The 72,089-nt window shown below is 34.1% G+C and overlaps 3 protein-coding genes and 1 pseudogene across 8 annotated transcripts; 3 read left to right on the top strand and 1 right to left on the bottom strand.

Annotated features, from left to right (window-relative positions):
* The first annotated feature begins 491 nt into the window (after nucleotides 1-491).
* Nucleotides 492-2,948, top strand: LOC108336853 (uncharacterized). The gene has a single exon (XM_017573300.2). The coding sequence runs from the start codon at nucleotides 492-494 to the stop codon at nucleotides 2,946-2,948; it is 2,457 nt and encodes an 818-aa protein (XP_017428789.2).
* A 29,062-nt stretch (nucleotides 2,949-32,010) lies between these two features.
* LOC108336852 (rust resistance kinase Lr10-like) lies at nucleotides 32,011-33,167 on the top strand (annotated as a pseudogene).
* Nucleotides 33,168-43,290: 10,123 nt separating this feature from the next.
* Nucleotides 43,291-50,434, bottom strand: LOC108336465 (rust resistance kinase Lr10). 5 transcript variants are annotated; one of them, XM_052879795.1, is made up of 4 exons: nucleotides 50,030-50,170; nucleotides 47,872-48,030; nucleotides 44,802-45,573; nucleotides 43,291-44,670 (listed from the first exon to the last, which is right to left on the bottom strand). In XM_052879795.1, the coding sequence occupies exons 3-4, from the start codon at nucleotides 45,469-45,471 to the stop codon at nucleotides 43,538-43,540; spliced, it is 1,803 nt and encodes a 600-aa protein (XP_052735755.1). In that variant the 5' UTR covers nucleotides 45,472-45,573; nucleotides 47,872-48,030; nucleotides 50,030-50,170; the 3' UTR covers nucleotides 43,291-43,537. The 5 variants fall into 5 exon arrangements, 4 of the variants coding, with proteins under 4 accessions (XP_052735755.1, XP_052735757.1, XP_052735756.1 ...); XM_052879797.1 differs by having other exon boundaries at nucleotides 47,901-48,030; XM_052879796.1 differs by having other exon boundaries at nucleotides 47,872-48,027; nucleotides 50,030-50,168.
* Nucleotides 50,017-69,796, top strand: LOC108336466 (rust resistance kinase Lr10). Of its 2 annotated transcripts, XM_017572932.2 has the most exons (5): nucleotides 50,532-50,661; nucleotides 50,733-50,833; nucleotides 52,392-52,424; nucleotides 68,332-68,355; nucleotides 68,465-69,796. In XM_017572932.2, exons 1-5 carry the CDS (start codon nucleotides 50,627-50,629, stop codon nucleotides 69,664-69,666), a joined length of 1,395 nt encoding a protein of 464 aa, XP_017428421.1. In that variant the 5' UTR covers nucleotides 50,532-50,626; the 3' UTR covers nucleotides 69,667-69,796. The 2 variants fall into 2 exon arrangements, with proteins under 2 accessions (XP_017428420.2, XP_017428421.1); XM_017572931.2 differs by having other exon boundaries at nucleotides 50,017-50,833; nucleotides 68,465-69,782.
* Nucleotides 69,797-72,089: the final 2,293 nt, after the last annotated feature.

The following is a 72,089-nucleotide window of genomic DNA, read 5'->3' as shown; positions in this document are numbered from 1 at the left end:
AGCTACGGGTAGGTTGGAAAGTCTGGAGGCGAGGTTGAGAGCTGTTGAGGGAGTTGAGAGCTACGGGTTTGGAAATGCAGCCAGATTAAGTTTGGTTCCGGGCTTGAAAATCCCGCCTAAGTTCAAGGCGCCGGAGTTTGAAAAATATAAGGGTAACACTTGCCCTAAAAGCCATGTGACCATGTACTGCAGAAAGATGGCTGCGTATGCTCATGATGAGGAGCTACTCATCCATGTTTTCCAGGAAAGTTTGGCCGGGGTGGCATTGAACTGGTACACCCACCTAGAGCCATCCCGAATTCGTTGTTGGGCGGATCTAGCTGACGCCTTCGTGAAACAATATGTATACAATACTCATGCTACTCCGGACCGTCTGCAGCTGCAGCATATGACAAAAAAAGACAATGAAACTTTCAAAGAGTACGCCGTTGTTTGATAAGGAGATGTTGTCCATGTTCGTAAACACACTCCAGCCGCCATTTTATGAGCATATGGTTGGGAATGTATCTGTCAATTTTGCTGACACCATCATCATTGGTGAGAGGATAGAAATTGGATTGAAAAACGGGAAGATAGCATATGACCCACCTGCAGCTACAAACTACAAAAAGCCCAGCTTCAATCAGGGGAAGAAAAAAGAGGGGGAGGTACATGCTGCGTCGTTAATGCCTGTGTGGAGAGGACGAGCTCCCGATCCTAATTATCGACCATACTTAAACCCACCTCCTTATGCTGATAACTTCACGTTTGCTCACCAAGTTAGGCTTCAACAACAACAAGCGTATTATCCACCGCAGCGTATCCCAACCGAAGCTTTAAGATCGGCTGCAAACATGGGCCCAAATCTGAATGTGGGTCACAACAACAACCCAAGGGGAAATCAATTTGTTAGGTTCACTCCAATCGCTATGACCTACACTGAATTGTTACCTAACCTAGTCAAAAAGGGTCTAGTCGCCATTTGCCCGATGAAGGCTGTACAGCCGCCGTACCCTAGGGGTTATGACGTAAATGCCAGGTGTAGTTATCATGCAGGAGGCATTGGCCACTCGACCGAAGGATGTTTCGCTCTCAAATACAAAGTTCAGGCTCTGATAGATTCGGGTTGGTTAAAGTTTCAAGAGGACCAGCCCAACGTCGATACTAATCCATTGTCCGGGCACGGGAGTTCCTCGACGAACACCATCGAGGTTGGTAACCATGATCTGATAAGAGATGTGGGTGAAATCCGAAGTTCTAGGAGGTTTATCTTTGAAGCTTTGTTGAAGAAGGGCCTAGTGAAGGGCGATTATGATCTGGGTATAGCGTGCACACTCCATCCGGAGGCCGGGCACTCTATTGAGGAATGTATGGAATTCGAGATTTTTCTACAAGACTTACTTGATACAAATCTGATGCAAGTGTGCCGCAAGGTCAGAGAGGAAGAAGTATTTGCGCAAATTGGTGGAGAATCTGATGTGACTCTACCCGAACCTTTGGTGATCCATTTTACTAGGACCACACCTGTACTGGTAACTGAAGGAAATCCATCTGTTGTCATCCTAGTGCCAACTCTTTTCCCTTATAAGAACGAGAAAGTTATCCCATGGAGATATGGGGCAACTGCATTAGATGAGGGAGAATATGCGAATCCGACTGTGGAAAACATATCAGGCATTGGTGGAATGACCAGAAGTGGTCGAATATTTACATCACCAGAATTGGCGAGAGAAAGAACCAATGATAGGGAAGCAACAATGGCTGCAAAAGCAAAGGAGTTCTTGAGGGGGAAGAACGTGGAGGCCGAGGAGACCCCCGACAAAGAGGAGAAGAGGGAAATATCTGAAGAAGAAGTTGGTGAATTCCTAAAGTTCATACAACAGAGTGAGTACAAAGTGGTGGAACAGTTGAACCGCATGCCTACCCGGATCTCCTTGCTAGAATTACTCATGCACTCTGCTTCCCACCGAAAGTTGTTGATGAAGATACTCAGTGAGGCTCATGTGGAGCAAGGTATTTCTCTGAACAAGTTCGAGGGCATTGTTGGCAACATCGTTGCTAATAATTACCTCACCTTCATTGATGAAGAGATACCTGTTGAGGGGAGAGGTCATAACAAAGCTCTTCATGTCTTTGTGAAATGCCTGGATCATGTGATAGCACGTGTCTTAGTGGATAATGGATCCTCCCTAAACTTCATGCCAAAAGCAACCTTCGAGAAGCTACCCAGTGACGGAATGCATATGAAGCCAAGTTCTATGATTGTGAGAGCCTTTGATGGTAGTAAGAGGGAAGTGACGGGAGAGGTAGAACTACTAGTCCAAGTCGGTCCGTGTGTCTTTCAAGTGACATTCCAAGTCATGGACAACCTCCCGGCCTATAGTTGTCTGTTGGGTCGCCCATGGATCCATTCTGCAGGGGTTGTGCCTTCTACACTACATCAAAAGTTGAAGTATGTTATGGGAGACAAGCTGGTGATAGTGGCAGGAGAGGAGGATTTCTTGGTGAGCGGACCATCATCCTCCCGTTATATTGAAGCAGCCGAGGAAGCTCTCGAGACAGCTTTCCAATCTCTGGAGATCGTGGGAAACACCTATGTTGAGCCATTCGCGGTCAACCCGCATCTGTCGCGTGCTTCTATCATGATGGCCAAAGTCATGCTAAAAGAAGGTTATATGCATGGGAAAGGTTTGGGTAAGTGTGGACAAGGGCGAGCATTCCCTCTGGAGGTCGTCGAGAACAAGAATAGGTATGGCCTGGGATACAAGCCCACCAAGGAGGATAGGAGAAGACTGATAAAAGAAAGAAGAGAACGCAGTCTGGCTCGGGTGGAAAGACGGGAGCCCAAAGTGGGAAGAATTCATATCTGTGACCTCAAGGAGAGCTTTCGCAGCGCTGGTTGGGTTAACGCTGGCCACATAGCAGCTGTGGGAGATGAAGATGGATCAGAAGGCTCCAATTTCGTGTAGGCCTGCTCCCCAGATGCACAACTCGACAACTAAAAGATGCTGGATTTGCCCGTGATGCTTAATTTGAATGAGATGTAATAACTTTGATTAATCCTATAGCTTTACCCGGGGCTTTAGGATTCATGACTTACGGGTTACGCCTTTAGTTTGACAAATTTTTTGTCCATGAATTGTCAATCGTTGTCTGTCACAATCGTTTGGGGGAGCCCGAATCGACAGACCAATTTCAAGACAAACATCTGCACCTGTTGGGTCATGATTGTCACCAAGGCTTCCGCCTCCACCCACTTGGTAAAATAGTGGATGACGATGAGGAGGAACTTCTTTTGGGCCCGTCCGGGTGGGAAAGGGCCGACGATGTCCTTTCCCCACTAGCAAACAGCCAAGGAGAGACCATGCTATGCAATACGGCTTGAGGGGCCGGCGTATACATCATTGGCGTGGGCTTGTCAGGCTGGGCACTTTTGCATGATTTGTTTAACATCTTCTTCCATGGTAGGCAAGTAATAGCGTGCCTTGATAGCCCTAGCTTTCAGAGTCTGTCGTATAGTATGAAAGTCGCAGACTCCGTTGTGTAGCTCATCCAACATGTATTGTGCCTCGCGCTTCGAAAGGCATTGGAGGAGAGGGGTGGAGAATCCCCTTCTGTAGAGATCCCCGCTTATGATGACGTACTGAGCGATCTTTCACGCGTCTGCTGGGTGGATTAATTGTTCGGCGTCCTGGTGTTTCATAAGTCGTACGATCTCCTGTTTCCAATTATTGTCGTCTATGATGGGTGCTGCTAGGTATTCTACCGAAGGCCCCATCAAAACCCGTCGGATGACAGTGGTGAGTTTTCCCTTCTCCTTGCCACTGGAAAGTTAAGAAAGCATGTCCACTCGGGAATTGTCTTCGCGAGGGATGTTCTTGATTTCAATCTTTTCAAAGTCTTTCGTTAGGGCGGAGGCTTTGTGGAAATATCCCAGGAGTTGGTCGTCCTTGATCTAGAAGTCAGTATTCATCTGTCCCACCACCAACTGTGAATCCGTTCGACATGTCACCCATCATACGCCCATGTCCTTTGCAAGTTCCAATCCTGCCACTAGTGCTTCGTACTTCGCCTGATTGTTCGAGATTTTGAATTTCAACACGAGGGATGGCTCCAAGAAGAATTCGTTGGGTCCTTCTAGTACAACCCCGATACCGCCACCCGCTTGACCAGACGCCCATCCACGAACAAGTTCCACTCAAAATTGGGAGTGGTTTGGGGTAATTCCACTTCGAAGTCTGCCAAGTGTTGTCCTTTGACAAATCCTCTTGGGTTGTAACGTAGGCCGAATTCTGACAGCTTCACCGCCCAACCGTCCATCGGACCGACAAAACCAGGCTTTCTTAAAATTTTCGAAACGGGATGGTCCATTTAGAACTCTATTTGGTGGCTTTAAAAGTTGGGTCGCGTTGAGTAGTGTCTGCGCGACCTTTTCTACCTGTTGGTAGTGGGTTTCAGCGTCCTGGAGAAACCGACTTATGAAATAGACAAGCCTCGGCTTAAACTTTTCTTGCATCAACACGACGCTGATGGCCTTATCCGACAAGACTGAGGAGAAGGTCAAGACTGAGGAGAAGGTCAAGACTGTCTTCACCTCTTCAAAGGCCATCTTGCAATTCACTTCCCATTTTTCCACTGACCCCTTCTTCATCTTTTTCAGTACCGGTCGTAAGCACTCTGCCAGCTTGGGGATAAATCAGAAGAAGATTGTCAATCTACCAACCAGCCTTTTGACCTCCTTCAAGGTCGTTGGCCTCTTCAATTCTAGGATGGCTGCACACTTGTCTGGGTTAGCTTCTATTCCTCGGGTTGTCAACATGAACTCTAAGAACTTCCCGGCCCCCACCAGAAAGGTGCATTTAGCCGGATTCAACCTCATTCCATACTGCTTGAAGATTTCCTCCACTGGTTTCTTCTTGATAGTCTCAGCGGGGATGGTTTTTGTCCCAGTCTCTCTTACCTTGGTCTTGGTCGGCGGCCAAGAGTCGTCAGGCGTCGTGTTTTTCTTCATCCTTTCCTCCGGGCAGCCTTGCCCTATTCTTCCTTTACCGTCTCGCCTGCTTCTGGTGCTTTTTCCTACGCAACTTTAGCTGTGCACTACGCCATAGTGCTTCCAACTCTACCCCGTGGCGTTGTTCCATCTCCTCCATCTTTTGTTGCAGTATCCTAATCATCTCCGTCGGATCTTTTGAACTCATATTTCTCGTGGTCACCATTAGGTATTGATCAAGTCACTCGGCCACATGGTGGATGTCAAAATGTTTCGGGTATGAGGTCGAGTCACTTCAAACACCTACACAATTTATTCTTAAGTGTTGTTTAATAACTAACTCAAGTCCTCGTCTTCACTCCACCGTCTGGACGGGTACCTACCAAAGGTTCTCCACTGATAAAGTTAATAAATTGATCGTACGGGAGTTCAGTGTAATGGTAATAAATGCACAGTAAATGTGATCATCTACCTCTTACTTTTGACCTATATTTGTAGTTTTTGACATGGGCTTGAGATTACTGAAACCTTAATCTCGGCCCAATCTCAGTCTAATACCTCTAATTACCATTTACCTATATCGCGATAGAAAACCTTTTTATCCACTAAGACCAGACATCTCTACTCTTAGCCGTTCGGTCTTGTGTAGTTGCTTCCTCCCCTAGGAGTGTGCGACTTGTATGGTATGGAGTGTCATGTGTGGTTGTCCGGGCCATACGGTACACTTCCATTTACACTTTTGGCCTTGTGCTTCATAGTATCCACAATCAGGTTTGGGCCATTCCTAAAACAACTTATCCTCATGAAATCGATACCACCATTCAGTGGAAACATCTTTCAACTTCGTGTAGGATATCAATTAGGGGTCATCGACGCCGTTGTTAGATTGTAGTAGAAAAATTCGGCACGATAGTGAATCGCAACGGAAGAAGGAAAAGTTAAATTTGTTGGGATGATATTTTTGAAATCGCAATCGAAAGAAGGGTGTGTTGCCGAGTTTCAAGAGTTGATCAAGAAGGCAATTTTTGGGGTCATATGTTTCAATTATAGTAGATTTTTAGTGAATGTTTCTGACAAACAATTATGTTTTGGTTGAAAGTGTTCGAGGGTCGGTCGTTCTTCCTTGCTCTGCTCTCTTTCGATCGTCCAATCCTCTCCGAGAACACAATCCACTCTGATGGGTTGTTGACCTGCAAAAGACACTCCAATGCTCAATTCAGATATGTTTCATAAAGAGCTATCTATTTTATTAGGATAAATCAAGGTTATTTTACTTGGACATCAATCGTATATTTATAAGGCTTGTAGCAGCCAAGCACATTGATTAACCATTAATGCAAAATATTTTTAGGCAATCAAACCCAATAATCAATTATTAAAACTGTATATTTGTAAAGCGTAAGACAATCTGACCCATTACTACCTGCTAATATACCTTCTAACTAACCATAAATTACCATTAACTCTGATTGGTATATTTCATATAGTACATAAGTCCCCCAAGCCCAAGCAAGCTCTTTATTGAAAGAGGTGTGCAGGGATTATTATGAGTTTAAGAGAGCTCGCTCACCTTGTATTTAGGGAGTCTGTTTTCGATGTGCTTTAAGTCTTCTTTGGAATCATCGAGCGGCATGCTGTAGGAGTTCTCTTTAGAAGCTCCTTATGCTCTTAGTCGAGGTGAATTCATCTATGGAATCACCGAGCAGCATGATGCAGGAGTTTTCTATGGAAGCTTTTTCTGCTCTTGGTTGAGGTGATTCGTTTATGGAATCACCGAGTGGCGCAATGTAGCAGTTCTCTATGAAAGCTCCTTCCGCTCTTGGTTGAGGTGATTCATCTATGGAATCACCGAGTGGCGTGATGCAAGTTTCTCCTTCCGCTCTTGGTCGAGGTGATTCGTCTATGGAATCACCGAGTGACATGATGCAAGAGTTCTCTAAGGAAGCTCCTTCTGCTCTTTGTTGAGGTGATTCGTCTATGGAATCACCAAGCTACACGATGTAGGAGTTTTATATGGAAGCTCATTCCGCTCATGGTTGAGGTGATTCATCTATGGAAGCACCAAGTGGCGTGTTGTGGTTAATCGAGTGATTTGTGCGTAGGGTCCTGTCATCTGCATTGAAGATAAAATAGCAATTTGAATTTGAATGGTCAGAAAAATGTAGCCAATCAAATTAATATAAAAATAGTTTAGGTTATGAAGCCAGATGGCCAGGAAGATGAGACCGTTTGGTCTTCGATTGAACATTTGAAGGCCAAAAATGAGAAATCCGTATTAGGATGTGTCATGGATGAGTTGTAGGTCCTTTACTCCCTTGTGACCTGCAAAATAGATGAGGACATTGACTATAATAATATAAATAGGCACCGCTCGGGATACGCTGAACGAGGGCAGAGGTGCCCAACTGATGCTCGCACGAGAGCCAAGCCATTGAAACCTAACAAGGCTGAACGTAGGTGGTCTAACTGGCCGAGCGGGAAGGGACTGAACCTTCTTGTGCAAGATATTTTGACTCACAAAAATAAGGCAAATGCTTCAATATTTTATAATTTATAATTTATAATGAAAAGCAATTAGAACTTGACAAGGTTGAACGTAGGACTGAACCTTCCTGTGCATGATATTTTTACTCAAAAATATGCGTTAAACAAAATAAAGCAAACACTTCAATATTTTATAATTTATAATTTATAATGAAAAGTTGTTGCAACCGGACAAGGTTGAATGTAGTGGTCAACCTGATCGAGCGGGAAGGGACTAAACCTTCTTGTGCAAGATATTTTTACTCTCAAAAATATGCGTTAAATAAAGCAAACACTTCAATATTTTATAATTTATAATTTATAATAAAAAGTCATTAGAATTTAACAAGGCTGAATGTAGGACTGAACCTTCCTGTGCATCATATTTTTACTCACAAAAATAAGCGTTAAACAAAAATAAGTAAACGTTCAATATTTTATAATTTATAATTTATAATAAAAAGTCATTGGAACTTGACAAGGTTGAACGTAGGTGGTCCAACTGATCTAGCGGGAAAGAACTAAACCTTCTTATGCAAGATATTTTTACTCACAAAAATATGCGTTAAACAAAATATTCAATATTTTATAATTTTCCTTTTTTTGGAGACATTTAATTTTTTTGCCTCGTAAACCTAAAGTTTTCAAAACAAAAGACATATGCCTTTGGAAATTATTATGAAATTTTTTGCTCTTGGATCAAAACCTGGTATCAATCTGAAGTAGCAATGTCGAGACCGAGCACACGTCTGGCCCCTCGTGGCAAAAATGTTTTTTCCTGTAGCAACAGTTTCGGTCGTTGCCACCGAAACTGTTGTCACAGTGCCGGTCATCTCCTTTTTCAAAAAAAAAATAAAAATAAAAATAAAAAAATAAAAAAATAAAAAAATAAAAAAATAAAAATAAAAAAAATTATTAACATCTACTGATGGGTGCTAGGTGATTTAGACATCTGCTGATGGATGTCATTGCTAACATCTACTGATGGATGTTACTGAAAATTTCTTCCCATTTCCTAACTTTTTATTGCACTTGTCTATATTATTTGACTGCTCTGAAATTGTTAATCTGATGATTGTAACACACTGAGGACATTGTGTGATTTAAGTGTGGTCTACTGGGGAGAATTTTTGATTTTTCTGTTAGTTTCTGTTAGTATGTATTTTGTGTGTTAAATTTTGTGTTTTTGAGTGTTAAATTTTTTCTGTTTTAAGTTATTTTTATCGAGTTTTGTGTGCAATAAATTTTACATTTTTCTCTTGATTTCTGGATGATCTAAGTTGTAGATTTTTCCTTCACTTATTTAATACTTATAGATTGTAATCCTTGTTTTTCTCTGCTTGGAAAGATGATTATGCGTTTGAGAGGTTGATTTGATTGTGACGAATACCCTGTGTGAGATTTGAGCCACTTAATTTTCTTTCTTGTGTGATATGTATCTTGAATGCTTGCACATATGCCTTGGCTTGATTCTTTTAGATATACTTGATTGATATGCATGTTCAGACGTGATAAAGGCATTTTTGTTCTTGAACCTCTTTAGCCAAATAAGCCTACCTGGTTATTATCCTTTGCTAACCCCTTTGAGCCTATAATGTATCCATTTCTTTGTTTTGAAGCTCATACTATAGTCCTAAGTGAAAAACCATGACTATCTAAACCTTAGGAAATTTTGGAGCTTTAGAAATGTTTTGGGAACAAGTGTGGTCTTCCTGGGGATTCTAGTGAATTGGCAAGTTGGTTCTTCTTCGTGTTTCATTTTTGTAAATATATTGTGTATTTTGTCTCTTACAATTGAACGCAAAAAAAAAAAAAAAAACTGAAAAAATGATTGAAAAATAATTTTGTGAATAACGAAGTCAATAAGAGGATTGAATTAGAGGTTTGGGTGTTATTTCACTGTGTTTACACTTGTTCCCCATTGCTCCTCTATTTCTTCAGGGTTGTAGCTACTTTCCCATATTTTATCTTCCTCTGTCCTTGGCCCCATTACAACCCATAAAAGACCTTTTGATCTGAACATGCGTATGATTTAAGTGTTGATATTAGAAACTTGCCAAGTCTACTTGTGTTTGTTTTCTTGAGTACATTGAGTTGAAATTATTTACCCTAGACACTTGAGAGAAACACTATAGTGCATCTGTGAGATTTTGTTATTTTTAAATCACCTCTTGAACTGATTAATTATTTTGCTATGTTTTGAATTGCTTGGATGATTTCTGTAAGTATGTGCTCAATTTGATTTGTGTTGGATAATTTCTATTTCTTTTCCCTGTCCAGAATTCTTGAAAATTATGTAAATTCTTTGTTTTCTTGTGAGTCTTTATTTTCTGTATGTTGCGTTTGTGTCACTCCTTCGAGGTTCTTTGAACCATTCCCTGATTTGCGTCTTAATTTTGCCTAGGAGTACAAAAGACTAAGTGTGGTCTATTTTGATGAATCATTATTTTCTTCACTTCACTTAGTTTATTGTACTAGAATTAACCGGGGAATTGTGTTTAAATGTTCGATATTATTCCGTTTTCGTTAATTGTGCGTAATTTGATCAGAAATTCTTATTTTAATTAATTTGAATTATCTGAGCTTATTATTTTCATTATTAATTAAAGGAAAATTGTTGGATAATATTTTAGAACATTTGGAGTGCATGAGAAAAGTTATGTTACTTTCATTTTGTAATTTGAGTATTTGGAGATGTCTTTTTCTTTGATAAATAAAAGAGCACATTGGCCATGGGAGACACACAACAGGTCTCAGGAAATTTACGGTCACGAAATTTATGGAAGCACATATTTTATATTTTGAAAGAAAAAAAAAAGAAGGAAGTGATGCATTGCTTGAATGGCCACACGTGAAACGGAGTATAGCATTATGGGTTACATCTTTGGCAACACCTTCACGTGAGGAATGACATAGCATAAGACAAAATGAAGAAATCTTTTATTCTATTTGGAAGTGGGAGACAGAAAAAGGGGACCACCACTTAGAAGCTTAACATTTCAGAATCAACAAATTGGAGGGACCCTTAATTAATTTGATTGAAGAAAATCTCTAAAGAAGCAGCTCACGGTCCAGCCTCAATGTGTGCAGCAGATGCAGCTACCATCACGCCCAACTAGGAGAAGAAGAGCTCACGGGAAAACCTCCACCTTGGTCCACTAGGGGTGCATACATCCAGCTTGATTGAAGACACTTGGTCCAGCAAGCATGGTGATTCATGGGAGTTGATCTAGAGGCATGGCACTTCACTGTAGCCGCACCAGTCATGTCCAGCAGCTTGGAAGCATGGAGGCTACGGCTGATTGGAGAAGAAGAGCATCCAGCTTGGAACAACCACCGAGAGCTGGGAAGTGTGGAAGCTGCCAACGAGAATCATCTTATCCCAGTAGCCATCTTCAACACGGTCCAGCAGTGGTGATTACACACTGCCAGCAGTACAACATCTTGAAGCCACTACCGAATGAAAGGAAGTGTCACGGCTGCACCATAGAAGAAGTCCAGCCACACATCTAGGAGCATTAAGGAAGCACTGCACCATCCAGCATTTCAAACGGTACGACAGTTTAGTAGCAGAGAAGAAAAGAGCTGGTGGTGTCACGGAAAACACAAGTAGTGGTGGAGTTCTTTCATGTGCTGTGAGGAACTAGGCTGGACGAAGAAGCCAGAGGAGCACGCTGCCATGGCTGCTTAGAAGAGTGAAGAGAGAAGAGTTGGCTTCACAAGGAAAATGGGCAGCAGCAATAAGCACCATGAGATTGATGAAGAAGCTCTTGTTGTAGCATTGCAACCAGCCACACGCACATCTTGGAGTGTCCAGGGGAAGCTCACGGTCAGTAGCAAGAAGAGGTGGGGATCACGGCCAAAATTGCTGAATTGAAAAAGGATGATTCAGCTGATTGAAATGGAAAAGGAGGGGACCACATTGAATCAAAAGAAGGTCACGGTTTTACATTTGTTCACGGGCTGCCAATCCAAATTGTTGAATTGAAGGAGGATGTTGAGAGTGTTGACACTATAAAATGCAAGCAGAAGCAGAGAATGAGGAGGGATTTTTGAGCGGAGATTTTAGCATTAGTTTTTAGGTGTAGTGTAAGAAACTCATGGTCTGGGAGGAGGCTTCTGCCTCTTCCTTTTCTTTTCCAGTAGCAAGCTCTTTCATTTCCATTTCAAACAAATGCAATGTAATTTTATTTCTGAATGCAGGAGTGTGTTACATTATACTGTTTAATTTATTTTCAGTTTTTACGTGTAGTATTCAAGAACTTTATTTTTAATGTTAAAGCTTTTTGATGAATTTCATTTTCAGTGCTTTTAATTTTACCGTTTCTGCATATTTACTGTTCCGTTTTTACCATTTGGTTTTACAATCTTTAAAATTTATTTCAAACGTTTTTAAATTCGGTTTTATTTAATTTCCAGTCCATTTTAATTTTACCGCAACCAAAAATCACAAAAACACCCCCCCCCCCACTTCGTGTTAAAATCTGAGACTGAACCCAAAAATTGGTCCTTGAGAGATGACCTAGGAATCACTTCCTAGTAATATACTGCATTAATTTCGTGTATCAAATTTGTATGACCGCGACAGTCGTATCAAATTTTGGCGCCGTTGCCGGGGACCAATGACGGTTTGGTTTTAGATTTTTGTTGTGTAAATTTTTGTTTTGTTAATATGTATGTTTTGTGTGTTTTGTGTTTTGTATTTTTGTAGGCGACAACGACACCTTCAGCAAATTTTGGCGGCGTTGTCACTTTAGTCCAGGTTCTTGTTTTAGATTTTTACTGTTTTTGTTTTATTACGTGGTTGTAATATATGTTTTGTCTTTTATATTTTTATTGTGTTGTGTTTTGTATTATGTCTATTAATTAAAAAAAAATTTAAAAAATAATTATTATGTTCTGTCTTTTGTGTGCGTGTAACATGTATAAATGTGTTGTGATTTATTTCTTTTGTAATTTTTAGTATTTAGTTTTTATTTGTTTTATTTTTATTTTTCAATGTCTACCTATTTTGATTATGTGAATAGTGCTTATTCTGCAAATGTCTCCAATTATGATTTTCCTTCTGCTTGGTACTCTAATTATAATTATGCTGATTTCTATGATGAGAACAATATGTCTCATCCTCAAACTTCTGAGAGCTCCCTTTGGGAGCCGGTTCCACCTACTGAGGATGGTGATCATTTAGTTCTCACCACTGGACTGATAAATTTGCTACCCCATTTTCATGGACTTTCGGATGAATGCCCATATGAACATTTGGATAGGTTTTATCGAATTTGCTCTTCAATGAAACTTCCAAATGTTCCGGATAATCTAGTTTTCTTAAGGGCATTCCCGCACTCATTAGAAGGAGCAGCAAAGGATTGGAAAGACTCTCTTCCTCCAGTGCTCATTACTAGATGGGAAGATCTTGAGGAAAAATTTCTGAGCAAATTTTCCCCTGTGCAAGATGGATACAACAATGGTCCTGGATGGAATGACCCTAACTTGGGATGGTACAATGCTCCACAAGATCATTATCTAGAACCACCATTCCATAGCACTTTTATGCCTCCAATAGTCCAGCAATACGAGACTCAACAGTATGATGCTCCTGCCCAAATAGCTTCTCAGCCTTCAACTTCTGAGCCCACATTGCAGGAGTTATTGGAGCAGATAACCATGCAGAATCTAAAGTTCAAGCAAGAGAGCATGAAGATCCAGCAGGAAACTCAAGCTGCCATGCAGAATCTGAGTGATCAGATCGGGCAGATGGCCACTCTTGCACCTGAGGAGACTGCTGATGAACATTTTGAGGCCCAAGCAAGAATAAGCAGTAATTCTGACCTAGGTAGACCAATTTCATCTTCCACTACTTTTCAAATCTTCAAGGAAGTGGAGGTAAGCATACCTCAGTATGATTATGCTATTCATGATTATGTTGTTAATAATTATGTTGTTGATATGTATGCGGATGACTATATTGTTGCTGAGCATGATTTTAATTTTCCCTCTATGCATAATGAGAACCAATTTTTGCCATCATATCTGAATACTTCTTATCCATGCACTGAACATGAATCTGAATTTGTGGTAGATAATGTTTCTGAAATTAAAATTGATTCATGTTCTGAGGATGTATCTAAGGTTCAGCCTATTACATTGGGATTGGGTGTTATACCCCTACATGAAATTTCTGCAGTGCCAAATTGCACTAACCATGTTGCAGGAGGTACGTATAAACTTGATGAGCAGACACCCACAATTGAAGACAGAGGTGCGAGCACCCAGAACGATTTCAACATCAACAGGCACCTGTTAAATCTAGTCATCAACAATAATTGTTTGGATCCAGTCGTGGAAGACATTTCACTGCTTGATCAAATCTGGAGGATGAAGCAGTTCGTCCTCAACAATTTCATGCTGGATCCTGAAGAGAAGAACATCTCCCTACAAATCCAAAATTGGCAACTGCCACCCTGACCAGGGGAGTTTTCTTTTTCTTTCTTCCCCGTTTTCCTACTTTTATTGCATTTGTCCTTTATCTGTTTAGTGTTTTAATTGATGATCTTATGCTTAGAACACGTTTAGGACATTGTAGTTTAAGTGTGGTCTGGGGGAGATTCTGCATTTTGTTTTCTTTTATGTTTGTTTTTCTTTTTTTTTCTTTATTAGTTTTCGAATTATTATCTTTTTTTAAAAAAAATAAATAAAAAAAAAAAAATTTTGTGATAAAATATTTTGTTTTAAGCGTGCAAAAATCTTTGTTCTGATATGTATATTTCTTTTTTTCTTAGTTTTCGAATTGTTATCCTTAAAAAAAAATCAAAAATTTAAAAGAAAAAAAAAATTGTTTTGCGTAGTCCATGATTTTTTCGGCCCTCTGTTTCTTATTATTTCATACCAATAATTCATTGAAAATTTTCACTTCAGATCTTATTTTTTTTCCTTATTTTCTTCATTGTAAATATATTTTCTTAGTTGTCTCATACAGATTTTTGATTGAAAATTTTTAGACTAAGAAAATATTTCATTCATCAATGCAAAAATTACAGTAATGGAGAAATGGAGATTTAACAGATCTGAAAATAAAATTGCAGTAGATATATATGAAAATAAAGTTGTTCGGGGGTCGATCATTACTGATCGTTAATATTACAGACCATAAAAAAAACATAAAAAAATTAAAAACATAAAAAATTAAGTGTACATATTACAGTCCTTATTCTGGCCACACTCGGCCAACAAAAACATAAAAAAAAATAAATAAATAAACATTAAACTTCAAAAACGAAAGTGGTTACTGGGTGGCGGTCTTAAGGTAAGCTCCGTCGAGGGAGCTCTGGTGCGGAATGCAGGGGGCATAGGTGGCGGGATTTGTCGTTCATCTCTGTCGTCGTCGATGATGATGGGAATGGGGAACAGATCCAGCAGCCTCGGTGCCCTCATAATCACCCAGTCATATTCTTTCAACAAAAAAAAAACTTGTGTTAATAATTGAAGAGGAAAAAAAAATCAATAAAAATAGAGGTATGATCAGAGTTCTTACCATACATATATAGCGGCAACATTGAAAAGATAATGCCAGTGGGGTCTATCTCTGCTTGCCAGCGCCTGACCCGATTGCCATGGTTGTTGAACCAGCAGTGCACGTTGTATTCGCTGGCATCTCCGAAGGTCCTTAGTCGAGACGTGATCTCGACGACTTGCGCTCTGCTTGGATGGGTAACCCCATAATTGTAGATGTTGGTCATCATCTTGACCTGATCATCTGTAGGACGCCACCGCTGACTGGTGTATCTCTTTGATTCCATCTCACTCATCATTCCTCTCGAGGTATTCTAAAACATAAAAAAAAAAATAATAATAAAATAAAAAAAAATGATATATAAAAAGAACAAAAACAACAAAAAGCATAAAAAATTAGATTCTTAGTTTTGTGTTTTCTTTATTTGTTTTTGTTTCCTTTTAGATTTATTTTGTCCTGTCAGTCTTTGATATTTCTGTGTCTGGTCTCATATCTGTTTCACGGTCCTTGCAAAAGGGTCCTAATCGGATCTATGTCCAGTTGTCCTTGTCCATATTGTTCTTGTATATTATGTTTCTGTGTTTATTTAGTTTTAAGTGGGGTACGTGGCGTTGTTCTACCCGATTGTCTCTGCCATACCTTCAAACGAAGGGAGATTAACGTCTGGTTTCCAGCCGATATACCCCTTAAATTTTAAGACAGTTGTGTTTTATGTGTTTAAGTGTTTTAAGTTTCAAAAAATGAAAAAAAATTGAAAAGGGGAAGAAAGAAGCAGGACAGAGAAGAAAAATAAGGAAAGCAGGAAATTGAAAATAATCGGCAGAAGAAAAAAAATGATGAAATGAAAGACTGGAAAGCTGGAAAGATGGAAAAGCAGGAAAAAGAAAGCAGGAAAGGAAAAGAGGCAGAAAGAAAAGAAGAAAGAAATTACATGAAAGAAAGAAGTAAGGAAAGAGGACTTACCTGCAGAAGAAGGGCTTGCAGAGGCTCCTCACCGATCTCAGACTCTTCAGATGGCACGGTGGCAGAGGCTCCGTGCAGACTCCAGACGCTCAGAGGAGAGAGTGGGAGAAAAGAGAGAGAAGAGAGGAGTAGAGAGAGAGCAGGGCAGTCAGAAATGCCGCTCGGACGCCGATAATGGCCTATTTATAGCCAAATGTTTTTTCCTGTAGCAACAGTTTCGGTCGTTGCCACCGAAACTGTTGTCACAGTGCCGGTCATCTCCTTTTTCAAAAAAAAAATAAAAATAAAAATAAAAAAATAAAAAAATAAAAAAATAAAAAAATAAAAATAAAAAAAATTATTAACATCTACTGATGGGTGCTAGGTGATTTAGACATCTGCTGATGGATGTCATTGCTAACATCTACTGATGGATGTTACTGAAAATTTCTTCCCATTTCCTAACTTTTTATTGCACTTGTCTATATTATTTGACTGCTCTGAAATTGTTAATCTGATGATTGTAACACACTGAGGACATTGTGTGATTTAAGTGTGGTCTACTGGGGAGAATTTTTGATTTTTCTGTTAGTTTCTGTTAGTATGTATTTTGTGTGTTAAATTTTGTGTTTTTGAGTGTTAAATTTTTTCTGTTTTAAGTTATTTTTATCGAGTTTTGTGTGCAATAAATTTTACATTTTTCTCTTGATTTCTGGATGATCTAAGTTGTAGATTTTTCCTTCACTTATTTAATACTTATAGATTGTAATCCTTGTTTTTCTCTGCTTGGAAAGATGATTATGCGTTTGAGAGGTTGATTTGATTGTGACGAATACCCTGTGTGAGATTTGAGCCACTTAATTTTCTTTCTTGTGTGATATGTATCTTGAATGCTTGCACATATGCCTTGGCTTGATTCTTTTAGATATACTTGATTGATATGCATGTTCAGACGTGATAAAGGCATTTTTGTTCTTGAACCTCTTTAGCCAAATAAGCCTACCTGGTTATTATCCTTTGCTAACCCCTTTGAGCCTATAATGTATCCATTTCTTTGTTTTGAAGCTCATACTATAGTCCTAAGTGAAAAACCATGACTATCTAAACCTTAGGAAATTTTGGAGCTTTAGAAATGTTTTGGGAACAAGTGTGGTCTTCCTGGGGATTCTAGTGAATTGGCAAGTTGGTTCTTCTTCGTGTTTCATTTTTGTAAATATATTGTGTATTTTGTCTCTTACAATTGAACGCAAAAAAAAAAAAAAAAACTGAAAAAATGATTGAAAAATAATTTTGTGAATAACGAAGTCAATAAGAGGATTGAATTAGAGGTTTGGGTGTTATTTCACTGTGTTTACACTTGTTCCCCATTGCTCCTCTATTTCTTCAGGGTTGTAGCTACTTTCCCATATTTTATCTTCCTCTGTCCTTGGCCCCATTACAACCCATAAAAGACCTTTTGATCTGAACATGCGTATGATTTAAGTGTTGATATTAGAAACTTGCCAAGTCTACTTGTGTTTGTTTTCTTGAGTACATTGAGTTGAAATTATTTACCCTAGACACTTGAGAGAAACACTATAGTGCATCTGTGAGATTTTGTTATTTTTAAATCACCTCTTGAACTGATTAATTATTTTGCTATGTTTTGAATTGCTTGGATGATTTCTGTAAGTATGTGCTCAATTTGATTTGTGTTGGATAATTTCTATTTCTTTTCCCTGTCCAGAATTCTTGAAAATTATGTAAATTCTTTGTTTTCTTGTGAGTCTTTATTTTCTGTATGTTGCGTTTGTGTCACTCCTTCGAGGTTCTTTGAACCATTCCCTGATTTGCGTCTTAATTTTGCCTAGGAGTACAAAAGACTAAGTGTGGTCTATTTTGATGAATCATTATTTTCTTCACTTCACTTAGTTTATTGTACTAGAATTAACCGGGGAATTGTGTTTAAATGTTCGATATTATTCCGTTTTCGTTAATTGTGCGTAATTTGATCAGAAATTCTTATTTTAATTAATTTGAATTATCTGAGCTTATTATTTTCATTATTAATTAAAGGAAAATTGTTGGATAATATTTTAGAACATTTGGAGTGCATGAGAAAAGTTATGTTACTTTCATTTTGTAATTTGAGTATTTGGAGATGTCTTTTTCTTTGATAAATAAAAGAGCACATTGGCCATGGGAGACACACAACAGGTCTCAGGAAATTTACGGTCACGAAATTTATGGAAGCACATATTTTATATTTTGAAAGAAAAAAAAAAGAAGGAAGTGATGCATTGCTTGAATGGCCACACGTGAAACGGAGTATAGCATTATGGGTTACATCTTTGGCAACACCTTCACGTGAGGAATGACATAGCATAAGACAAAATGAAGAAATCTTTTATTCTATTTGGAAGTGGGAGACAGAAAAAGGGGACCACCACTTAGAAGCTTAACATTTCAGAATCAACAAATTGGAGGGACCCTTAATTAATTTGATTGAAGAAAATCTCTAAAGAAGCAGCTCACGGTCCAGCCTCAATGTGTGCAGCAGATGCAGCTACCATCACGCCCAACTAGGAGAAGAAGAGCTCACGGGAAAACCTCCACCTTGGTCCACTAGGGGTGCATACATCCAGCTTGATTGAAGACACTTGGTCCAGCAAGCATGGTGATTCATGGGAGTTGATCTAGAGGCATGGCACTTCACTGTAGCCGCACCAGTCATGTCCAGCAGCTTGGAAGCATGGAGGCTACGGCTGATTGGAGAAGAAGAGCATCCAGCTTGGAACAACCACCGAGAGCTGGGAAGTGTGGAAGCTGCCAACGAGAATCATCTTATCCCAGTAGCCATCTTCAACACGGTCCAGCAGTGGTGATTACACACTGCCAGCAGTACAACATCTTGAAGCCACTACCGAATGAAAGGAAGTGTCACGGCTGCACCATAGAAGAAGTCCAGCCACACATCTAGGAGCATTAAGGAAGCACTGCACCATCCAGCATTTCAAACGGTACGACAGTTTAGTAGCAGAGAAGAAAAGAGCTGGTGGTGTCACGGAAAACACAAGTAGTGGTGGAGTTCTTTCATGTGCTGTGAGGAACTAGGCTGGACGAAGAAGCCAGAGGAGCACGCTGCCATGGCTGCTTAGAAGAGTGAAGAGAGAAGAGTTGGCTTCACAAGGAAAATGGGCAGCAGCAATAAGCACCATGAGATTGATGAAGAAGCTCTTGTTGTAGCATTGCAACCAGCCACACGCACATCTTGGAGTGTCCAGGGGAAGCTCACGGTCAGTAGCAAGAAGAGGTGGGGATCACGGCCAAAATTGCTGAATTGAAAAAGGATGATTCAGCTGATTGAAATGGAAAAGGAGGGGACCACATTGAATCAAAAGAAGGTCACGGTTTTACATTTGTTCACGGGCTGCCAATCCAAATTGTTGAATTGAAGGAGGATGTTGAGAGTGTTGACACTATAAAATGCAAGCAGAAGCAGAGAATGAGGAGGGATTTTTGAGCGGAGATTTTAGCATTAGTTTTTAGGTGTAGTGTAAGAAACTCATGGTCTGGGAGGAGGCTTCTGCCTCTTCCTTTTCTTTTCCAGTAGCAAGCTCTTTCATTTCCATTTCAAACAAATGCAATGTAATTTTATTTCTGAATGCAGGAGTGTGTTACATTATACTGTTTAATTTATTTTCAGTTTTTACGTGTAGTATTCAAGAACTTTATTTTTAATGTTAAAGCTTTTTGATGAATTTCATTTTCAGTGCTTTTAATTTTACCGTTTCTGCATATTTACTGTTCCGTTTTTACCATTTGGTTTTACAATATTTAAAATTTATTTCAAACGTTTTTAAATTCGGTTTTATTTAATTTCCAGTCCATTTTAATTTTACCGCAACCAAAAATCACAAAAACACCTCCCCCACTTCGTGTTAAAATCTGAGACTGAATCCAAAAATTGGTCCTTGAGAGACGACCTAGGAGTCACTTCCTAGTAATATACTGCATTAATTTCGTGTATCAAATTTGTATGACCGCGACAGTCGTATCAACGCCTATCTGCAAATACTGGTGGCGTTCATACACGCCAACTTATCTCCGTGCTCTCATGTTTCTGACCTCACCACTAATAGAGTTGTCCTTCTTTTTTCATCCTCCAGGGCAAGCAGATTAATGTAGGTCAGATTATCGCCCATGAAATCAATGAATGTGCTTAGTCTACCATTTCCAAAGCTCCTCTCGGGCACCCTTCTTTCATTTCCCATCTTTGCGAGCTTGCCGGAGTCAACACTTCTACTCCCCCTTTTGAGAGGCTGCGAAAAACGATTGATCGGTCTTATTACCTGCAATATTGCTTGATTGATGAGGAGGGTCAACCCATTCCTTCCCCCCAGCCTCCTCGGCCCCATAGGCGTCACCTACCAGCCCAGCCTGATCAGCCTGCTCAGCCTGATCAGCCTGGCCCCCATGATCCTTACCAGATGTTTAATATGAAGATGGCCTTGATTGATGCTAAGTTGGAGGCCGTTAACCGGATTGGTCTGGCTCAAGCAGAAATGATGCGGCATGTGTATGCCTCCTCCCACCCAGGCTTTATGACTCTTGAAGATTATGCTGCTAGAGTAGCTTGGCCTAGGGACCAGGCCCACTCGAACGGGGGAGGTGGCACATCTTCCGGAGCATAGGCAATGGAAGAGGAGGAGGACGAGGCTGATGAGGAGGAGGAGGAGGAGGATGAGTCTGATGATGATGGGAGCGGAGATAGTGTCTCTTGAGGCTCAGGGATCGGACACTGTAGATTGTGGAAACTTTTTAAATTTCTGTCATGCTTTAATTTCAGTCTTTAAGTTCTAGTTAGCTTTGTTTTTAATTTTGAACTTGGCTGAATGGATAATCTGATGACAATGTTTTGATATCAAGTATTGCATTTGATTTTGGAAATCTTTTGTGCTTGCTCTTTCTTTGTGATCTTTGAGAGGATAGGATTGAGATGTGAAGTTAGATTGTGGTTGCTCTCGATTAGGTGGAATTTTCCTTGGCTTTTCTTGTGGTCAATATGCATGGCATTGTGTTTGAAAACAAATTTGGAACCCTAAGCAACCTAGTGAGATGTTGTGCCCCAAAATTCTTGTTGAATGATATCACTTTGGAATCACAATTGATTTTGTCTGAGTTTCTCTGTGTGAATCATTTGCTTGCATGTTACATATGATCAAGGTCGTCTTGTTCTCTCATCTTGTCTAAAGTTTTGAACCCAAAAGCTAATGTAACCTTGTGAATCCCATCCTTGAACCTTAAGATCAATGTGAAAAAATTGTGACTCCCTTACCTTGAGTTGAGTTGAGCATTCAATTTTGGTACAGGAAAATGGTTTAAGTTTGGGGTAGTTGAGGTTACAAGAAAAATGACAAGAAGAGTGAAAACAAAAATGAAAAGAAAAAGAAGAAAAAGGAACAAGATCAAGAAAAAGAATCAATAGATGACAAAGTAGAAAAAGAATTGAGAATTAGTTGTAATTGTTTGAAGTATAGGAGAGGATTATGTTATCTTGTGTTGATTTGAATGCTCTCTTAACTAAAGCTGCTTTGTATCTAGAAAAACCAAAACTCTTTCTTAGCCCAGCCAAAATACAAGCCTTGAAAGTCCTTGTGATGCAAACGTGCAGGTGAATGTATTCATTGTAGTAGAAATGAAAGGCAAAGTTGAATTGTGTGACATTGTGATGATTTAGTGAGAAACAAGCATCCTTATACACCTTTGAGAGTGAGAGAAACAGTTTCTTTGGTGAGGAAAGGTTCCATGTAAGTGAGGAGAACACTTTTGCCATGTTTATTGATCCCTCATAGAACCTAGCATGTGTCTTGTTATTCTTGCTCTATGAGCACCATGATTGAAGCTTTTTATGTCAAAAATTCATTTTCTCAAAAATCAATCTTACCATGATGACCAAGCATGATTGAATTCTACTCTTCTTGAGTGTTGAATCATTGGAATTGAATTGTCTGTTCGAGCCATGTCACTCTTTTTGCTTGAGGACAAGCAAAGTTTCAATCCCTTTCTTCTTCCTCGCGAGTTTCGTGAAGTCGTGGCATCATCTCCATTCCACCTGCATCAGGAAACAGGAACCGTGGATGAACCAATTCAAAAGCAAGTTGCGGCTCCATCAGAGAGCAATCTGCTCTCGAGTTCTTGCCCACGACGGCACGGGAGAAGCAACAAGGTGTTTTCCAATTCGTAGACGCAGGAGCGGGGGAAGCGGCGCAACCTACTTCGCAACGCAGTGCAGAGCAATTTCCCCCCAATTTGAAACCCTAATTTTGGGTGGGAAAGGGGCTGCCACGTGGCAAGCTCTCATTGGCCACGCCCTCTCAGGTCAAAACTGGTCAACAGATTTGAATCTGGTCAAGGTTGGTCAAACAGGGGTTCAGTTGCAATTTTGGGAAATTCAGTTGGGGCTAAAGTACATATAGAAGAAATTTCAGTGCATTTGTGTAATTTTGGAAAGTCAGAAAAGCTAAAAGATAAAATTCAGTTGTTGAATTAATTTAATTTGGGAATATCAACAGAAAATATCTTCCAAATAATGTTATAATTATCTAAATCTTTTAGTTATTTGGAAGATGTAAGATAAAAGATTTTGTCAACTGAATATTTAGAGTCCAAGCCCAATCAAGCCCTATATAAAGAGACCCAGGGAAGGTAGAAAAGGGGACTTCACTTCATTCATTCTCTCATACTCCTCTCACTTTTCTTTCATCTTGTATTCAACTCCATTGATCGAGAGCTAACCATCTAGGACTATTCTGTTGTAATTCCATGATGAATTCTAAGGTTACGTTAAGTTAATGCAATTGTTTATTTTGATTATTGATTTAAGTTGTTCTCTCTCTATGTCTTTCATCTCTCTATCTTGTTAAAAGTAAATATTTTTGCATCATAATGTGTTTGAATCTACATGCATATTGATTCTATGAGTTCTAGGGTTTCTCGGTTTAATTGAGAATCTACTTTGATTTAATTTAGGAACTTTCATATGATTAAATGGTTTTTACTATCAATTAAGAATGTACTTTGATTGGTAGTAATAATTTCAACTATAATCAATTGAGAATTTACTTTGATTGATTAACTTTTAACTTGGTTAGGAGATTTAAGAATAGACATGATTAAACACAATAGAATTTGATTGAGAATGTACTTTGGTTGAATTTATTGTGAATAATCTAGAAAGGTTTTGCATTTGATTGAGAATTTACTTTGGTTAAATGCATGATCGTCCTCAAATTAATTAAGAATGTACTTTAATTAATTTGATACTTAAACAATAATCAATTGAACAATTATCCGTGAATAACCGATGATGAATCTATCTTGGAAAAGCAATGGAATTAGCCTATTTAATCATAACTGTTTTTAAGTTTCTTATTTGTTCTTTAAACATTCTCCAAAAATTACTTTTATTCTTATTGCATTGCATTCATAAGATTGAAATATTGAAAGGCAATTCCGTATTTATTGGGAGACGACTCAAGGTTACCTTAACCCTATCTACTTTCTTTAATACTACTTGGCAATACTAAAGTTGCCTTGAAAAGTAGTATTAATTTGATAGTCTCAACGACAGCTTATCAGGGGCTGAGCCCCATTGATGAGTCAATATTTTCTTGATTTCACTTAACTTATTGTGCTAGATTTAATCAGGGAATTGCGCTTGAATGATCAGTATTTTCCCATTTTTCCTAATTGTGCTTAATTTGATCATAAATTCGTATTTTAATTAATTTGAATTATCTGAGCTAATTATTTGTATTATTAATTGCAGAGAAAATTTTGAAAATAATATTTGGGACATTTTGAGGTCAAAATAAATGCCACATCAAATATACTTTAAACTAAGTAAAGAGGAGGTGGAGATTAAATTATACACGGACTAGGCATTTGGCTTTTGGTCCAGCAGCTTGGATTTGAGCAGGAGATTAGAGAGAAAGGGAGTCAGCACGTTGGGCTTCATTTTCCAGCAAAGCACATGGCCCAAGGCGAAACTGAAGTGGAGTCCAGCAGAGCGTCCAACACGTGGTAGCAGTTGGTCCAAAGAAGTGGAGGTGCACGCAGAAGCACAAGTCCAGCAGCCTCCACGTCCCACATTTGTCTAGCATCCAGGAAGAGATTTGGACATTGGAGGCAAAAGCGGAGAAGCACGCACACATTGCGGTGCATTCAGCAGCTTGGAGAGATTCGGCCCACTTGGAAGCACAACACGGCAGCACTTCACACGCACATAGCCTCCACGGTCCAGCAAAGAGAAATGGTGTGACGGGTTGCAAGTCTAGGATTGTCCAGGTGGCTTGGAAAGAAAGAGAGCATGCGGTGGCCCATGAGAACGTTCCAGCCAAGGCATGGGTGCACACGGAAAAGTCCAGCTTGCTGGAGAGAGGCATTGATGATGGTGACTCATTTCTTCAGTCCAGCAAGGCTTGGGAGCAGCTCGGTTTTGGCCAGGAAAAAATGCTGCAACACGTGGAGTTGGAAAATGCAGCAACACGGCCCATGAGCAAAACAACAGCACGTCCAGAAGGGTTTTTATTCCAGCAGCCTTGTCTTTGGGAGTAGCTCTCGGCCTGGAGAGGGAGCAGCAGCGAGGTGCTTCATTTTGGATGTTTTTCTTTTAGCATTTTGGAAGAAGAGGCCACGTACACGGACAGAGAGAATGGAAGGTTATGGCTGATGATACGTTGGTGGAGGAAGCGGGATTGATTTTGCTGAAACGGTGCACTCAAGCGTCCAGGATTTTTGGAAGCACGGCTGGAAAGAAAAATCACACGGTGATGAATTGTTTTTGAATCTTTGCTTTCACTTTGAAGAAAGGGGAGTTGGCACATTAGGAGGGAGTAGCCCCCGAAAGGGTTTTCTTTTATTGTATTGATGTTTGGATGAGAATGAATTTTATATTCCAAGGGTTTTTGCACCAAACTAGGCATATTTGCCTATAATATTACCAAAATGGGCAAATTCAACCAAATTTACGAAAATGGGGAAGTCGTGGGGGGCCCAAACGACTTCAAATGAAGAAGTCGTGCCCCTCATGCACGACTTCACACTGTTCATAGCAACAGTGTTGAAGTCGTGCACCCCAAAAACGACTTCAAGACTTTGTAATCAATTACAATGTAATGGTAATCGATTACAGAGTGTTGAAATCATGACCACCCTGCACAACTTCAAATTTGTATGCCACCAAAAGCACTGGTAATCGATTACAAAACATGTGTAATCGATTACCAGGTTGTTTTGGTGCAAGGCAGAAGAGGACGCTCGTCCAGGCAGAAGAGCACGCTCGTCCAGCCAGGCAGAGAGAACGCTCGTCCAGAAAGCTAAGAGGACGTTCGTCCATCTAGCTAAGAGGACGCTCGTCGAGATGCGCTCAGTGGACGCTCGGCAGGAGAAGTGGACGCTCGTCCATTTTCAGTGAACGCTCGTCCACATACAGGACCCAGAAGTCGTTTTTGGGGTGCACGACTTCAACACTGTTGCTATGAACAGTGTGAAGTCGTGCAGGGGGGCACGACTTCTTCATTTGAAGTCGTTTGGACCCCCCACGACTTCATTTTTAGTCAATTTTTTCCTACTTTGGTAATAAATACCACATTTTTGCCTACTTTGGTAACAAAGCCCAATTGTTGAAATACCAAAAGCATTGAATTGAATGTGCCACCGGTTGAAGTTGTTTGCTATGAATCATCATTCACGTTTTTTTATGTTCATCATTAAGTTTCATGTGTCCTTTTTCTTATACTTTTCACGTGATGAGGTGTCTTGAGAGAAGACATACTTAGCACTTCATTTATTAGGCATTTTATTTATTAGCTTTAGGATGCATTGTATTTTATTTTCTTTCCTTGAGAAATGCACACATGGTGATTGAAGCCTTTAAAAGAGGCGTTAATTCATTTTTGCTTTTAGTGAAAAAAAATGTTTATTCATTACTTGGGAGGTGTTGTTACAGTTTTTTTTTTTTATGAGAGTTCTACAAGCTTACTTCTTGCATTTTAATTTGTCATGTTGAGCATTTAATTTTACTTCCAAGCTGCATTGTGCATTTAATGTTTTAATTTACGTATTGCATTTGAATAGCACACCACGTGTTTCTTTATTATCTATTGCATTGTTCTGTTTAATGTTTAATGTTTTAATTTACTTCAATCCTTTCAATTATTTTTGGTTGTCTTTAATTTTCAGTTTTTTTGTTAGTTCATTTCAAATCAAAAAAATACTTTCAAACCCCACCACTGTGTGTTTGACCTAAGTCTCGAACTACATTTGGTCCTTGAGAGACGAACTAGGAGTCACTTCCTAGCACTATACTGCATTCTTTAATGCACATCAAATCTGATGGGCCGCGACAGCCCGCATGACCCATTTTGTGCGCAAACCTCGTGCCTGGGCGCCTTAGACAGGGGTCGGGCGTCATTCTTCACGCAGCTCCGACGCAACTCTCACGCTTGGTTTATAGTTGGTTTAAAAATAATGAAGAATTCTTCTTCTAATTTTAAAAATAATAAAGAACTTTCATTCTAATCTTAAAAATAACTTAGAATTTTCCTTGTAATTTTAAAAATAATGAAAAAGAATTCTTATAATTTTAACAATAATGAAGAAATTATTTTTCTAATTTTAAAAATAATAAATAATTTTCTTTCTAATTTTAAAAATAATGAAGGATTATCCTTCTAATTTCAAAAATAATGAAGAATTTTAATTCTAATTTTAAAAATATGAAGAATTATCCTTCTAATTTTAGAAATAAAATAAAAAAATTAATTTTGAAAATTATGAAAGGAATTTCATCTAATTTTAAAATAATTAAGATATTTCCTTGAAAAATTTAAAATTAGGAGTGAATTAAATAAAATTAATAAAATTTGTCATAAAGTTGAAAAAAATAATGAAAATTAGACATGTGGAAAATTTTTTAAATTAAGAAAAATCTAAAACTTTAATAAAAACTTAAGAAAGAAATAAAAGTAAAAGAAAAAAATTTAAAGAAACTACAAACTGAGACAACACTCATCAGTTAATGATTTAAACGATGTTATGAAAAAATAATCAAATTGAATATAAATTATGAAAACTAAGACCATATTAAATACTAAAAAAATATGTCTCATATTAAATAAAATTGACGAAAATGATAACTAAAAGTATTTAAGCCTTAGGTAAAGTAGGGTTTTGATTTCTAACAATTCCAATAAAAGTATACTATTAATTATAAGGCTTAATTACCTACTTAGTCCCCATGTTAGGAGGTAATTTTCTGTTTAGTACCCAGTTTTAAAAATGTAGACATTTGGTACCTATGTTTTGAAATTTGTATCAATTCAATCCTATCCAGTTAACGGCGTTATAATTGATGCGAGAAATTAAGGACGTTAATGATAGCCTGGGTGGAATAGCTATCAAATGTTTGAATGCATCTTCTTTAACGTCCTTAATTTCTCGCATCAATTATAACGTCGTTAACTGGATAGGATTGAATTGATACAAATTTCAAAACATAGGTACCAAATGCCTACATTTTTAAAACCGGGTACTAAACAGAAAATTACCTCCTAACATGACATGATAAAATAAATATGTAGGAACTTAAAATAAATAAATAAATGTATATATATATATATATATAATTAATGCATTTATAATCTTTTTAGATTAAGTCCGTATTTTCAAGAAACTTAAATATTATATGTTTAAAAGATGTAGAAAATGTAAAGATATATAGACATACATATATAAATCTATTTTTATCATAATACACTGTAGTGTCACTGCTTATTATATGATGTTCTTCTCAGGTATAACATACAGTGATCGTGGATGGATATCATAATATTATAAATTCAAAGGATAAATTGCTAAAAATTTAGTAATACTATCTAAAAAATATCATCATCAATTCAAAATTAATATATATATATATATATATATATATATATATATATATATAAAGTAAACAAAATATTTATCATACAACATGACTCTATGGACTCAAAGAAAACATAAAAATATGACTTTATTTATAGAATATCAATGTATTAAACAAGCTTATAAAATCTACACATGTAATATGTTACTCCCACTTGTTAAAGAACTATAGCTATAGATTAAATTTTATATCAGGACCAATATCCATTCTGAGTATGATCTAGGTAAATTTCCCAAAGTTCAATCCTTTTATATTGAAGCTCTAAATTGTAGGATTCTCTTTCCACTCTCACCAATTAAATATCTTTCTCTACGTAAGTTTGATATTAGAAAAGTTAGGATAGTCTCTATACGAAATCTCTCTTAATACAACACCTAACATCAACTCAACTCAGTATTTCTCCCAAAACAATTCAAAATATGACCCCTTCCAAAGCAATTCAAAATATGATATTTTTCTCAAACTTTCATCTAGTTTGTTGGAAGTCCCACATCGACTAGAGATAAGATCAAATGATAATATATAAGTGAGGTGCAAATCTCACCTTACAAGCCGGTTTTGTGGGGTTGAGTTAGGCTTAAAACCCACTACTAACATGGCATCAGAGCCATGATTAGAGCCTATCCTAGCGAGTTCTAAGTGGGCATTCTATTCTTCTATTATATTAGAAAGTGAGTTTATGCCTAACTCATCCCCACAAAACCGGCTTGTAAGGTGAGGTTTGCACCTCACTTATATATTATCATTTGGCCTTATCTCTAGTCGATGTGGGACTTCCAACACACCCCCTTCACGCCGAGGTATAGACATCTCGTGCGTGATAGTAGAAATTGGGTGGTCCGATAGCGGCCCGATTGCGGGTGGAAGAGAAATGCCCAAGAAACATGAAATATCGCTAGGATAGGCTCTAATCATGGCTCTGATACCATGTTACTAGTGGGTTTTAAGCCTAACTCAACCCCACAAAACCGGCTTGTAAGGTGAGATTTGCACCTCACTTATATATTATCATTTGGCCTTATCTCTAGTCGATGTGGGACTTCCAACACACCCCCTTCACGCCGAGGTATAGACATCTCGTGCGTGATAGTAGAAATTGGGTGGTCCGATAGCGGCCCGATTGCGGGTGGAAAAGAAGAATAGAATGCCCACTTAAAACTCGCTAGGATAGGCTCTGACCTGGCTCTGATACCATATTAGAAAGTGAGTTTATGCCTAACTCATCCCCACAAAACCGGCTTGTAAGGTGAGATTTGCACCTCACTTATATATTATCATTTGGCCTTATCTATAGTCGATGTGGGACTTCCAACACACCCCCTTCACGCCGAGGTATAGACATTTCCCAATTTCTACTATCACACACGAGATGTCTATACCTCGGCGTGAAGGGGGTGTGTTGGAAGTCCCACATCGACTAGAGATAAGGCCAAATTATAATATATAAGTGAGGTGCAAACCTCACCTTACAAGCCGGTTTTGTGGGGATGAGTTAGGCATAAACTCACTTTCTAATATGGTATCAGAGCCATGGTTAGAGCCTATCCTAGCGAGTTCTAAGTGGGCATTCTATTCTTCTCTTCCACCCGCAATCGGGCCGCTATCGGACCACCCAATTTCTACTATCACGCACGAGATGTCTATACCTCGGCGTGAAGGGGGTGTGTTGGAAGTCCCACATCGACTAGAGATAAGACCAAATGATAATATATAAGTGAGGTGCAAACCTCACCCTACAAGCCGGTTTTGTGGGGTTGAGTTAGGCTTAAAACCCACTACTAACATGGTATCAGAGCCATGATTAGAGCCTATCCTAGCGAGTTCTAAGTGGGCATTCTATTCTTCTATTCCACCCGCAATCGGGCCGCTATCGGACCACCCAATTTCTACTATCACGCACGAGATGTCTATACCTCGGCGTGAAGGGGGTGTGTTGGAAGTCCCCCATCGACTAGAGATAAGGCTAAATTATAATATATAAGTGAGGTGCAAACCTCACCTTACAAGCCGGTTTTGTGGGGATGAGTTAGGCATAAACTCACTTTCTAATATGGCATCAGAGCCATGGTTAGAGCCTATCCTAGCGAGTTCTAAGTGGGCATTCTATTCTTCTCTTCCACCCGCAATCGGGCCGCTATCGGACCACCCAATTTCTACTATCACACACGAGATGTCTATACCTCAGCGTGAAGGGGGTGTGTTGGAAGTCCCACATCGACTAGAGATAAGGCCAAATGATAATATATAAGTGAGGTGCAAACCTCACCTTACAAGTCGGTTTTTTGGGGATGAGTTAGGCATAAACTCACTTTCTAATATAGTTAGACCCTACATTTTCCCAACAAAAATATAATAGATAGCTCTATGAACTCAAGTTCCAATCTAGAGCACAAAGTTTACGCCTGGCCATTGACGTTTAGCTTGTGTCATTCGTCCAAAATCTTTAGAGCTCATTAAGATTTTGTTCACTTGAATGGATTTGGGGGAGAGTGATTGAATGAATTTGAGAGGATTTGAAAGTAAATTTTTTGTTATTTATTTGAGTCGATTTTGGAGGTAAGTGAGAGTGGATTTGGAAGTAAAGCTTGTGAGAATTAGTGTAGAATTTGATTGATGTGACAAACTAAAAAAATTTACTTCCAAATCCACTCTCACTTACCTCCAAAATTGACTCAAATAAACAACAACAAAAATTTACCTTCAAATTCTTTCAAATCCATTCAATCACTCTCTCCCCAATCCAATTCAAGTGAACAAGGGCTAAAAGTTTATTTTCAAATGGCACCCAACAACACTTAGTACGTGGTTAGTGGTCAAAAATATCTAGAGCACTAAAAGTAGTTCTCCTTTGGCACCCAACGATTTTACCGTCTTGTCCAACACCATTACAGGATTTCAAAATCTGATATATGTATTACATTGGTCCATTAGGTCTATAAAAGTTGTTTAATTTTTTTTAGTGAAATAAGTCTAAATTAGTTAAAGAAAATATACTCACATGGTGTTAATTGATCAACTTAATACATCCATACCCACTTGAGAATTTTACCCATTTTCATTTCTATCTCAATCACTCAAGTATAAAATTAATATAAAATCAACAAATCATACTCAATGAAATAAACAAGGAAAAAAAACACAAAATTAAATCAAACCAACCCTCTTACTAATCCATATAATTCATCGGATAACAATGCAACTTTATAATTGAAAATCAAACATACTCAATTGAAGCAAAAACATCATAACCAATTTACTCCACATTAGAGTTCAATATCACAACCCTTTAGCACACTTTTCTCATCATCGTCTTCGTTGGGTAGTAATTATATATATCTTTGCTATCTTTTTCTATCTTGAAATGTTTTTTTCTAAAGCTAAAACTCCATAACTTTATAGAGTGAGTTATTCCAACATACAAAGGTATAATACAAAATAACAACTCAAAATAAGGTAAATTAAGCTCAAATGATGACTTCTCTCTATTATCTCTATTAAGATTAATGATTAAAATCATACAAAAACTAGAGGAAGATAATGTTATATAGTAAATTTAAACTTCCTCTGTTTAAAAATCCAACTGATCCAAAATTATCTCAATGTAGTACGATCAAAATCTAAAATAGATGTGAAATAGAAGATAATTTGAAAGAAATAAGGGGGAGAAATGATTCGCGGAGAAAGGGGAACAAAAATTTGGAAAAACTGATAGAAAGCTTTAATTATTTTTTCTTCTTTTATCATTATCTTGTTCTTATATTATATTATTATTTTCTCACGTTACAAGATCTCAAAGTATAATTTTCTTGTCTTAATATCATGCATATTTATTGTCTTATTTAAGCAATCTTTTGTTTTTGTAGGTTTTTCTAAAAGCATCTTAACAGATAGGTTATCTATTTCTCCTTTTATTAAATTATATAATATATCAATTTCTTTCTTGCAAGAACCAAATTATTTATTAAATTTATTCATTCATTTTATTTTCACGTACTTTAAATTTTGACGAAACTTAACTTGACAGGATTATTCAATAGAATAACAAATTTCAAACGATCAATGATCTCGAATGATGCGGGAGAATTCATAGGTCAAAATATTCTACCAATATTAATTGCAACTAGATATTTGTTTGGACTCTCACTTTTTCTAGTGATATTCATCTATAAATGGCGACGAAGACATTTTTCGTGTATGAAAACATTGAAAACTTTTTGTTAGACAATAATATGAATCCCATTAGATATGAGTATAGAGAAGTCAAGAAAATGACTAAATGTTTCAAAGTGAAATTAGGAGAAGGAGGTTTTGGTTCTGTTTACAAAGGAAAGCTTCAAAGTGGGTTAGATGTAGCAGTAAAGATGTTGAGCAAATCCAAAGACAATGGGCAAGACTTTGTTAATGAAGTAGCTATCATTGGAAGAATACATCATGTAAATGTAGTAGGTCTTATTGGATATTATGTTGAAGGAAAAAAGCGTGGTCTAATTTATGAATACATGGCTAATGGGTCATTGGATAAATTTATTTTCTCTAAAGAAGGAAGTGTTCCTTTGACTTATGAGAAGATATATGAAATATCTCTTGGAATTTCTCATGGGATAGCATATCTACATCGAGGTTGTGATGTGCAGATTTTACATTTTGATATCAAACCTCATAATATTCTTTTAGATCATAGTTTTACTCCAAAGATTTCAGATTTTGGACTTGCAAAGTTGTATCATACAAAAGATGGATCTATAATTTTGACTGCAATAAGAGGAACACTGGTTACATGGCTCCAGAATTATTCTACAAAAATGTAGGTGGAGTTTCACATAAAGCAGATGTCTATGCTTTTGATGGAAATGGCAAGTAAGAGGAAAAATTCAGATCCTCGTGCAAAACATTCAAGTCAAAATTATTTTTCCTTTTGGGTCCATGATCAATTTAAAGAAGAGAAAGATATTGACATGGAAGATGCTTCAGAAATGGATAAAATTCTCATAAGAAAAATGTTCATAGTTGCACTTTGGTGTATACAATTCAAACCATGTGATCGTCCAACAATAAGCAAGGTTATAGAGATGCTTGAAGGAAAAGTTGAAAGTCTTGAAATTCCTCCAAAACCTTCCTTTTATCCTCATGAAATGTTAGAACATGATGGTACAGTTAACTCGGACGAAATATCATGGAGGGATTCAACTAGTTATAATGTGAATGTTGACAAAATCACGCCTAATCACTCATATTTAGAACAACTCATTTGTTAGGAGTTAATTATTATTATAAACAAAGTTGTAATTTAAAATTGAGGCTCATAGACTATGTATTGCCCATTTAAATCATGCTCACGCACTTTTATGACTTCTTAATGGTCACGCACTTTTATGACTTCTTAATGGTGTTAATGTGCTCTTTTATATTTTCAATTTAAATTTATAATCTTGTCTCTAAAATTAAATTTAATCTTTAAAGATTTTTTAAAGGATTTAAAAGGATCATTTTCTAGATAATCAATTTTTGTTGATAATTTAAATATATTAGTTATTAAAAATTATTACAAAATAATTCGCTTTTTGTTTAAACATGTCACTACAAAAATATGCAATTTTAGAAGGGGTTTTTTTTAACATTACCAGGGGTTACAGGAACCATTGGAAAAACCAGCGTCACAAAGGTAACAGAGGTTTTTTTCCAATTTCCAGGGGTTTTGGGAACCGCCGGAACTAACCGGGGTTCGGCAAAACCGCCCCTACTAACAGCGGTTTATTAGAAACCGCCGGCACTCACTAGATTCTACAAACTGTACCTTTTTCAGGAGTTTTTTGAGAACCGCCGGAACTAACCGGGGTTATAGAACCGCCGGAAGCAGCTGAGTTTGAAACTTTCCAGGGGTTTATTAAAAACCGCCAGAAATGCATGCAGATTTTTTTTTTTTTGGAATTGGAGAATTTCATAATTCTGATGCAGCAAAGACCTATCTAACAGTGTCAATAAAATGATATTAGAAATCTACAATAAAATCAAGTACCTCTCAATAATACTAATGATATTAGAACATTATTTGTTTCCTTATATTTACCTAAATAAAATCCATTTATTTACTTCTATATTGCAGCTGTGTAAATAACAATTACTAGGAAAGGATTTTCATGCTGTAATTACAATATTTAATCCCCATAAATCAAGGGATTTGACTATGCATTGATCATTACAACTTAACATTGAGAGTCAACATCTCAAGAATTTCAGAATCAATTACATTAAAATAAACTATTATTATGGAGCCAACTAACAAGGCTAATGTCACCTCCTCCCAAAGCAAAATGCAAAGAAAGATAATGCATTTTCAGAAAACCATACAAAACATGAACGAGAAGTTCAAAAAAAATATCCAGGGCAAGTAAGAAGCAATATTTACAAGAATTTTAATAACAAGTAGCAAATACTGATGAAAAGAAAACTTGGTAACATAGCAGACATCAGAGCAACCATGAACAGTTATTTTCAAGGCATTGGGAGCAGAGAAAGTCTGGCCTAATTCTGGAATAAGGACCAAAATTCAACACTGAACAGGCACATAATATGTAATATGGTCGAGGGTGGACAAAGATGTTCAATACTAAAAATTAAATACACAGAGTTCTAAGGTTCTCCTTTTTCATTACATCCATCATTTGGCACACTTCCTTGATCAGATACCTACAATATAACATAATAGTTAGTCGATTATATATTTAAAAAAAAGATCATACAAATAAATTTAGCAATTATTACCGATGATGGTTGAAATGTAGCAAGCTGTGAAGGCAATTGACCTGGATAATTTTGCAACAATAATGATATCACTGCCTTCATTTCATTGACTTGTGTTGTCAATGAAGATACCTTTAAAAGATGAAATTATTTAAAAATTAAGAAAAATGATATCTAAGAAGTTGATCATAAAAAGAATAAACCAAGTAATTGATAAAATATTCATTAACCTGAGTTTGTAATTCAACATTAGAAACAGAAGTTGAAGATGATCCACCATGAGAACGAGCATGGACTCCAAAGACTTTAGATGGGCAAGGACCCAAACCTAAACCGCGAACGCGTCCACAATGCTCTTTGATTCCTAAAGCACGAGCCAATGAATCTGAACTAGATATTTCTTTTGATTGAGTCGATGATATTGTAGATTCATATGCTTCAATTTTTTCCTACATACAACATTTAATAAAATAGTGAAATCATCTAAATCGGATAAAACAATTCATCCAATTTCATTATCAGTAGATATACAATTATCAATGCACAAACAATTTGATTCTAGTCCAAACAGAAACAACACCAGATTAAAGAGTTGCGATTCTAATTTTTAGAACCAGATTTCAAAGGGCTATTTTTACTACACTATCAGAAGACTTTTACTTCAGTTTTATTTGGTTCAAGTATATATTTTTACTCCAAACATCAACATATGCAGCAACCCTTTGAAGTTTGACTATCATGGTCATGAACATGACCAATCTTAGCTACATTTTTTGCTACTGTTGTCATAATACTTTCTATTTTCATGAGTAGATTTTGTAGAAGGGTCAATCCTAGAAACTTATGTACGATGCTAATCCTTGAAAGTTATCTACAATAGGGAAGAATATATACTCTAACATGGTACCGTTATAGTTGCTAACACCAGCTCATGAGCCTAATGCAGGTTTCACAATATTCTTGGAATCAACATATTAAGTAGCAGGTTGTTAAGTAAGCAGTAGCTCTTTTGGCTCTTTTATCTTGAAGACTCACCATCATTGATTGACAGACATGTGCAAGACAGAGCCAAAAACAAACAACAAACATTGCAATATGAAAAAACAATCACAATTTAATCAGAACAATATAACTTTAATCATGTTATATTTCATATACAACTTTACAAACTCACACACTCCTTTTACAAGTAAATCCATTAGAATATAGTATATTCTCAAATCAAATTATCTGCAGAAAATATACATACATACATATTTGCTGCACTAAATTGTTATACATTTGTAACAAGAATAAAAGTTACTCCAATTTATCTTGCCTCATCACTAACTAAAGCTCCATTGGTCTTCTTATGGGTAGCTATCCAGACTTGTCCTCTGCTAACTTTGTGCCCACACTCTCTTTCCTATGAAAATGGACGAATGCAGAGTAAGTATGTCATAAATATAATGAGAAATAGAAAGATGAAGAACAATAACACTTCACTATTTCTTCCCTCTTTGTTGCAATGCTTTTCGACCCCCTTGTGTGAGCAAGAGTTTGCTTTGTCCTATTATGCTTATTTTTTTGGGCAATCTCCTAACATTGTCATATAAAAAGTTATTAAATTTTAACAGAAATTTAAGAAAAAGAAATTTAGGTTTTACCTTTGTTCTTTCCTCAAGACGGTAGTCAACAAAAGAAGCCCAATGATCTTTATCTATTCCTTCTGGAGCCATGGCAATCAATTCATCTCTAGTACGTGTGCCATCATCTCTTTGTTGCCACAATTCTTATCGAGAATCTCTCCATTTATGATTAAGTGCTTTCAAGATGTAGCTGATTTGAATATCAGAATTGATTGCAAACTTTGTCTGCAAAACAGATTTTAATCAAAATTAACAACAATTACATAATAAATCAATTATTAATGCTTCTTTGTAATGGTATTATAAATTTACATTACTTACTTGAATGGTATTTTGAATTATATCTTCTTTGTAAGTTTTAGGAATCTTCTTCCAAGTAGAATAACATATAGGGAATGCCTTGAAGTTTCTAGCAATACTCCCCAAGAATCGATTAAATAATGCGCCAGCGTCTCCAATTGGTTGACACTCATCGTTCCAACGTACAATAATCCTTTCATTTTGAGGCAAATTCCAAACATCATTTAATTTTAAGTGTTTGGTAGTCATCTTACTTTGATCATCTGTGAAGAAATAAAATTTGTGTCAAATACTCTTTTGTCAAACAACTTCAGCAAATATAAGTAACATAATACAAGCATTAAAATGTTGAACTTGTGTCTCACCAATGACATCAACCGACCATGCTCCCTTGTGTGTTGGTGGCCTTTGTTGTTCAACTTCCAACAAAGTATCCTGATTTTCATCTTGTTCATGTTCATCTTGTAAATGAGAATTTTCTCTAACTTGAGATGGTGAATGAAGAGCATCTCCATTTGACTGCACTTGATAGCAATATATAACAACCAATCAGTTTAACAGAGTTTAGCACATTACACATGGTAGATATATGTATTTATCAACAACCAATATGAATGCACAACTATATGAACAACTGGAATATATTCTTACTAGTTGAAAAGACAGATATGATAATCTCTTATGATAATATATTTTGCAGTGTGAATTAGCTTTAATTCTTCTCTACTGCACTGGACACATGCTACCTACTTTATTAACTTTTGAACTTATATGTTACTTATAAGTAAGTATATTCTTGGTACATCTCTGATATTAAATTATGTGCGAGAATATACCTTTTTTATCTTGGTTGGTGGAATGAAGACAGACATGAGAGATGACAGTAGATCATGTAGTTTTAGTCCAGCGGAAAAAAAAAGACTACTCTATTGATGCCTTGTGTACTTCTACCTCCTTCAAAACCATGTGATTCCCCATTTTTTCTGAACAACTACTCAATCATCTTCGAAACTAAACTAATAGTTAAACAATATTAAGATTTTATAAACTACTCTATAAACATTAATTTATAGGTAGCACAGAACAATTTAAGAGTGCAATAAGAGAGCAACAATCTTATTTGGAAGGAAGAACTCAAAACAAACCACTTCATTAAACAAAATAAAGGACTGGAAACAAAACACTTACATTAACTTGAACTGATGACTGAAAAAATGCAATTGGAGACTCAATAGGAGCAGGAGTGCATGTTGATTGAAAAACAAATGCATTTGGTGCAGAAGTGCATGGGCTTTGGCTTGTCAAAGGTAGCTTTAGTTTGTATGTTCCTACAAATAAATGAATGTCAAAAAATGATAACAACATGAATAAAACAAGTATTAGCTTTAGTTTGTATTTAACTTTTAATATATATATATATATATATATATATATTAAAAGTTAAAAAATGGAATTTTTTCATGTGAGAAAAAAACAATAAAACGGATATGTTAGATAAATTAGAAGGATATATCAAAGCCTAGATAATATTATGCACATTAAAGAGTTGTAGTGGTGTGTCCAAACTTATAATTTTCCAGGTCAAGTAAACATTCATAATTTCCAGTCAATATAGGTTTTCTGTGTTATTTATTAATCTAAAAGTCTAAAACATGGACTTTTGGTGCTTTGTTTGGGGACAAATTCCTCAGTTGTGTTGTATCTTTCTAGAAGTCCATATAGAAAAGTTAAGACAACTCACGCCGGCTAGTGACACTGAATTATTACGATTTTATTTCAGACTAAAGAATATGACCAATCACTTAAGAAATGCAAAACCATTTTCTTATTAAAAAATCCAGTCAGATTCATATCGCAAAACTCTGATATTTTAAATATTATTTAACAAAGAAATAAGTTATTTCAATTTTTAATTGGCCACAACTTGTGAAGTGTCGGATGGACTCTTTCTTTTTGCGTAATGCACGTCCTAAGAATGTAAGATAGAAAAAATAGAAGACTCTACTGTGTGGTAATCAACGACAAAATTGTATATGTCACGCTGTCTTTTCTTCCTTCATTTTCTTTTACCTTCCCTTTTCAATCATTTATCTCCATATTAGTGTAACAAAGAAAAATGACAGCGGTTATTTTCGACAATACGCTTTGATTTTTGAACCGAGGTCTATACTGACGAAGTAAAAAAGTGAGATTTTTAACCTCAGTTTCAACAAAGGTAATATGCCCAAGATTTCTGCTTCGGTTCTTCTACACCTGAGGTAATAACATGGGTCTATGGCAGCAGTTCAAGCTAGAACCGATGCCAAAACCCTTTATTTATTTTTTTTTGCAAAATCACGAGCTTTTATATGAAATTTTTTTAAAAAAATTCAACTCGAACAAAAATTCCCAAAACCAAAACAATTAGAACCCTAATTACAAACCATAATCAAACACACAACAAGAAATATATCTTCTGATATACCAACCATAATCCAACACCCTATACATAGTAGTCATAACAATAGGATTCATAATCCTCTAGCATAAACAATTCAATCATATTAAATTACTCGATCCTCGATCCTCAATCCCCGATCCTTGAACTTCGATCATTGATCCTTGATCTCTAACCCTTAATGTCATCACTAACATCTCACACATAGACCCTTGGTCTATCCACTCATTAGCACACATGCTAACTACTTACTACAACCATTATAGTAACACCACTATCAACATAACATAACCTGGAGCATCTCAAGTAGCATGATCATCATCATAGATACACTAGCTACCATCATGAGTATCCCAGTCATGAACAAAACCATGAGCATCATCGTACCATAATACCATAGTGGAAAGAGTCCATCTCACTCTTGTACCTATGTCACTGACTATAGCCGCTCCTACAGCCCACTTGTAGCTTCCCCTACAGAACATTTGTAGCCTCCCCTACAAATCATCTCCTTCCAATGCACACAAAGCAAACGGAAGTACATATCCGTAGATAGAACCAAGATTCACAAGGTACAACAAGTATACTTATCTTTCACTCTCATGCTCATCAATCACACACTCAGGTACATCTCAACACTCACTCATGCTTCGCTCTCAACCACAAGTCAAATTGACCCTAAACATAACCACTAACATTAATATCTGATTATCATCATGTTCCACAACTCCTCAGGCTTAATTCACGTCCATTCTTCATCAACTTCGCCATTTTTCACCCAAAATACATTGTGATAATCAATTATTACTTAAGATAATCGATTATCTCAATGAAATTTACCTAGAAAAATCATGCAGGAAAGGATAATCGATTATCAACCTAAATAATCGATTATTCTCGAAACCACACTCAAAATCAACGTGTAGATAATCGATTATAACTAATGATAATCGATTATTGTTGAATCGAAACACATCCTGGACATGATTCAAGCATTCAAACATACATACATCAATCCTACATTATACATGCATTCAAGCATCCCATACCCATGTAAACATACTCAAAAACATGTAATACATCACTTGAATGATCAAGATCCAATCATTGACATGCCACTTAATGCTTGCTCATAACAATAAAGTGTTTTTTTCATTTCCTACCATTACGTAGCATTTTTTAATTAAGCTCTTTTAATTTGAAGTTATTTCATCATAAGATGACGTGTCTGTTTCGCTCGTGGTATCATCTGAATATAGGTAAACGCTTCTTTGTATGTGTACTTTTTAGGCAGATAGTGTTTAACTTTGTATGTGTACCTTGTATCATATTTTAGTTAAGTCTTTTAGTTTTTTTAGTCGAATACCTTGTCTTGACTTGTTTTCATTTTTCAAGAGAAGTTAAATACCTAGTTCAAGTATCTTAAGCATTGAGTGTCTAGATCAGTTGTCTCTCAAACACTTTTAGATAGGAGATCGTATAATCAAGTGTCTGGTTGCTCTAGCGTAAATGTTTTTTCTATTTCCTAGGACCTAAGTGTTTTCCTATTACTTCTAAGTTTTTGGTTTTAGGTTCTAGTTTTGTTTGTTTGGGTTTCTGGCCCTATGTTTTTACCCTAGGTTGTTTTCTGATCTTTTAATCTGTTTTAATGTTATTTGATTAACCTTCAAAACATGAGATTCTTTATTCATATAGACGATTTTATCTTTAACAGACATCAGTTGTTCAAATAGTCGAGGCCATATGTCATTCCCAGAAAAAGAAAAATAAATAGAAATTTTGAAATTTAAATTAACCTTTTGGCCTTGGTTGTTTAGGAAACCACTACAAAAGGTAGATACAACAACAATTGTTCAAATAACCAAGGTCATATGTCCTTCGTAAAAAAAAACAAGTAGCAATTTTAAAACTTTGATCAACCTTTTCGGAAACTGTAGCAAAAGGTATATATGACAACGGTTGTTCAAATGTATGTCATTCCCCGAAAAAAAAGGTCACAATTTTGAAATTCCGATCAACCTTTTTGCTTCTGTTGTTTAGGCAACCGCGAGTTAATACACCAAATTTACACTAATGAATGGTTATCGTGTAGTAGTGTTTTCGACAAGGGAGGTTCGTTTCCAACAAGCAGTGTTTCTCGACGGCTTGAGTAACGTAGTGATGTGTGTCACTTTTCCAAATGTCATAATGATGGTGACAAGTTCATAAGGAACCTTTGGTGGTAGGCGAGGCATGCTTCTCCTTCTTCTTTTGACGACACTTGTGGTGGTTGTTGGTAGAGAGGAAGTGAAGATGAAGAGGCTTGAATGGAGAAGAAGAAAAAGTATGGAAAGAGTTGTTGTGCATGGATGGAGATGAAGAAATGAATATATATTGACATTAAACGTGAGATTTAAGAAGGAAATTTGTCGTTTTATATATCTAGACAGATTTATCTGTTGATAATAAATTATATAATTATCAATAAAATTTATATGTAATACATATTTTATTTATAAACAAATTTTATTGATAATTTTTTTCTAGATAAATTAAATTTGTAAATAATTAAAATTTAAAAATTTATTGATAATTTATATTTATCGATAAATTGATTTGCATTTGTAAAATTTTTTGCCATGTAAAAAAAATCATAAACACAAAAGTAAAGATTGCTTTTTAAAATCAAACCTTTTAAATATGAAAGATAGTTGTCATCGTCACAAAATAATAACTTTTTACAAGGTAACACAACAAGAAAACGAAAGGAAAAGATTATAGAAAAGAAGAAGTACATCGAAAATGAAACACTAAAAGATCAAAAGGCTTTGAATGAAGAGAAAATGAGGTAAACCAAAAATACATACAAGGGATTAGAGGACTATAGAACAAATCAGTGTGGTGGAGGAGATGTGAGTACAGTAGAAAAAGTGAGAAGGGTTTCCTTTTTTATGAAGCGCTAGGATTTCAGTTATTGTTTTGGAAGAGTAATAAAAAAGAGGGATGATGGTTTAGAGACACAAAAGTGGGGATATTTTGAAACACTTCATGTGCATTCATTTTAAAATAATTGTAAAGGAGGTAAAAAATATTAAATTTTGAAATCAGAAGTTAAGAAGATTGATTAAGAAGATGACTACAAAAATTCTTAAAATTACCAATAGAATTTTACCGACAAACATAAATCTATAGATAAATTTGAATTATTGACGGATTTTACAAATGAAAAAATTTATTGATAAAATCTATCAGTAAAAAAGCAGGAATTGTTCCACCTATTTTTACTAATTGAAGGAAAAATTTGTCAGCAACATCCGTCGGTAATGTATATTTCACTTATCGACGGATTTTTTTCGATAATTATCAACAAAATAAAATTTTGTTAGTAACATCCGTCGGTAATGTATATTTTACTTTTATCAATAGATTTTTAGCCATCAATCCGTCAATAATTTTGTTTTACCGACAGAATTTATACATTACTGACGAATTTTGACCATCAGTAATATCAATTTCTTTTATATGTTTTCTTAATTATATTTTTTGTAGATTTATTTCAACATTACATATGTCGTGAACTACAATAATTATACTGTATACATGAATACATGAATAAATATAAGTATAGGTACAGGAAAAACGTTTAGAAAATAATAAAATTATATATATTTTATTTTATTTTCACCACATTTTATAAATATGTATATAAATATTTCGTGTATTTTAAATTGTAATATTTATTATTTTGAGATTCCACGTTCATGAGTTTATACTGTTTATAGATTATATTTTGTAGGATGTTATATTATATATTCATGAAATATGAGAAAATAATTTTTAAAATATATAAAATTGGAAAAAATATAAATAAGATATTAACTAATAATTTGTTAGAAATTCTTGTCATGATACTTTACGTAATGCTGATAAAAACTTTACTTAAATCTTTATGGTTTTTTTTCCTACTAGTCTTAAATGAATATAATAATATTTTTTTCAAAAAAATATCTTAGTTTAAAATAGTTATTAACTATTTACTTAAGTAACTCATATGTGATTTATCCTTGTGTACAAATATTCAAAATATTGAAATAAGCATTTAGTTAATCTGAAAACACTTTGTTGAACTCAAACAAAATTATACTAGCTGAACTAAGAGCACTCAATAAATAAAATTTTAATTTTTGTATGAAGATGAGTCCATTTTTGTAGTATTATTAAAAATAAAATTGAAAATAAATGTGCTATAAAAGAACATATTTTAAACTATTTTTAATTCAACTGGACGGATAATTAACTTTCGTTAGGATGAAGGCTACAAAGTTATATTTACACAAGTGAAAGCTTAAAAAGAACGAATGTGTTACAAGTCAATCAACTCTGACAATTTCTTAATCAGTACATAGAATTTGAAGCTAATCAAAATTGATCATAAGTGATCGTAGAAGCATAATGTGAGACACAAAAAACCTAAAACTATTAACAGAGCTGATCAATCCCAAGACTCCTATAAAATATATAGATAACATTTGAAACAAACCTAAAATTGATCGATATTGTTTTCTTCTATTTCATGAATAACTTCCAACTCTAAATTTTGAGGTCTTGCTGGAAGAACGGTATTTGTTGTAGAAGAACCAGAAATATGAAAAGGTGAAGGGGGTGCTACTAATTCACATCCATCCCCTTCAAGCATTTGTACCACAGTTTTCATGGAAGGACGATCTGCTGGGTTCCATTGAATGCACCAAAGTCCTACAATGGCAAGTTTCTTGGCAATTTTAGCATCTCCCTCGTCCTCAAGGCTAATTTGCACATCTTTTCCTTCCAACAAGTTGTGGATCCACTCTGGATAAAGAACTTGGAAACTGTCCTCAACCGAGACATTGGTATTCTTTCTTCCTCCAACCATTTCCAAGAGCAACATCCCATAGCTGTAAATGTCAGACTTGTAAGACACATTACCAAAATTCCGAGAGAAAACTTCAGGGGCAATGTAGCCCAAAGTTCCCCTGGCTGCAGTCATCGACACCGTGCTCTGATTTTTGGGACACAACTTGGCTAGTCCAAAATCAGTGATTTTTGGGACAAAAAGGTTATCTAGCAAAACATTGTGTGGATTGATGTCAAAATGAAGAATTCTATGATCACAACCAAGGTGGAGATACTCAATCCCTTTCCCAACACCAAGACCAATTTGTTGCAACTTCTCCCATCCAAGGAAAACATCCTTGTTGTCCGGTTGAACCAAGAATCTCTGCAACGACCCATTTGGAAAGAAATCATAGATGAGAGCACGGTGGAACTCATCTGCACAGAAACCAAGCAGGCGAACAATGTTAACGTGATGAATTTTCCCAATGGCTCTCACTTCATTTATGAAATCATTTCCATCTCCCACTGTGTCTTTGAGTATCTTCACAGCAACAAGAATTTCACTAGAGAGCATTCCTTTGAACACTGCTCCATGAGCTCCTTCCCCTAAACTCTCACTAAAACCATTTGTGATTCTCTTGATGTCAGCGTAAGTGAACCTGGTAGGCTTCATTGCCCTGTAATCCTCCAAGAATTTCTCTATTCGAGTCTGGTCTTCTCCTCTCTTCACATAATAGTCATACGCATAAAACAATGCCTTGACCAGTAGCAGCAAAAGCATCAAACCAACTACTCCCCCTGTTGGTGAGAAAATAAGTTAACGAAAATGAACAACATTCAAGCAAGGATCAAATACAGTTGCAAATGCGGTTGTTAGGATCAACAAAATAGAAAAACCATAACATAATAGTCACTGTAATACTGCCTACCTACAGCAATGTAGATGACAGTTGACGTTGGAATCCTTTTTGTTCGGCAAGCATGACATTCAGTTGCACCGTTAGTACCATTCTTCCATTTACATTTTTGGCCTTGTGCTTCACAGTATCCACAGTCAGGTTTGGACCATTCCAAAAACAACCAATCCTCATCATACCGATACCACCATTCGGTGGAAACATCTTTCAGCTTCGTGCAGGATACCAATTGAGGGTCATCGACGCCGTTGTCGGATTGTAATAGAAAAATTGGGCACGGCAGTGAATCGCAACGGAAGAAGGAAAAGTTTAACTTGTCAGTATAATATTTCGGAAATCGCAATGGAAAGATGGATGCGTTGCCGAGTTTCAAGAGTTGATTGGGAAGGCAATTTTGGGGGTCATATGTTTCAATTAGAGTATATTCGTAATGAATTTTTCTGACAAACAATTGTAGTGGAACATCCGGCAGCTCCAGAATGGGCACATTTTGTTGGTTGCATAACAGACCGAACTCAGGCGGGTAGTCGGTGGAGTGATTCAAGTTTTTGTTTATGAGATAAAATGGAAATTCAATGCGAACGTGGCCACATTTATCGGCACAGTGGTTCTTGCCGGTCGCAGGTTTCCCTATCAGAAACAGCAGCGTCAATAGAAGAGATAGCTTCTGAAAACTAAGCATTTTGTGGTTGATTTGCAGTTTCAGGATGTCTTTCTAGTCAGCGCAAGTTTAACATGGACTGGGTGCGCTGCCCCGGTGTAGCAGCAACTCCGCGTTGTCTTACTGTTCAGTCAATTCAATGACTTGTCGGTCGAAATTTTCCATTTTAAAAAAAAAGTCCAATATAAGATATAATTTTAAATGAACAAGCTATTGGTATCATCCCGTTTCTTGTCCAGTAGCTTGTGTTTTAAGTGGGATTAAATAACACAAATAGTACCTACCACTTGACTTTTGCAATAATTAAGTGATCAACTTTAGGGAATATATAAAAATTGGTTATACAAGGGAAGTTAAGGAAAAAAAGTTAGGTTTTAACTTGGGGTTTGAAAGTTTCTTATGCGTCGAGCTAAATTTTAGTTCAATTTGTCAACTCAGCTAAATATATTGTAATTTGGCTCTACTCTCAACTTTTTATTATTTATTATTATGGGTTGATTAGTTAGTTGTTGTTTTGATTTTTTAATTTATTTCATATATTTATTGTAATATAAACAAGGTGAAATTACTCAAATTTTGTAATTTAAGTCAACTCAATATGGTTTATAGGTTAGGTGGATTGAGTCATAGGATGTTATGTTGTTATATATTTATTACAATAAAATTGAAATAATATGGCTTAACTTTTTTTTATAATAGCATAATCAAATTATCCACTCATTTTATTAAATATGATTGCGATAATAGTTTGAAAATTAAAATATCAATTCGATGAGTTCAAATATTATTGACCAACAATCCAATATTTAAAAAATTAAATTTTTAATCTAAATAATTAGAAATAGTAAATAATTATAATAACAACACTTATGAAAAAAAAAAAGATAAAACAAATCATAAAGGTTATTATTAGTTGATTATTGATTGATGAATATATTATGTCCTTATTTAATGTTTAATTTTGACTTCTTAATTGATCTTAATGCTAAATGAATTGTTTAAATTAATATTTATTATAATTGGATCGGAAACAGATAATTCATATCCACTAATTCATATTTACTGTATGACTTGCAACAAAAGATCTAACCAATTATTAGTTTCATTATCTTTCAAATATCTTTTTAAAAAATATTCATAAATATTTTAAAACTCTTACGTATTCGTGATACTATGTGAATATTTAAAAAAATTAATTTATAAATTTTTAAAATAAAATTTTAAAATAAAATTTTAAAAAATATAAAATTTAATATACATCAAATTAAATTCTAATTTTAATTAATTTTAACCTAGGTAAATTAAATTTTTACTTTTTATTTAAATTTAACTTAATAAAATATAAACTAATTGTAATTTTTATATTCTATCAATGTATTAACCAATGTAATATGTTGTACAATTTCTATACTTTATGCAAATTTTTGTGTATGAATTATTAATCAATGTTGTACACTTTCTATACGTTTATTATTTACATTGCCAGTTTAACGGATGTAATAAGTCCAAAATAAAATATGTAAAATATGGTTTCTGCACTAATATGGTTTCTGCACTAATGTGGATTTAGACAATTATAAATTGGAGGCTTAATTACCTACTTAGTCCCCATATTCGGAGGTAATTTGCTGTTTAGTACCCGGTTTTAAAAATGTAGGCATTTGATACCTATGTTTTGAAATTTGTATCAATTGAATCCTACCCACTTAACGCCGTTATAAATCTAACGTTTTTCTGACTGTGTATGTGATTTGTGGACGAGCGGTTATGGACGAGCGTTCGTTTCGTTGGACGAGCGTCCTCTTCTGCCTGACTGGGCGTTCGCTTCGCTGGACGAGCGTCCTCTTCTGCCTGACTGGGCGTTCGCTTCGCTGGACGAGCGTCCTCTTCTGCCTGACTGGACGTTCGCTTCGCTGGACGAGCGTCCTCTTCTGCCTGACTGGGCGTTCGCTTCGCTAGACGAGCGTCCACTGAACGTACTTGCGTCCATAGGGCGAGCGTTATCAAACGATCGTCCACAAACGCTCGTCCACAAATCACATACACAGTCAGAAAAATGTTAGATTTATAACAGCGTTAAGTGGGTAGGATTCAATTGATACAAATTTCAAAACATAGGTATCAAATGCCTACATTTTTAAAACCGGGTACTAAACAGCAAATTACCTCCGAACATGGGGACTAAGTAGGTAATTAAGCCTAAATTGGATTTGAAAACTTTAATATATATATATATATATATATATATATATATATATATATATATAACTCTATTTAGTTAATTATTCAATTTAGCTAATGATTGTTTATATATGATATAGCTTAATTAGCATTCAGAAAGTTGGATTGGTACCTTAATTCACAACTTTTATTGTCATTCGGAATTACAATAAAAGTTGATATACCTTAATTTATTGGTACCTTAATTCAGAAATTCGACGGCAACGAACCTTCAATGACGGTAACCTCAGCGGCAGCCTTCAATAGTAGCACCGAGTGAGTGGAATGAACGAGAGTAGCACCGAGTGAGTGGAATGAACGGGAGTAGCACCGAGTGAGTGGAGAAGCAAATGAAGCCTGCTGCAAAACAGATATAAACTTAAACTGCAGTTAATTGCACTGAATATAAAATAGTTTAGTATTTTTAAACTGTATTATTAATTAGTTTAATTAGTTTTTAGTTAACTGCATTATCAATTTTTTAAGTTTAAAAAAATATGGATTAACTATAGTTTAAGTATTTTAAGTTAACTTTGCCCAGACCTAGTCATTTTTTTTGCTAACCAAATTTCTCCTTTTCAGGGAACACACGACTTCATGCTACTCCCTTAGATTTTACTATAGCAATGTCGGATTCAAGCATTGCCCTAGTTGTAAGCGATGTGTGGAATAATTTGACCACCATTGTCCATATGGATATCTAACTTGTGCTATGAATTTCTTATGATTAATTTCTTTTATTTTTAATTCTAATCACAATATATGGAAGGTAAGGGATTTTTTATTTAAATTAATTTGAATTTAGCAACAAGTCGAATAGACGGAAAATGGCTTTGTAATAATGGAAATGATCATTAATGGGAATTTATTTTAAATTGAATTTCCTTGTCTTATTATAATTGATCAGTTTTATTTTATATTCAATTTGAAAACGTCAGATGAAAAAGGATGCCTAATTTTAAATACATCTTATCGAGGAAAAAAATATATTTCAAAAAATAAAATATAATTTGTATCACTCCAAATGAGTAGAATTATTATACCAATATTTTAAATTTGATATTAATTAAGTAAAAGGCAATATATGTATTACAATATTTTTCATAAGTTACATAATAAAGTTTTAATGAAACATTTAAATATGTTTTAAATTAGAGGAAATATGTAAAACATTAAAAAAATATAATTCTTATCTATCACTATAACTCTTAAGTTATCTCACTTATACAACTTTTAAGTTATCTTATTTATGAGTATCCGTATTATCTACTTACATATGACTTACAATTGTTGTAGGTGAATAAATCACAACACACATAAAAAAATAAGATTAAACTATTGATAATTTAAAACCTATAAGTTTTAAATAAATAAAAAATACTAAGAATATACATTTAATAAATTTATAACAATAATTTAAAACTCAAATTTCTACAGCACTAGCATTACATAAGAAAACAATTAGTAAAAGCTAAAAATTAGTTTTACTCACCTATAAAATAGTTCTAATAATTTTTAAAAGGCGAAAACACATTTAACTTTACTAATGCTATATCCAAACATAAGTCAAATCACACGTTATAATCACTAATCAACAAGAAATTTGTATTAAAAAAATCTAAAATACATGCATAAAAAAAGCTTACATTCAAGGAAAAAAAACAGATTTAAGCTTAAAAAAAAAGTTAAAAGTCCAACTTACCGTATTAAAAATTCTGATCGACTTTCATTACAATTAATCATTAAAATAAGAAAACAACTAGTAAAAACTAAAAACTAGTTTTCCTTACCTATAAAATAGTTCTAATAGTTTCTAAGAAGAGAAAACACATTTGACTTTACAAGATACTCTATCTAAACATAAATAAGGTTACACGTTATAATCGTTAATCAGTAAGAGATTCATATTAAAGAATTCGAAAACACAGACAAAAAAAAAGCATATAAGCAAAGAGAATATAAATTTAAACCTAGAAAAAATGTTAAAAGTCTAATTACCCTATCAGAGATTCTGATCAACTATCATCATATAACTCAATACTATGATCACAAAGATAGTTTATGATGATCAAACAATAAAGTGAAAAGATAAAAAACTTAAAAAAACAAAGAATTATAAAAAAAATGTTTCTAAAGAGATTATAATTTTATATAAAAAAAATTCTGTTATTAGAAATTTATTTATAATTTAATTTTTTTATTAAAATAATAAGTGTTTTCTTTTTATAAAAGACACTACTGTTGTTAAGTCATTTACATAATTAATTTATTAATAATTTCAACTAGCGGTCCTGTCTAAATTAATATTTAAGTGCATTTTCTTGAATGTGAGGAGGAGAGGTAACAATGAGTGTCTTACCTTCTTGCTCTCGCTGCCCACAATCAGTGGTTGTCTCTGTGGCCCTCATATTTGCTCTGTTCCAACAAACTTGCAGTGCCAAGCATCACACATCCTGTCCATCTTCTTCATGCGGAGAAATTGGCGACATAAGATATCCATTCCGACTGAAAGGAGACCCTGGCGGTTGCGGCCTTCCCAGCTACGAACTTGATTGCGTGAATAACAGAACACTGCTTACTCTGTTTTCAGGGAAATACTATGTGAAGGAAATCAATTACGATAGTTACCAGATCCGGGTGATTGATTCGGGTGTTGTGGAGGACAATTCTTGCTCTTTTCCTCGCTATTTCTTATCCCACCGAAATTTCAGTCATGATTATCTTAGTAATGATCCGCTGACTTTGTCGGATGATTGTTTTAGTACAGGAGTAGCGTTTGTAAAATGTAGTAACCGAGTGAGTGATGATCCGCGATATGTGAAAGTGAAAGCAGGCTGTTGTGACTCCGGAGGCGTTATCTACGCCGTTTATCTTGGTACGACATTTAGAGTAATGGATGTGAAGGCCGGGTGCAGATTAAAGGTTGCTACCTTCGCAAACGGGTCACATAGCAGTGATGTTTCCTATAGACACAGGACACATGATGGGAAGGTTTCCTACGCTGATATCCTCAAATCTCTGGAAAAAGGATTCTGGTTGACTTGGTCACCACTTGTTTGCAGGGACCAATGTGGAAAGGGTATCAATTGCAACTTCAATCAAACCACGCAACAAATTCAATGCTTAGGTTGTGAAATGTTCAACCACGGAGTCAGCAATTGTGGTGAGATATATATTATTCTACCTTTCTCTCCCTTCCTAACCTTATCCTGTTAATTTTATCATTATTTATCTTTAAATTTTTAAATTTTATAGAATGAATAAAATATGAAAATACAAATACGAGTCAATTGTGTTTTTAAAATACGAGTTTTAATAAACAAAAACTATGTTTCGATAACATACTGAAAGAAAGTGTTCAGATTTCTCTTTTTTATATTTTAAAACTAAAAAAAATTATATTATTCATATTAGAAAAAATAGAAAGAATTATTTTTTATCAAATATATATGTTTTAAAACACAACCTAATTTTTCTCTTTTTTTTTTTTAAATTTACTAATTTCTCAAAACAAAATGGTCCTACATAATAAAAAAATGGATCAGTCAGGTCTTTTTGTCAATCCATCCTTGATCAATAAATACGGATGAAGTCATATTATCCCGTTAAAAAAACAAACAGAAATTATAATATATCTTATCACAATACCAACCACTATTTTTTTTATAAACTTTTAATTTTGTTTAAATTTTTTGGTTTTAATTTTTTTTATTTATACAGATATAAATAAATATTAAAAATATGATTAATTATATAAATCTTTTTAAAATTTTTTAATTATTTTGTTCTAACTAATAATTGAAACTTATAAATATTAATAATCTAATTATAATATTATTACATGTTTATAATTTTTTTTAAGTGTAACATAAAATTTTTAATTTTTAAATTATTTTAATTTTAATTTTTAATTTAAAGAAAAAAACGAATTAACGGAATAGGCCAGGTTGGTCCTACCCATTTTTCCACCACGTGAGTGTAGAAAAACCTATATACTTTAACGTTAAGATGTCATGAGATACATCATTCTCTTTTTCCAAATTTTATAAATATTATAGTGAAGTATAACTATGGTTAAGACATAATAAAATATTATTTTAAATTATAATTATAGTTCAGAATTCTTTTCTAAATTAAATTTTGTATACTCTTTTTGTTTTTAATATTATAACGGCTTTCTTTATTAGAAATTATAGAATCATATTTTTGAAACAGTATATATGTAATTTAAAAACAAATAATATAAAATTTTAAAATAAAGGACAAATTTGTAAATTAAAAAAGTATTACTGTGTTAAGTTTTTGACGAAACAATTCAACATAATTTATTCGAAACATCAACAAACTTATTAGGTTATAACAAAATTTATATTATATATATATATATATATATATATATATATATATAATAAATTTTCTCGTGTACAAAATTTTTTTACAGTATTTTTTAATATAACTGTTTTTATATTTCTCATCTGATTTTTATTCTTTAGCATATAATGTCTTAAATAACTAGAAAAGATAAATTCAAATAAATTATTCTTTATTTCTTTAACTTCTAATTATAACATTTAATAATAAACTACATTTTTATGTTCTTATATGTTTCCCAGCACGTCAATATATTTTACTTATTTTCTTCTTCTTATTTCTTATGTAAATAATATAATATTTAATTTTATTACTTTTATAATCAAAGTATTTTCTTTTTGTTATTTTAGGAATTCTATCACGAATTAATCAATACATTAGAGGTACGCACGCTATCCGATGGGTAATTATTAGCAGTATTTTATCCATTATTTATTGCTTAATATTATGTTCTATGCTAAATTATAATTTTGGTTCTTGAAATATTTTTATCTGAGTTTATTTTTAATTTCTTTAATTTTAAAGATTAAATTTTGATAATTTTTTAATTTTGTTTTTTATTTTCATTCAAATGAATTCTCTATCTCACATGTACAACAAGAAAATAATTTAACCAATTAAAATATATGAAAATTGAAAATTAAATCAAAACTATAAACTTTTAAAACCAAGGAACTAAAATCGTAGAAAGAAAACCAAAACCTTAGATAAAAATAAATTTAAAAAAAGATGAAAATTTCAATTAAAACTATTATTTTGAGTAATTAATATGAACTACTAGTAAATAGGAATAATTTGAGTAACATGAGAGAAATTTTAAATATTAATTTATGAATAATTTAATAATAGCTTAGAATATATATATATATATATATATATATATATATATATATATATATATATATATATATATATATATATTTTGTATGACTATAACAAAATATTAAAAAACATTTTTGTCAGTTCTCAGAAAGTTTAGATGTTTTAAACTGCATTAATTTTTTCTCAGTTATTTTATATTTTGCACAAAGAGTATTGTCTTGTCTAACATCAAAGACGTATAGATGTGTAAGTTTAGTCTTAAAATCCCTCCATTAGACTCTAATGTGGGATAATGTCTTCTTCCTGATCCTTTCATTATTAGGAATTTCAAAATTTTGCTGTTGAAAAAAATATAATGTTAAAGCATCTTAAAAAAAAATAATGTTAATGATGTAAGTAAAACATCTTAAACATACTAGAATATCCTGTCATGGTAGATTTTTCTCAACCTTTGCAACATCATCCCAAGAGGGTATGACAATAGAGATATGTGTTTTTGTCAACATGCCCAAGTAGCTCCTAAACTTTTTTGTATGTGGCCCACTAGGAGTACCCGATCAGGGATCAATCTCCACTGCCAACTTCTCCTCTACAACCCGACGGGATGTGACTTCAGGCAACTGAGTCACAAATCTACCACATCCTCCCGTCCGACCTGATCCAGAGCTCGTCATACCTGTTTAAAAAGTGTTAGTAAATTAAAGTTAGAACAGACAAAATAAATAAATTGTATAAAGTTACTAAAATAATAAAAAAACACATATTTCTCTCATATGTCTTCGTTGTGATCACATCTTATTGCATGTATTTCATCGGATACATCATCAACCTTATTTTCAATGGTTTTTTATGAGAAGGAGTTTGTCTCAAGTATATCTAGAGAGTCTTCATCATCAGTTGTGTGCATGGTTCTGCCTTACAATACCACTAACCATTTATGATTCACTAGGCCAGTAATATAGAATATTTGTCTTGGTTGACTAGCCATAATAAATGGTTCATTCGTCTAACTTATTTTGTTAAGATCCACCAAAGTGAACCCGAGGTCATCTGTCACCACACTAGAACTACTGTCAACCCATTTACACTTGAAAACTGGAACTCTAAAATTGGCATAATCAACTTCCCAAATTTTTTGTATTATTCCAAAATAACTCATCGATGTTGTAATTTGATTCTTATACTTGGAACTAGAAAAGTGTACAGTCTCAGCTTGTAGGGTAACTCCACTATTTTGAACTCTACTTTTATCATCTTCCTCCTTTGAATAGAAAAAGTAATTGTTTATGTAATAGCTATCGAAAGTGATCACATTGGTGTTAGGCCCACGAGCTAGTCTCAATAGATTTTCAGAAACATTTGGAGTCGCGTAAACATTTTTCTTAAACCAAGTTAAAAAGGATTTGTTATGTTCATGAAGTGTCCATCTTTCACTCATACGTGGGTGTACAAACTTAATTTCATCAATGCGTTGTGAAATGTAAGGAATGACATCCTCTGTGTTGTTTAAAAGGTACAAATGAGATTGACTAACTTCTTTTGTACAAACACTTTCAATCTTTACTCCTCGAACTCCCTTTCCTTCAAATCTACTTTCATGTCTATTCTTTGGAAGTCCTATTGGTTCACAACTTGCGATATAACTTGAGCAGAATTTAATGGCTTCCTCTATAATTTAGTGCTCTATAATCGAAGCTTTCGGTCTCAATTGATTCTTAACATATCCCTTTAAGATTTTCATGTATCTTTCAACCGGGTACATCCACCTCAAAAAAATCGGCCCACATATTCGAATTTCTTTCACTAGATGGACAATCAAATGAACCATGATATAAAAAATGAGGGTGGGAAATACATTTCTAATTGGCACAATAGTCTAATGGCCTCATTTTTCAAATTATCTAACTGTCGAGGATCAACAACTTTCTTGCAAATGACATTAAAGAACAAACTCAAAACGTGTGAGAATACCCCTAACAGAAGTAGGTAATATGACTCGAATAACTACTGGTAAAAGTTGTTGCATTAAGACATGACAATCGTGAGACTTTAAACCAACTAACTATAAATCTTGCATATAAACAAGGCTTATAATATTTGATGAATAACCTTGTGGAACCTTCACACTATGTAAACACTATCAAAAAATTTGTTTTTCTTTTTTTGAAAGAGTGTGACAAGCTGGAGGAAGATATGTGCGTCTTCCAATGGATTGTGGATGTAACTCAGAACGGATTCCCATGTCAGTCAAGTCTTGTCGTGCTTTCACCCAATTTTTTGTCTTTTCTTATACGTTTATTAAAGTCCCAACAACACTATCACATACATTTTTTCCAACATGCATCACATCTATGCAATGTCGCACATCAAGTTTACATTAATATAGAAGATTAAAGAATATTGATCGCTTTTTCCAAATGTTTTTCTCAATGGTCTTCTTTTTATGTTTTCCAAACACAATATCAATATTCTTCACCTGGTTGTATACTTCTTCTCCATTGCGAGGTTTGGACACTACATTATCTTCAAGGCTTCCATTAAACGCTTTTTTCAATCTATGCTAAGGGTGATTTCGAGGAACAGATCTTCGGTGTCTTGTGTACACAGTTTTCTGCCCATGCTTCAATTGAAGATAAGTAGTATTTTCTTCACAAATCGGGCATGCAAAATGACCTTTAACATTGTAACCACTCAAGTTTCCATATGCTGGGAAATAATTTATGGTCCAAAACAACATTGCACGCGAACAAAAGTTTTCTTCTGAATATGAATCGAAGACCTCAACACCCTTTTCCCACAACATTTTTAAATCATCAATTAACTATTTTAGATACACATCAATTTCATTTTCAGGTTGTCTTCGACCCAATATCATCAACATCATATATTTTTTCTTCATGCACAACATAGGAGATAAATTGTAAATTATCAACAGAACTGGCCATGAACTATGTTTGCTACTTAAGTTTCTATAAGGATTCATACCATCAGTAGCAAGTGCAAGTCTTAAGTTTCTTGACTCTGCAATAAATTCAGGAAATGTTTCATCAATCTTCTTCCATTGTGGGGAATTAACTAGGTGTTGAAGAATATTATAACACTTTCTTCCATCAACGTGCCACAAAAGATTATTCGCATATTTTTTAACACAAAAGCAATAGTTTCAACCTAGGTATTATAGGCAAGTACTACATGACCTTAGCAGGTGGACTATCATTGTCTTCATCGTTATTTCCATCAATTTTCTTCTCAAATCGTGACGAACCCCACGTCAGACACACCTTCAGTGAAGAATAATGATCTCTATACAATACACAATCATTGGGACATGCATGTATCTTTTGGTATTCCAAACCCATTGGACATAGAATTTTCTTCGCGTCGTAATATAGCCAACAACAAAACCCTGTAGCAAGAATAATCTTCTTCTGCAGTCACCCTTTGAGACACCTCTCAAAGTACAAAGAACTCCACACTCCTCTTCCTGGCTGCACGCACATGGAGCAACACAATCCAAGATTGCTAAAAACGAAATCTAATCAGTCAAGAGTACACCTCAGTAGTGCAGTAGTTGATCGGCAATGAAAACCCAAATCTGTTCTTCAAGAAACCTTCAAGATTATCAACTTTTGTGTATCTCATTTCTTCGGGTGTCTCAACACACCTGTAAATCTTTTCTCAATTCACAAATATCAGATATGAAAGTTTAGAATGATCCAAAGTCATTTGTGCAGTGTGCAATGCGTCAATTTATAGTTTTCTCATAACAGAGCAATCAAACCGATTACTATAATAATGTAATCGGTTACATATATCATGTAAGTCAAAACATATGAAAATATGACCATTGAGACAGTTAAGACTTATCAACAAACAATTTTCAATGTATAACAAACTTAATTAATTACATAAAATGTGTAATCGATTAAATACAACACTTAGGCATTTAGAAAACATTTCCAACAAAAAACTCATCACAACACAATCCAGAAAGATGTATTTCAAAGGCACGAGTTTTAATCGATTATACACATAATGTAATCGGTTAAAACTTATAGCTTGCACTAGTTTAACCAAATGACTATCTGATGAACTTAATTGATTTTCACATATCAGAGTATGAGTATGCATATAGTAGATGTTAACACATGTATAATCACAATAAGTATGCCTATCAACCAATTCATACAAAATATGTTGCAGTCATGGAAACATATGTATTGACATCATCAAAAGCAACTACATTTGTTGTCATCATCAAAAACAAAAACAATGTAAGGAGTTAAGTTTACCATTCATATTTCTCCCCTATCAACAATTCACTTTGAATTACTTTGAATCCCATGCACAGACCAAGGAGCCATATGCAACTAAAAACACTAAAATGACTTAAAAAGTAGCAAAATATGTGATAGACGACGCTCCGAGGAGAAGACAAAACTTCAGCGATTTGGACTCCTCGAGGCATCCTCTGAAGAAAATCGTAACGGAAAGAAACAAATGAAGCAGAGGAAAACCAACCCTAGCTAGGAACCCTAGGTTTTGGAGTCGAAGAGGAACAATGACGAACAAACCCTAGATTCGAGGTTTGTTCGGTGGAGATTCAAGATCGGGTGTTGTATGGTGGTTTAATCGGTGGAAATGGCTAGAATCCAATTTCAATCAGTGAAATGGAACGTAAATGAGATTCTAATCGGGCAAAGATGAGAGAAAGAAGATCTAAAGGAAGAATGAGGTGAAAGGTCGAAATCAATAGGTGGATTGATGACAAACCTGATGGAAGAGGCTGTCATGTGCTTGGATTCGTGATGGAGTCAAGAGTTGGTGAAGGCGAGGCCAACAATGGAGGTCATCGGGAAGAGAGAATGGAAATAGGGCTTGGGAGTGAAAATATGAAATGAAAATGTGACTTACGAGTGAGGCAACGAGATGTGAAGATGTTGCTGCTAGGAAGGATGACGCAACCCACGAGAAGCTACAGATTGGTGAGAGTGGCGTGAGATGAATGCCACGGTGGAGGAGTGTGAAACTGATGGGAGTGAAGGAGAATGGTAGATGTGAATGGAAGGTGGCTAGAGGAGATCCTTTAGGATTTTCTAGCCTTGACTTTTAAGGTAGAATTGCTCTGGAGTGCTCTCAACAGAATAACAATTCATTATGCTCAAAAGTGTCTTACAGGAGGTGGTGACATGTCTATATATAGGACTAAAAGTCCCTACTATCTACCACATGCCTAACACCTTTTACACATGCTTTAATAAAAGTAAAATAAATACTATACTAGGATAACTGGGCTTGGACCCGTCTATCATCCCCTCCCCCTTGGAAAGGATTTGTCCTCAAATCTGATAGTGTTGTTCTCTTGAGGACTTATTTTTTTTGTGCTTCACAAGAATTCCTCCTGGATCAAATATCCATTTGCAATAAGCATCAAACATATCTCTAATTAGTTTTATTTGATCAAATAATATATATAGAGGAATATGTGTAGCAGAAGGTTTCTCTATTTTGAAATTTTTACTTTTATTATAACAAAGAAACCTTTCTTTATTTGAAATTTTATTTGTATCTTGAGTTAGTGCTAACCATAAAGGTAACCATAACCCAAGTTGTGAATTGTCATATGTTGAAAGTTGTAACAGTTTTAAAGATGGAATAACAAATTCTTTAAACGAAAAGTGAAATTTTGGAAATTCAAAGATAAATGGAGAAAAGTGAAAGAATAGAAAACCTCCCCTTAATAGTCTAGGTTTTATTGGGAGTGTAGGAGGAGATGTTGCCTTTAGTTGCTCTTTTTCCTTTTCTTCAATTTCTTTTCTTTCAAATTCTTCCTTTTCTCTCTTTTCTTTTTCTTTTTCTTCTCTTTTCTCCTCCTCTCGTCTCTCTTTCTCTCTTCTTTCTTCTTCTCTTCTTCTCTTTTCCTCTTCTTTTCTCTCTTGCTCTCTTCTTTCTTCTTCTCTTCTTCTCTCTTCCTCTTATTTTCTTTCTTCTTCTCTTCTCTCAAGATTTTCTCTTTCTCTCTTTTCTTTTCTTCTCTCTTCTTTTCTTCTCTCTATCCTTTCTATTCTTTCTTGTAATTCCCTTTGTTCTCTCTCAATTCTTCTTTTACTTCCCTCATTCAAGAATGTCATAAGTTTTTCTCTAAACTCTCTTTCCATATGATGAAACCTATCTATATTTTTAAGAAATGATTTTCCCTCTTGAATGCTCTCTCTCATTAGCTTTAGGTTTCTTTTAAATGATAAAGGCACAAACCTTCTTCTCATGCAAGCTCTTAATTCATACCAATCATGAATGGAGGATTTTCTACCTTGTCTAACACTAATTTGCCTTTGATCCCACCACTCTCTTGCATGCCCTTCAAACTTAGAAATGTATAACATAGGAACACAATTTTCATTTGTTTTAGAAAAAGCATAGAATTTACAAGGATCACTAATTTTAGCCAAGAGTGGATGTATTTCATTAATTTTCTTTTCCCAAGCTAAGTAGGTTAATGCACTTATGTCTCTTCCAAAAAATGGAAGTTCCCTATTAGCTTGATCATAACTAACTTATGTCTCTTCCAAGCTAAGTAGGTTAATGCACTTATACCTTGCCAGATATTTCTTAGACTAACTAATTACTAGGGCTGGGCATAAGTATCTAAACTATACTGAACTATAATAAATTATAGTTAACTATATTTCTAATAAACTAAAAATAATTGAACTACATATACTATATATAAACTATATTGTTAAGAGTTCAGTTATAAAAAACTGCAGTTATACCAATTAACTAATAACCAAATCCTTTCAAGATCATCAAGTCAGTTTTATAAAATTCCTTACTCTTTCCGTCACTTTTACGGAAAATATTTTATTTTGAGTTTTAAACATTGTTCTTTTGTTTTTGTCTTTAAGATAAGTTATATATTCTTAGACTTTATACCAATCATATAAAATATTATTTCTATTTTTATATGTTATCTATTAAAAAAATTCATATTTAAAAAAAATCATTTATCAGAAATTAATGTAATTTTAAGAATGGATTATTGGAAGTTTGTTTTATTTAAAACGTTTACTCTTAAACCTCCGAAAAATACTTCAGATTTATTTCAAACTTATTGTATAAATAAAATTAAATAACTTTATAATATTTTCTAGAAACAAATAATTAAAATTAACATATAATTCTAATAAATTTTATTTGTTTTTGGTTTTCCTTTTATTCTTTTCCCTAACTTTCTTTCTTCAAAACTTACATCCAACTCTCAGAAAAAAAAATATATTTAGTTTAATAATAAATTATTCTTACAAAACTAAAGACAAATTAGTTTAATCATAAAACTAATTTAGTTTAATCATAAAACTAATTTTTAAATAATTTGAATATATATATATATATATATATATATATATATATATAACGCTTTTATTTTTAACAATGATACTATATAATACAAAATATTCAAAATATTTATGGTCAAGAATAATTTCATGTCAATTTTTATTTTTTAATAAAATAAAAATAATAATTATGAGATTAAATAATAAATATAATGAATAATGATTAAATATAATCATTGAACAATTTATGTTGTCATGTTAAAAAATTAAATAACAATGAACTACATATGTTTTGTTAATTTTTGTTTAGATACAAAATAAGGAATATATACAATTTATTAAAAGGTAATGTTTATTTAAAATAATAATATAAAAACTTTAAAATAAAGTATAAAACAAAGTTTACAGTTATCTTACCTTAGTTGAAAAAAATACATTGATTAATTAAATTATACATCAAAACATAATTAAATTATCTTAATTTAACTTTTATTTTAATTATATTAATTTATACTTTTTATTTTAATGTTAAAATAAAAATAACTAAGGATCATATTTAAAAACATTAAAAATGTTAAATATTTAAAAATATTAATTTTTATACTGAATCAATATTTTTTAACGAGAATTTATTTATTTTAAGTTGAGTTAGATTAGTTGAGAATGAAATGTACATATCTCCAAAAAAACGACATTAGATTGATTTGCGTGAACATGAATTTAAATAAATAAAAAATAAATATTTAAAAATAAATAAAACAATAAGTATTTAAAAGTGAGATAAGATTAATACTACACGTATCTAGGTTGAGTTTTTCATAGAGTTATTCATCTAACTTACAGTTTTAGAACAAAATGAAAGTAGAAGTGATAGGAACTCACTAAACATAGTTCAGTTTTTAGTTAACTGCACTAGAAATATAATAAGTTCAGTTTTTCTAAACTGAACTAGATAATAATATAATTAGTTTTTAGTTAAAATAGATTAGTTTTTTTTAGTATAAAATAGTACAGTTAACTATAGTTTAGTATAGTTAAGTTATTTTTGCCCAACCCTACTAATTACCCCTTAAACTAAAATCACCTTTAAAATCAATAGACATGACTCACAAACAATCATAACTAATCAAACACAATTAAAAGACTAGACTCATAAATGCGGACACCTAATGTGACAAGGCTTAGAGTTTAATCTCTTGTAGCCTAAATCACTCCTAAACACGCAAAACAAAAAAAAAAAATTCAAACACAAGCACAAATCAAACAAAGTTGCTAAGAGTTGAAAGAGCACCAAGGACTCTTCCAAAGAACTTGGACTTTTAATGGCCTTTTACAAGTTGAAAACAAAATTAAAAGAAAACTAGCCTATCAGCCTATTACAAATCAAATGGAACAAACAAAGACAAAAGGAAATAACAGGCTGTCGTCACGGTGTGCTCAAAATCCTGCTGCAAACTTGCACTCTAATGATGGTATCCTGGGTCTTCTAGCTCCTGTCCATTCTTCCCCATCAGATTCACTGGTCAACTTCCTAACTGTTGCAACTATGTGTATTTCACCTTTTGGCCCAACTTTTATCCCTATAGAGGTCAACCAAACAAAACTGCACAGGTATAACTAGTTAGCACGTTTCAGATTCAAAAATGAACTTATTTCAGCACGTGAGACTACAACACACTCTTAACAAAGGTTATTTGGCTTTAGGTGCAGCCACACAACACTCACATACTAGTATTCTCTCTACTGAAATGCACTCAGCTGGTTGTGTTAATAAAGAAATTCAGTCCTAGACCAGAGAATCCTGTGGATCACCACCACCTAAGATGATACATTTCACACTTACCTTTCTTTCAAATCCCAAAATCCAAAGTGAAATCAGATTCTCAAGTCAGAAAAGGTTAGGGTAAGGCAAAGTGATGGACAAACATAACAGATTACTCAAAATAGTAAGGCACAAGGCAATGGAATGACAAAATAGAAGACTCAAGATCAGATTTAAGAAAGCAATTAAAAGATGCAATTATGAACTGCATAAATAATTTCACAAGTGAGAGACAAAACTAGAGGTTCAACAAGGACAAGTAAGAAACAAAGCTTTTGATCAAAGTGAGCACTCAAATGAAACTTACTCAATAGAGCTAGAACATATTTTTAAAGCAAGAAAAGACAAACAAGAAGTTGTTGAACTGTCAAAGATAAACTTAGGTCCAATTTCCAAAGTCTGATTCTGTGTTTTAGTTTTTAAAATATGGATTGCACAGACCTATTTGGCTTTTCAAAACTTTCTTGATCTTTTGAGGAATATTTTTAGGCTAAAGATAATGTGACCATTCCTTTTGCTACAATCCAATTACAATGCTCAAAACCAGAATCAGAATTATACATATGTTGCAGCAACTTGTGAATGAAACATGTCAAAAATTTGGTGGTTTAAAGCATGAAAATATGTATGGCAGCTAGAACTCATACTATTTTTGCATTAGTAAGTTTAATGCATAATTCAAACTGGTTTAAACAGCTTAATGATGCAGAAAAAAAGTACTTCATAATTGTGATGTTCCAGCCCCCCAAATTCATTCAAAACAAGCAACCCCACCACCCAAATTTTGACTCAATGATTCAAAAAGCTTTCTAACAGTTTTCTGGACACAGGAATAACTATTAAAAATTGAACAGAATACTAGGAAGTGAATGCAAGATGTCCAACAAGGATCTATATGACAGATCAAAATTAAAAGAAAAACTAGACTCAAACAAGACAATGTAGATCGTTCAACTACAACTTTGACACTGCTCAAGTTTTCACAAAATGCAACCAAGCTATTTGATTAAGCAATTCATGGCTTAAGTGGTGTGCACCTGATACTAAGTCATTCAAGCATTTTATCACCGAAATAATATGTATTGGCCATGACAAAAAAAATGCAAAACATAATACACATCAACAACACGTTAAATCTGAGATTAAGGTCACTTTTGCATGCACCTGAGCTCACAATGAATGTGTCATAGCTCATATGGTGTGCAACCACTGATCATATAATCTAAAATCTCAGAAAAAACTCAAAAACAACTTTGAACATAGAATTTATGACATTTTAAGCAATTAAACATGACTGTAAACATGACATGATATGATTCATCAATGAAAATGACTCAAAACAACAAATGGACCGAATAAAATGAGCAAATATAATGAATCAAAGCACAAGAAACTCAAACACAAATAAAATTAGGAATCCTAATGACACATATTAGCATAGATCGAGATCAAAGCAACATGAATCAACACAAGACAAAAATATCAAACCATAAAACATCAAAGGAATTGTAACAAACAACGGGGAAACATTGAAGAAACCAAACACAAGAAACATAAACTTAAATCAGAGACGAGAATCAATGGAGAGAGATACTTAGCTGGTCGGAGGAGCGCCATGGCTCTGATACCACTTGATAGACGACGCTCCGAGGAAAAGACAGAACTTAAGCAATTTGGACTCCTCGAGGCACCCTTTGAAGAAGATCGCAATGGAAAGAAACAAATGAAGCAGCCGAAAACCAACCCTAGCTAGGAACCCTAGGTTTTGGAGTCGAAGAAGAACAGTGACGAACAAACCCTAGATTCGAGGTTTGTTTGGTGGAGATTACAGATCGGGTGGTGTATGCTGGTTTAATCGGTGGAAATGGCTAGAATATGAAATGAAGATGTGACTTACGAGTGAGGCAGCGAGACGTGAAGATGTTGCTATTAGGAAGGATGACGAAAGCCACGGGAAGCTACAGATTAGTGAGAGTGGCGTGAGATGGATGCCACGGTGGAGGAGTGTGAAACTGATGGAAGTGAAGGAGAATGGTAGATGTGAATGGAAGGTAGCTAGAGGAGATCCTTTGGGATTCTCTAGCCTTGACTTTCAAGGTAGAATTGGTCTAGAGTGTTCTCAATCGAATAACAATTCATTATGCTCAAAAGTGTCTTACATGAGGTGGTGACGTGTCTATATATAGGACTAAAAGTCCCTACTATCTACCACATGCCTAACATGTTTTACACATACTTTAATAAAAGTAAAAAAAATATTACACTAGGATAATTGGGCTTGGACCCCGTCTATCAAGATGAAATTACCCTATTTTGAACTCTAGTTAAATGTGTAGATCTCTCAAAAAGGTGCCCTTCTACTATCTCTATTTTTCAAACAAATATAGGATGAAGTTAGAGATTTAAAAATAAGGTAGAGAGAAGTTTCAAAAAGATTTCTTAGAGATGATGATTTTTATAAAATGAAACTTGATTAATAGTAATTCTATTTATAGTCTAACATCTTAAATATTAAAATGATTGAGTGTCATATTTTAAAAATCGTTACTACTCTTTATTATTTTATAGGTCCTTACATCTTTCCTAGTAAGAGTTTTTCCTATATCACTTTCACATATCTTATTTCTAACTAAGAAAATGAAACTCCTTCAAAACTCAATAGTGTTTAACAAACCCAAAAATTAGACGATGAAAACAAAAGAAAATTAAGCAAGTAAATAAACCAAACATTTCACACAAAATCTTTGCTCTTTTAAGTAGCCTCCCAAACCAATGGAACAAATTGCTATTCCGAGCAGCTTCCCCGACCAATGGTACAAATTTCTCTTTCGAGCAACCTCCTTAACTAATGGAACAAATCACTCTTCCAAGTAGCCTCCCCAACTTTGGAACAAATTGCTCTTTTGAGCAGCCTTCCTGGATAGTGAAACAAATCGCTCTTTTGAGTGGACTCCCCAACCAATGGAACAAATTGCTTATCCAGTAGTCTCACCAACTAATGGTAGAACTATTCATAATCACATTTTCATAGATAATTCCAAAATATATATGTCTTCAAACAAACCTTTTTTTTAACCCATGCACCCAAATATTCATGCAATTCAAAAACAAACATAAAAAAGTTGGTGCCATTTATCAAAAACTTCCAAATTTCATATGTATTATTCACTAACTCTTTCTCACACACACATATACACACAATTCAAAATCGAGACCAAATTAACTCCAAAATAGTAGCCCCAAAACTTTTTGGTTCTCTCACACAAGAAAACAAGGCTAGGCTATCACTCAAGCTCTCCTAAAAGAGTATAAACTCCTCTAGGTCCGAAAATTAGGAGAAAAGTAACACAAAAAGATTTATGTTTTGATAAAATCATTAAGAAAGAAAGAAATGAATTCTGCAAATAACAAAACTAAGAAGCCTAGTGGCAAGCAAGAAAAGTGCAAAAACAATGAAAGTTAAACTCTAAGGAAAGAAAATTCATGTGACAAACTAGTAACAAGACTAACTAAAGCAAAACATGGAAAGAAGACTCTATGGAAAGTATTTAATCATGCATTCACATAGACTAATCAGTCATTCATATACCAAAGAAAATTAAGGCCAATTAATGACAAAACTAATTTGCCAAAGCCATCAAACACTCAAATCATGCAAGATAGAAATGTAATGTACCATAATTTTTCAATTTTTGAGTTCACTAGGAAGCAAAACAATTTTCGATTTAAAAATTTTTCTAATTTCAAATCCTAGCTTAGAAAAAGTTAAGGAAGGGTGTCTAGATGTATTTCAATACTTAGATCCTATTTTTAAGTCACAATCAATTCCAAGGAACATACATAAAAACTAGTCATGGTGATCATGTAATTTCAAATACTTTAAAAACAAAAAGTAGAGATTATTCAGTCATGTATTTACAAAGACCAATCAATCATGCATATACCAAAGAAGATTAGGGCCCATTAATGATGGAACCAATTTTCCAAACTCATTAAAACACTCGAATCATGCAAGCTAGAATCATAATGCACCATAATTTTTCAATTTTTAAGTTCTCTAGGAAGCAAAATAATTTTCAGTTATTCACTTTTAAGGATGAAAAAAATGTTCAATTTGAAATATTAGCTTAGAAAAATTTAAGAAAGGGTGTCTAGATATATTTGAGCACTTAGGTCCTAGTTTTAGGTCAACTAATCAAATCCAAAGAACATACACAAAACCTAGTTATGTCTATCATGCAATTTCAAATACTTCGAAAACAAGAAATAGAAAACTTTAATTTAACATATGACATATGACTCACAAACAAAAGTTAAGTACATTTAAAGACTCATAAGAAATAAGGAAATGAAAATTATGACATAGGAAAAACCACAAAGCTCACAGTCATACACAAAACAAGACATGCTTTCAACTTGGCAAAACAACAAACACAAAGAGTTAAGATTGTGATAATCTAACTTCAATGCCAAGTGGAAAATTTTTTCTAAACACCATGATTCTTCACTTTACCAAGAGCTCCACCAAACAAGAAACAAAAGACAATTGATTGATAGCATATGAAAACAACATATTTTAAAGATAATCTAGGCTCTAGATACCAAATGATAAAGACCCATTTTATAGTTTAACATTAAATGTCTTTTGGTGATTAAGAAAGTTCCATGAATATTTTATCTGGACATTAAGATAACAATGTTATCTAGATCTAAAGGTAGACTTCAATGAGTTTTAGAGACTAAGAGAAGTTCAATTACTCAATAACATAAAACCAGAAACTTTAAAGACATGAAAGAAAGAAAGATGATAAAAGATGAAAGACATGAAAAGGAGAGGGAACACAATGGTGATGACAAGCCATTAAGGGGGAATTAAAGCCCACCAACCAAAGCTTAGTGTTGTTGGTGCCACTTGAGAGCTATTCTCAAGATAAGGCTTAAGGAAGAATATACTCCTAAAGAAGAGCCTCTAAAAATTGGTCAAATATAGAGTATATTAACTTGAAACTATTCAACCTTTTCAACAGATAGCAATGTAAGTAATCAATACATGTGTGAATGTTGCTTGTGCAATAGGCTACCTGATTGATATCATATTTGAGAGCATGACCTTTTAAAGGTAGTGAAACACAATAATGAGTTTAACACCCAAATCATAAGCAATGCTTCCTGAACATAAATTATATCCATAATCATCTTTAAAATTGTACTATCATATACACTTTACTCACTCTAAATGCAAAGACATATATATTAACTTTCATTAAAAAACTTTATTCATCTACTGATTTGGTGTCCAAATAATAAACCCAACGCGATCAACGTCTCTCTAATCTCTCCTTTAAAATACATAAGAAGAAACTGGATAAATTTCTTTTAGAAATTGAACTACTTACTAGGATAACAACTTTTTTTTTTGTTCTAGTTTGATCATCAACTTGCCATATAATTTGGCACTATAGGAGAGTGTTGATTATTCTCTAATTATTGAGAGATTGACAAAAATAAATTTTAGAGAAAATAAGTTTTAGAAAATTAATGAAATAAATAATAAATCTTTATAACTTTATAAACCTTTGTCCTGCATTTAAATTTTATCTTTATGAAACTCATGCCTGACAATTTCAACCGCTAATTTCAGCTATTTCATAGGTAAAATCTTTACCAAACATACTAAATAGAAAGTCATTTAGCCGTACAAAAATAATATAAAAAGCATAAAACAATAAATGAAACGAAAAATGGTTTAATTGTTTATAATTTCAACACTAAACATGAAATAATGTAGAGAGTGTCATATAAACATGTGAAAAGACGTTATAATAGAGGAAGAAGTTATCGGTTTGATTTTCATTAAGTAAACTATTTATAATTATTAAGAATAAAAATATTAAATGTTCAAATCATGAATATTACTAACTACGTGTCCTGTGTCTCTAAATCATAATATAAAAACATGTTAATGTTATCAATTTTTCTGATTCTAAATATAATTATTTCATATTATTATATATGTTCATTATGTTAGTATTCAAAGAAAGATAATTTATTATTATTATTAGTATTATATATATATATATATATATATATATATATGGATTAAAATATAAAACGAAATGTTTATATTTTTTTGAGAAGCAATAATTTATTGATAATTTGTTTATACTTAATATGTGAAAATTTATAAATATTTAATAATGTATTACTTTTGTGGAATGTGTATCACTAAAGTTTATAATGTTAATAAAGTTCTGTTTTGTCTCAATGTTATGCATATTTTTGAATTATTTATGCAGTCTTTTGTTTTTGCAGGTTATGTTGCATTTGTCACACGTGGTAAGTTATATATTTCTCCATTTTTAATTTACGTAATATATTATGCCCTGGAAAAAGTTATTTATTAGATCCATTCATATTTACATTTTGACCAAACTTTATTTGACAGGATTTGCCAATAGAATAAAAAATATCAGACGATCATTTTGGGACTATCGTGATGGAGAAATCCTAGGTCAAGATATTCTACCAATATTCATAGTAGTTAGGTATTTATTTGTACTCTCACTTTTGCTGGTGGTGTTCATCTATAAATGGCGAAGACGACACTTTTCAATATATGAAAATATTGAAAATTTTTTGTTAGACAACAATATAAATCCTATTAGGTATGAGTACAAAGAAGTAAAGAAAATGACTAAAGGTTTCAAAGTGAAATTAGGTGAGGGAGGTTTTGGTTCTGTGTACAAAGGAAAGCTTCAAAGTGGGTTAGATGTTGCAGTAAAGATGTTGAGCAAATCCAAAGATAGTCGACAAGACTTTGTTAATGAAGTATCTACCATTGGAAGAATACATCATGTGAATGTAGTTCGGCTTATTGGATATTGTGTTGAAGGAAAAAAATGTTGTCTAATTTATGAATACATGCTTAATGGATCATTGGATAAATACATTTACTTTAAAGAAGGAAGTGTTCCTTTGAGACATGAGAAGATATATGAAATATCTATTGGAATTGCTCATGGGATAGCATATCTTCATCGAGATTGTGATGTGCAGATTTTACATTTCGATATCAAGCCTCATAATATTCTTTTAGATGATAATTTTATTCCAAAGGTTTCAGATTTTGGACTTGCAAGGTTGTATCCTGCAAAAGATGGATCCATTATTTTAACTGCAATAAGAGGAACATTAGGCTACATGGCTCCAGAGTTATTTTACAAAAATATAGGTGGAGTTTCTCATAAAGCTGATGTCTATAGTTTTGGAATGCTTTTGATGGAAATGACGAGTAGGAGAAAAAACTCAAATCCTCATGCAGAGCATTCAAGTCAACATTATTTTCCCTTTTGGATCCATGATCAACTTAAAGAAGACAAAGATATTGACATGGAAGGTGCTTCGGAAATGGATAATATTTTGATGAAGAAAATGTTTATAGTTGCACTTTGGTGTATACAATTTAAACCAAGTGATCGCCCATCAATGAATAAGGTTGTAGAAATGCTTGAAGGAAAAGTTGAAAGTCTTAATATTCCTCCAAAACCTTCTTTTTATCCTCATGAAATGTTAGAAAATGATGGTACAATCAACTCTCCAAGAACATCATGGATTGATTCAAATAGTTCGATGTGCCCGTGGACATAAAAATTCCTAATCACTCATCTTTGGAATAACTCATTTGGCACGAGTTAAGTATTACTATTGAAAAGTTTGTAATTTAAAATTAGGGCTCATGGATTATATATTAATTATACTCATACTCTTGTATGACTTTCTAATGATGTCTAAGTTAATAATGTGTTATCTTTTTTCTTATTTCGTTAACACTCTTAGTTTTAGAAATTTAAATTAATCTTTTATCTTTCTTTATAAGATTCAAAGGAGTATTTTTATTTTCAAATGTAGAATTGATCTTATTAATCATTTAAATATTTTTACTATTAAAAGTTATCATAAAACAACACTTACTTTTTAAACATATTAATTAGTTAAAAGTTACTTTATAAAAAAAAACTCATCGTTCGTTATTTGGAGACGTAGGAGGAAGGGCTAAATGAGAATGTTAAGTGTGATGTGTTTAAATTGAATAGAATTTGTTATAATTATACTTATCAAGTTTGAGAATTAAAAGATTTTAAAAGTTGATTTTTAGTTGCATAAATTATTTATGAATATTCTAATGTTTATTGATGCAATTGAAGTTCAAGTTTGATTCAATCACAACACGAAATTAAATTGTCCGAGTTACAAAATAAGATCAAAATTAATGAATTCGGGAAATAAATGTACAAGGAGCTAAATGCCCCCATAGTGTAACTTATACACTCTCTTAACCAACAATGGATCACTTTACTTCTACAATCCCTGTTTTCCTATTAAACACCCTTCCTACTAGTCACAAAATCACATTCAATATGATGTTGCCATATGTCCTGATCCACTACTTTCAAATTTATCCATTCAGATGATGCCATATGGTGATCCTATAACATTCATTAAACAACCTCGACCGCACCACCACAAATATATCAGGAAACCCAACTCGCGAATCACCACCACGAGAAAAAAACCACTACTAAACCTACAAATGAAACTAGGTCCAAGCACCACGACGAAACAAAACCACCATTAAACCTTTAAAACGTGATGCATCTAAAACAAACCGCGAAAACCCCAAATCGCAAAACCCAGTTTGTGTTGCCATATTGTTTCAGCCACCTAAAAACCCTAAACGACCTCCTCACATTACCTACCATGTTTTCATTATCATGCCTTCGCCATAGAAGAACACAAAATCTTTGCACCTTGCCATCATTTTTCAACACAACCACCGTGAGCCAAAAACCCTGTCAACTTTAAACCACCTAAGCAAAACCCTAATTTTGGGAGAAGAAAGTAACTGACATGTGGCAATCCCTCATTGGACAATCAACCTTGGTCATAGTTTCAATTTGGTTAAACAAAAGGGGCTAAAGTGTAACTATTAATATATTTCGAGTTTCTCTATAATTTTAGGAAAAATAAGGACTAAATTGAGATTTTGGAGTAGAATAATCCACCACTTCTCTCTTTCTCTTACTTTTATTTTGATTCATCATGTATTCAACTCCATCCATGGAGCGCTGAGCTTCTATGGTTGTTCTCCTGTAATTTCATTATGGATTCTGAGGTTAATTTGAAATAATGTTTTTGTTCTTTTGATTATTTTGGTTATCTTTCTTCTATGTCTTTTATCTCTCAATCACATTAAAAATAATGGTATTTACATCATAGTTAATTAACGAGGTGTTTTAATCTATATGCATATTGATCATATGAGTCTAAAAGTTTTTAATTTTCATTAAGAATGTACTTTGATTGAATTTAGGAACTTTCATATGATTAAATGGGTTTCTGCTACCTATTGAGAATGTACTTTGGTTAGTGATAAAAACTTTAACAATAATTAGTGAAGAATGTATTTTGATTAATTAACTTTTCACTTGGTTAGGAGATAAAAGAATAGATACGATTAAACATTATAACATTTAATTCAGAATGTACTTTGGTTGAATTTATTATGAATAATCTAGAAAAATCTTTTTTTTAGTTGAGAATCTACTTTGGTTAATAATAAGATCTCAATCAAATTAATTAAGAATATCCTTTAATTAATTTGAAATCAAAAATTATAATCAATTGAACAATAAACTTTGATTAACCGATAAAGAATCTATTTTGGAAAAGTAGTGGAATTTGCCTATTTACTATTTCTTTAAAGTCTTTTATTTGTTATTTAATTAAATTCACACTTAAACAATCTTCAATATTAATTTCATTAGGATAGATTTTTACTTTTATCTTTTAGTATTTGCATTCTGTTTTACGAACAATTATTGAAAAACAATTATGTATTCGTTAGGAAACAATTCAGGACTAACTTAACCCTATCTAGTTTGTTAACTACTAACTTTATAACACTCAAGTTTCCATGCTAAGTAGTAGTAATTTGATAGTGTCAACGATAGTGTATCAATGAGGGAGGGAGAAAACTTGAAATTATTTGAGAAACAAATAATTCAAAGGAG

This window comes from Vigna angularis, chromosome 7 (genome assembly GCF_016808095.1).
Source record: "Vigna angularis cultivar LongXiaoDou No.4 chromosome 7, ASM1680809v1, whole genome shotgun sequence".
NCBI lineage: Eukaryota > Viridiplantae > Streptophyta > Magnoliopsida > Fabales > Fabaceae > Vigna > Vigna angularis.
The sequence above is the reverse complement of the archived record's forward strand: the minus strand, read 5'-3'. Positions and strand labels throughout refer to the sequence as shown.

Coding starts and splice junctions, on each gene's coding strand:
- LOC108336465 (XM_052879795.1), bottom strand. CDS start 45,471: ATGCTTAGTTTTCAGAAGCTATCTCTTCTATTGACGCTGCTGTTTCTG. Junction 44,671..44,801: donor TGTCATCTACATTGCTGTAG/GTAGGCAGTATT, acceptor TCTCACCAACAG/GGGGAGTAGTTGGTTTGATG.
- LOC108336466 (XM_017572931.2), top strand. CDS start 50,017: ATGAGTGTCTTACCTTCTTGCTCTCGCTGCCCACAATCAGTGGTTGTC. Junction 50,834..52,391: donor CCACGGAGTCAGCAATTGTG/GTGAGATATATA, acceptor TTGTTATTTTAG/GAATTCTATCACGAATTAAT. Junction 52,425..68,331: donor AATTAATCAATACATTAGAG/GTACGCACGCTA, acceptor TTGTTTTTGCAG/GTTATGTTGCATTTGTCACA.
- LOC108336853 (XM_017573300.2), top strand. CDS start 492: ATGGTTGGGAATGTATCTGTCAATTTTGCTGACACCATCATCATTGGT.